At 41.9% G+C, this 72,089-nt stretch overlaps 1 protein-coding gene across 2 annotated transcripts; it reads left to right on the top strand.

The window, feature by feature from the left end:
* The first annotated feature begins 24,438 nt into the window (after window positions 1–24,438).
* KDR (kinase insert domain receptor) lies at window positions 24,439–70,739 on the top strand. 2 transcript variants are annotated; one of them, XM_047091418.1, is made up of 30 exons: window positions 24,439–24,788; window positions 28,996–29,089; window positions 31,085–31,281; window positions 34,532–34,662; window positions 34,893–35,061; window positions 35,652–35,791; window positions 36,496–36,673; window positions 38,102–38,216; window positions 38,308–38,471; window positions 40,603–40,759; window positions 41,625–41,748; window positions 42,280–42,388; window positions 43,483–43,824; window positions 45,907–46,053; window positions 46,380–46,511; window positions 50,076–50,182; window positions 50,616–50,751; window positions 51,120–51,224; window positions 52,543–52,656; window positions 53,233–53,321; window positions 54,349–54,502; window positions 56,397–56,494; window positions 58,900–59,022; window positions 59,174–59,285; window positions 59,445–59,544; window positions 59,945–60,050; window positions 61,151–61,302; window positions 66,332–66,431; window positions 67,165–67,250; window positions 69,060–70,739. In XM_047091418.1, exons 1-30 carry the CDS (start codon window positions 24,722–24,724, stop codon window positions 69,280–69,282), a joined length of 4,071 nt encoding a protein of 1,356 aa, XP_046947374.1. In that variant the 5' UTR covers window positions 24,439–24,721; the 3' UTR covers window positions 69,283–70,739. The 2 variants fall into 2 exon arrangements, with proteins under 2 accessions (XP_046947374.1, XP_046947373.1); XM_047091417.1 differs by lacking the exon at window positions 28,996–29,089.
* The last annotated feature ends 1,350 nt before the right edge of the window (window positions 70,740–72,089 follow it).

Here is a 72,089-nt window from a genome sequence, read left to right as displayed (position 1 = left end):
GGTTTTCCTTTAAGTTCTTCTCCCCCCTCCAGCTTTCTGACAACACCCTACCTTCCACCCCTATTACCTTTCAAGATGTGTAAGTTCCTTATCCTGTGTTTGGAGAGTCCAGGACTGGTGGGTGGAGAGTGGTGTGGTCAGTCGTTGGGGAGTGAGCTGTTGAAAGTACATTCTTGAGAACCACGGGGCAGTGATTTCCTGCTACTCTGTTTCCTTGTTCTCTTTGTGGAAGATATTTCTCCTTTCTACTCTGTGATATGGAATCCTAGTCTTTCCATCCCTTTCTCTGCCCCTAGTTAGGATGGATCCTCTGTTCCTAATTTCCGCTTTTTCTTTATTCTAGCCACAGTCCTATCTAGTCTTTGGGAGAGAAAAGCAGGCATTAAAGCCCCCTTACTCTGCCTGTAGGCAGGAGGTTTCTTTGAGTCTTTGTTTCATCTTAGATTGGGGGTGAGAGTGAGTGATGGAAAAACAGCCAGCAGAATCCAAAGGTACCAGTGAGAGAACGTGGAACACACGTACACTAACATAACCCTCTGAGATATTATCTAGCTGTAGGTCTGTGTTTTGAACTTCTCCAGTACTCAGGAAATGCAAATAACAATGAAATGACCTCCCCCCCACCCTCCACCCCCGCCCCCCGCCGTTAGATTGCTCAGAGTTTAAAATATAACGAATCCAGTACAGGCCCGAGCTGGGGGGGAAACATGCTCTTGCTATATTGTTGGGTGATAATATGCTGAAATTTCTTAGGAATTGCTAAAACATGTCTATACCCATTAAAATTCAAATTGACATAGATTTTGGCCTAGAAGTACACGACTAAGAATTTAGCTTGAAGAAACAAAAGTGCCAGATACATAGGCTGACTTACAAGGATATTTATTGCAGAATTATTTACCACGGGGCTGTAGACAGCCCAAATACTTATCAAGGTATAACTGAACAAATTCTAGCGCATTCGTATGATAGAATATCATGCAGCTACTAAAAAGGACGTTAGTCATCAATCTACTTTCTGTCTCTATATAGATTTTGCCTATTCTGAACGTTTCCTGTAAATGGAATCATGCAATATGTGGTCTGTTGTGACTGGCTTCATTTGCTTAACATAATGTTTTAAAGGTTTACTGTAGCACATATCAGTACGTCATTCCTTCTAATTGTTGAATGATATTCCGTTGTATGGATGTACCGCTTTTTATCTATGTATTCATCAGTCGATGGACATTTAGAGTGTTTCAACTTCCTGGCTATTATGACTAATGCTGCTGCTAACATTCTTGTACAAGTTTTTGCGGACATGTTTTCATTTCTGTTGGGTATATATATATATATATATATACACCTACAAGTGAAACTTGCTGGATCATATGCCTAACCTTTTGAGAAACTGCCAGGCTGTTTGCCAAAGTGACTGTGGTCACAGAATTTCAGAGCTTAGATAGAAGCACAGACATCATTAGAGATATTTAAGGCATTACTAAGTCTTCCAGGGAAGTAACTTAACCACAGTCACAAAACTAATTTCAGGAGGTAAGAACCTAGATTTTGATTCTTTGGCTTATTGTGTGTGTGTGTGTGTGTGTGTGTGTGTGCGTGTGCTTATGTTTTATTCCTTTCACTTTTTTTATCTGAAATATTTGAAATAAAAAAAAATTATACATGTACTCACACATATGCATTGATTTCCATTAATATGATTATAAACATGCTATTTTTAGTATAAACTTTTCGATTCCTCCCCTTTAAAAAAAATTTTTTTTAATGCTTATTTATTTTTGAGAGACAGAGTGCGAGTGGGGGAAGGGCAGAGACATAGGGAGACAGAATCTGAAGCAGGCTCCAGGCTCTGAGCCGATAGCACAGTGCCCGACGTGGGGCTCGAATTCACGAACCGTGAGATCATGACCTGAGCCGAAGTTGGATGCTTAACCGACTGAGCCACCTGGTCGCCCCTGGATTCCCCCCCCCTCTTTTTTGTGCTTATCTTCTTCCTCCCTCCCACAATACCTTTGCCCCCTCCACAAGGTAATTAATACTAAAACCCTAAAAAATTATCTCATATATTCTCTATAGTAATTAAATCCTACACATGCACATACATACATACACAAATGGGATTTTTGTCACTACTTTACAAGAACAGAATCACGTTAGGGGTGCCTGGGTGGCTCCGTCGGTTGAGTGTCTGACTTCGGCTCAGGTCATGATCTCCCGGTACACGAGTTTGAGCTCCACGGGCTCTGTGCTGACAGCTCCGAGCCTGGAGCCTGCTTCGGATTCTATGTCTCCCTCTCTCTCTGCCCTTCCCCTGCTCAAGCTCTGTCTCTCTCTTTCTCGAAAGTAAGTAAAGACTAAAAAAAAAAAAAAAGAACAGGACCATGTTTTACTATTTTTCTGTATGTTCCATGTGGAAGTCCCTCCAAGTCAGTGTTCCTTTATTTCAATATCTTAAATGCCTGAGTAATACTCAATGATATGGATATTTTGTAATTTTGGAGCCTATTGATGAGTGTTCACTCATTATTTCTGGTTATTAATTTACTTTTTTAATGGACAGTGCTATAATAAACAGCCTTGCTGCTCAGGTGTGGTCCATGGCTTAACAGCCTTGGCATCACCTGGGAGATTTACAGATCTCTGGAATCTCAGGTTCAGCCCCAACCTACTGAATTTCAATCTGCATTTTAACAAGATCCCGGGAGATTCCTATCACATGGAAGACTGCGCACTGACCTAGTGCACCACGACCTTTCATACTAGTGCTAGCGTTTCTGTAGTCAGATTCCAACGAGTGAATTCTGGGGCATACTTTAATTACAATAATTTCCTGGAGGTTCTGTTTCACGGTTGTAACTTAGCTCATCAGTTTTTAGAGACTCCCTTCCTCCGACTCTTCCATTTTCAAAGTTTCTCTTGCTGTTAAACAAGAAAAGCAGCTTGGCGACATGGTAAGGCGATGATGTGGCCAACAAGGGCTGGACACGATGCGAACGATCTGCAGAAGATGTGGGCAGACTGATGAAGTGTAAAAATGGGTCCAGGACACGGAGATGGGCAGGAAGTCATTGTCAGCGATGCTCATGTGCAGGTGACTGCCCTTGGACAGAAAAAAAAGGTCAAGGGTCAGGAAACATGTGGACCCTGAGGAGAGCAGAGAAAGTACTGAGTCTAAACCACTTTTCCTGACTTGATTCAAGCCAAGAGGAAGGCAAAGGGCTGCGTCAACTAACTTTCCCTGAACTGGTGCATCAGCAGAACGGGCTGAGCCCCTCCCATCTACCTCCAGATCCCAGACGCGGGGTTTGAGCCCATCTGGCCGCCCTGCTCAGAGCTCCAGCACACAAAGAAGTAGAAAGGCCACGTGGACATCTAGCACTCCTCAATCTTGTTCAAGGCCGGCAACCGTCACAGTGTCTTCAGCCAACAGAGCATCATAGCAGCATGTTTCCCGGTTTAAGACTGTAGCCTGTCAATTTGTGATCAGTTCCATGATCAACGTGTTGTTTCAGCTTTGAAATTCACGCTTCTGAGGTTTTGAACTATTTCTTATGGCCAAGAAGTTAAAATACTCATTCATCTATTGCTTGAGGGAAACTTGATCTTTTGTGAGGCAGTGACCAATACTCTCAAATTAAAATATCTGTGTGTAATGACCATTCTTCATGCATAATGTTTCTTTTAATGGCCCTTTTGTGGATCTTCTGTCTCACTCTGAGTGGACGATTCTAGGTCATTTGTTGATCAAGCACAGTATCTGAAAAGCCAAAAGGTAAATATTACACATGTACATACGTGCGTATTAATAACTATTTTCTTAAACGTATAAATGTAGCTTATATTTAACATCTCCAGCAGCACAGAAAATAATGAAAAATAAAAGGCAGCTGCCAAGCTCACAGATATCAGCGTTGTTAACAATTTCTCATATTGCCTTCTGGACCTGGTGTGTGTGTGAAATGTGTTCATGAGGTACAGATGTCCTTCTTTGTTTTAACTAACTGGGATCATATGAGACGCATGTGCTTGGCAGTTTGTTTTTTCCATTAGCGATATAGTTAACTCCTCCCTGTTGATAGATATCGAGGTTGTTTCCATTTTTTAAGCCTTCAAATCATCTAATACCATAACGAATATCCTTGTTATAGAAACTTTGTAGACCTGTACGTGTATATCTTTAAATCCCTACATTCTGGTGTTTGTTCCACAACTCTGGTAATAGTTTTAAAAACTGGAAACGGAGTCTGGTGGCAAAAATAAAGGGCACAACATATCCCTAGAATTGTCCTCTTTAGTCTCTGTCCTTAACTGCTATAGGTAATTGAAGGCTGAGTATAGGAAAAGAAGAGAAGTGGAAAATAAATACATTTAGGAAATATGGACAAAGTTTTCTTGGATGCCCTGAGGTTCAGCTCTTAGGAGATATGTGACTTGGTACTTTTCATTTGGTAAGCCAAAAAAAGTGATTTCATTTGTCACAAAATGAGTTATTTTTATTTTCTTCTTCAAGTGTCTCCACTGAAGGTTTACCTGTCATCTCAGCCCCACTTTTGCTCCTTGTAAGGAATGCCTGTGATGCTTATTACTCGTCCTGTAAATTTGACATGCTATGTATTTAGCCTTACATGTTTATTTTCTAATGTTTATGTGTTCTGATGTGCTCATCTTATAAACATTTTCATGGCAAGCTTTCTATCTCTGTATACTTTGTAGCACCTCCGGGGTAACGTGCAGTGCTTTGGAAATGATAGTGAACACTTACTCACTTTACAAATTGATTTCTCTGGACTCCAGCTCTACCTTATTCTCTGTTAACACCAACAGATGAATAAGGGACATTTTTTTTCCCCCATAGCTCCTTCCTAAGGTGGACCAATGCTTGACATCTCATTTGAGTTTCCCAACCTGTGTTTCTAGGGTCTGGATGGACCACAACATTTGGTAGACATTTTGGTAGACAATGACCATGAACCCATGAACCTTTGTTTTGTTTCTTTTCACAGGTCAGGCGGCCTTGGCTGGCACAGAAGTAGAAACAGATGTTGAGAAGGGCAAGGAGGTATGTGGTGCCAGTGTCTCAGTTCTGGGAAAAGGAAGCACTTCACAGGGACTAGGTGCCACCCATAGGGGTTGTCGGCTGCCAAGCGAAACCAGTTTGGCTGAGATAGCTAAAAATAATTCCGAAGGGCATAAGGTGATGTTTGTTTATACATGTAATTGAATGAAGGGGTGTATGTGTGTACGTGTCTCTTTCTGTGTGTGTACTTGGTCCATGCTCCACTCCGGCGGAGCCTATTGACCTATTTATGAATCCCAAGTGCAGAAGAATTGTTTTTAATTTAATATTTGACCTGTTCAGAAGACTAGAGTTGTTAAATCTGTTATTAACAGGCAGAGAAGGAAGAATTTGAAATTTCCTTTGGTTTTCAACTATCTCACTGAGATTTGTTAAGCTTTCCAAAAAGGTCTTGGGGCTTTGAAGAACTATGCAACTCCACAGAATGGTTATTACTTAATTCCTCCTCCTAGCAGAGTTACATTACATTTGGGGGATTCGTTATGCCCAAGACCATTAGATGCAGTTTCGCGCACAAGCTGTGTCTCTTTGGATAATTTACTGAACTTATTTGTGCCTCAGTTTTGTCATCTGTAAAATGGGTACCGTAGTGGTACATAACTCACGGGGTTATTGACAAGAGTGAATGTTCTGAGAAAGTCTCAGTAAGTAGCACCTAGGAAGTTATCTGCTACTGTTACTATTTTACAACCATACAAATGCCGTTGCTTATGACTACCACCACCACTCCATCCCTTCATCTTTCTCTCCCTTTTCTCCTTTAATTCACAAGGATCTTCAATAGTTTATTTTAATTGTGACATTCCACTGAAATTTGTGAAATATTCTTGATAATGGGAATCTATAATTTTTTCTTTTTCTTTTTTAAAAGTTTATTTATTTATTTGGAGAGAGAGAGAGTGAGCATTAGAGGGGCAGAGAGAGACAGAGTGAGAATCCCAAGCAGCCTTTGTACTGTCAGCACTGAGCCTGATGTGGTGCTCTAACTCACAAACTGTGAGATCATGACCTGAGCTGAAATCAAGAGCTGGACGCTTAACTGACTGAGACAGCCAGGCTTCCTTCCCATTTTTTTTTTTTTTTTTTGAAAGAGAGAGAGAGAGAAAGAGAACATGTGGGTGTGCGAGCCAAGGAAGGCCAGAAAGAAAGGGAGAGAGAGAATATCAAGCAGGCTCCATGCTCAATGTGCAGCTCAATGCAGGGCCTGATCTCACAACCATGAGATCATGACCTGAGCTGAAATCAAAAGTTGGATGCTTAACCAACTGAGCCACCCAGGTGCCCCTATAATTTTTTTGTTGTTGACATTTAACTCATGAGTCCAGATATCATGGAAAGATCACTATATTAGAAGTCCAGGGACTTATGGATTTAGTTCTAGCCCTGCTACTTACCAGCTTAGTCACTCTGGGAAAGTTACCTTATTTTTCTAGGCTTCTGCTTCCTCAACTGTAAAATGAGGGTGGGTGAATGAATGAGATGATTTCAAAAGGTCCCTTCTGAGAGAAACTGGGAGGTCTTGGACTATGTTTTAAGATCAAGATGTGGAAAAGCATTGTAATATTTTATACTAAAAGCGGAACTCAACTGTTGATTTATTTTGCAGAAGGAAAGTTAAAATGATCTATTACAAATGAAACAGCCTATTAGAATTGAACAAAATATTTTCTAAAATTAATAAACAGGACTAAAGATAAGGACACCAGACTATAAAATCTTCAATGGCAAGGAAAATGCAATATATATGTATTCTTGTTATCTCTAGGAGCTAACAGAGGGCTTGGTACATGGTATGTATTCAAACAAAATTTGCCAAAATGAATCAAGCAGAACTTAGAGTCATTGTGGCTTGTGAACTAAATAATATTCTGTTTAGATTGAACCCAGGGTTTAAATTGGAGAAAGCTTGAAATTTCTAATATTGGAGGCTTTACATTAAAGCAGGAATTCCCTTGTGGTTGCTGGACCAGCATCATCATGATCACCCGGGAGCTCGTTAGAAATGCAGATTCCTGGGCTCTACCTCAAACTTACTGCATGAGAAACTAAGATGGAGTTTAACAACCTGTGTTTTCATTGTCAGTTTTTAAATGGATTTTATTTTTACAAGTGCATAAACAAACAAGAAGCAGAATCAAACCTATAAATACGGAGAACAAAGTGATGGTGGTTAGAGGGGAAGAGGGTGGGGGATGGACAATAGGTGAAGGGAAGTGGCAGATACAGGCTTCCAGTTATGGAATGGAGAAGTCATGGGGATGAAAGGTAACAACATAGAGAATACAGTTAATGGTATAAAATAGCATTGTGTGGTGACAGATGGCAGCTGCACTTGTGATGAGCATAGCATAACGTACGAGTTGTTGAGTCATTAGGTTGTACAACTGAAAGTAACGTCACGTTGTGGGTCAACTATACTCAAATTAAAAAAAGATAGATGTTTTTTTAAACAGCAGTTTTAGGTTCACACTAAATCTAGCAGAAAGTAGAGGTCCCATATACCCCCCGCTTCCATGCACAGCTTCCCCCAGTATCAACCTCCCAGCCAGAGTGGTACATTTGTCACAAATGGCAAACATTGACACATCATTACTATCCAAACTTCCTAGTTCACATTAGGGCAACACTTTTGGTGTCGTATGTTGGATGGGTCTTGACAAATGTATGCCATGTATCCACCGTTATAGGACCATGCAGAATTTTTTCACTGACCTAAACAGTCTCTGTTTTAAGAGGTCCTTCAAGTGATTCTCATGCATGTTAATATTTGACAACCATTGCATTATATGATAATATATATGATAGAATTTGTTAAGCCATTGCATTATATATGATAGGATATCATGTATATATATAATAGAATAAATATATATAATATAGAATATATTATAGAATAATAATATATTATAGATAGAATAATATAGAATATAATATAGAGTGTGTGTGTGTATATATATATACATATATATATATATATATATATATGATAGAATGTGTTAAAGCTAGTTGAAATAGCCAAGAAATTAAGACTGTCTTAAGTCGCACATCTACATTGAAGTTACAATTGATTTATCCTACTCTCCTCTCAGTACACATTTGGATACTAATGACCAGTCCAGTCTTTAAAAGAATTGGGAACTCTCAGTGTCTAAGCCCCTGCTTCCCTCTTTGCTCAAATTTTAGGACACCCTCCTCTCTCAGCATACTAACTGGAAAGTAGGATAGAGCTGTGGAAAGGACACTGATTTATTTTTAAGAGGAAATATTGTATTATTGAAATTTCATACATGTACCAAAGAGCAGAGACAAGTGTAACAAATCCCCATATACCTATTGCTAAACTTATTATAATAATTATCAACTTGCAGCCTATCTTCTTTTATTTACACTCACATTCATCCCTCCCTCTATCCCAAATTAATTTTGGGATAGAGGGAGATAGAGATATTAATTAATTAATATCCCAAATTATTATCTAAGATAATAATACCATTTCACTTGTAAATATAAATGGTACAGAAAAATAGAAGAAAAGGGAACACTTCCCAACTAATTTTATAAGACTACCATTACCATGATAATAAAACCAGAGAAAGATATTCCAAGGAAAGTAAACTATAGACCAGTGTTCCTCTTGAACATGGATTAAAAAATCCTTAACAAAATGATTTCAAATCATAGCTAGCCAAATGTAAAAAAATAGCACATCATATCCAAGTGGAATGCAAGGTTGGTTCAACATTCAAAACTCAATCAATGCAATTTGCCAGTACAATCATATGATTATCTTAGTAGATTCAAGAAAAGCATTTGACAAAATTCAACGTCCATTCATAATAATTTCCAATAAATTATGAATAGAGGGGAACTTCCTTGGCTCTATAAAAGGAATCTATGAAAAATTTATAACATTATAGTTAATAATAAAAGACTGTGCTTTTTTCCTCATGTATGGATATGAGGTAAAGATGCCCTCTTTCATCATTTCTATTTGACATTACATAGGAGATGCTAACCTAGGTAATAAGGCCAACAAATAAAAGCAGAAACGTAGAAATAAAACTGTCTTTATTCACAGAAACATGATTATCATAGAAAATTCCAAAGAACTTACCAGAAAGCTACTGAAACTAACATGTGAATCTAGCAAGGGCAGAGGTTACAAGGAAAATATAAACATTAATTGCACTTTTTATATAGTAGCACAAAATAATTATATATTAAAACTTAATAGTATTATTTACAATGGCATCAAAGAACATGAAATACTTTGGGATAAATCTATCAAAATATGATCAAGATTTGGACGCGGAAAACTATAAAGCACTGATGAGAGAAACAATACTCAAATCCATGATGATCCCCAATGACCTTGATCTCCTGATATTCAAGCCCTGGTATTAATGTCCTCCCACAGTGAATAGGGCTGAACTACGTAACTAGTAGGATAGTGTGCACATGACAGTGTATGACTTCCAGCTCTAGATCATAAAACACAATGTGGCTTCCACCTTGCTATCTTGGATCTCTTGCTCTAGGAAAGCCGACTTCCATGTCATGAGGACACTTCTGTAACCCTATGGAGACTGCCAACATTCTTCATACTGAAGAGTCCTTCTTCAGTAGTCACGTGAGTGAGTCACATTAGAAATGGATTCTTCAGCCCTAGTCAGACCATCCCAGGACTGTATCCTTGGCTGACATCTTGACTGCAACCTCTTTAAAATCCCGGAACTAGAACCACTCAGCTAAACTACTCCCCAACTCGTGAACCACACTCATGAACAACAGAAACTTTGCAATAATGAATGCTTATTGTTTGAAGCCACTAGACTTTGGAGTAATTTGTCACGCACTGATAGAAAACTAAAACAGCTTTTGGTGCCTAGAAGTGAGGTGCTGCCATAATAAATATTTTAAAATGTGCAAGTGCCTTTTGAATGGGATGGTCAGAAGAGGCTGTCAGGACTTTGAGAAGTATATTAGTGAAAGCCTAAAAAATATTGAAGACATGATCATGTGATTTTTATCCTTCATTCTGTTAATGTGGTGCACCACATTCATTGATTTTTGTATGTTGAAACATCCTTGAGTCCCAGGGATAAATCCCACTTGGTCATGCCATATAATCCTTTTAACGTGCGGTTGAATTCAGTTTGCAAAATGAATTTCATTTTGTTGAGGATTTGTGCATCAATACTCATCAGGGATACTGGGCTGTAGTTTTCTTTTCTTGTGGTGTCTTTGTTTGGCTTTGAGATTCTATCTTGGTTCATCTGGCACCAAAGCTCCCCGGTCCCTCCATATAGTACTATACTTCCCTTTTAAACAAGTATGGAAGACTGGAAAGAGAAAAATGTCTTTAGGACTGGACATTCAAGACTAAATATTCCTATGTTACTCCTATAAGAAATTAATTAAACAAGTATTATTGGCAGCCTTTAATGTGAATCCCCTATATATTTTGAGGAAACTCCTCCCTTCAAAGTCATGCAGAATATATTTTAAGGAATTTCCCCCCTTTCCAGTCATGGGGATAGTTATTTAGGAGCTTATAATGAATAAAGGACCTATGGCTGAAGAATTGAATAGGCATCAATAAAAAAAATTGCAACCAATCAGCCAATGTAAAATAAAAAATATAATATAGACCAAACCTTATATATTGAAGCTTTCCCACGTAAAATTTTTGTTAAACCATTAAAATATATACATGTAGGAGGAATTGTATTTTTTTAAAAAAGGAATATTGATGACATTGGAACAAAAGCTTAATGGCATTTGAGAATGCTGTCAATGTGAGCCTAAAGGAAAATATTACTGGATATTAGAGGCAGAAAGTTTAGCAGAATGATCTAAGATGTCTCAGAGCTTATTCAGTCAAACAACTGAGCTTCTGGGGCACCTGGGTAGCTGAGTTGGTTGAACATCTGACTCTTGATTTTCTCCCAGATCATGATCCCAGGGTTGTGGGATGAAGCCCCATGTTGGGCTCCAGGTTAGAGGTGGAACCTGCTTAAGATTCTCTCTCTCTCTCTCTCTCTCTCTCTCCCTCTGCCCCTCTCTCCCACTTGTGCTCTCTCTCTAAAACAAATTAAAAAATTTTTTAAAAATAATTCAAATAATGATCATAAAACAGAACAACAACTGAGCTTCTAAGAAACTTCAAGGCTATTATTTCCCAGCAATCTCAACAGAAGCCCAAGGTAGAGAAATATTCACCTCAAAGAGATTCGTGGATGTGGATTTTGACGAATAGAGTAAATCTCAAGAAGCGTTGTAGGAGAACTACACAGTGTTTAAGAAAATTATGTCAGCAGAAATATTGCCAACTTAGAAAGATATCCAGTTACTATTCAAAATTCTTGATTGTTTCATAATTTTAATTTCTGTCCACTTAAGGACACAGATTTGTGAAGCCAAAAGATACGCATTTAAATCCCAGTTCTTCCATTTACCAGTGGTGTTGGCTGTCAAAGATGCTTAAATTTTCTGAGCCTCATGGGATTGTTTTGAAGAGAAAATACAATAATATATAAAAAAAAGTTTGTACAGCAGGAGCATGATATATTTTAACTTTTAATTTTTTTTTTCAACGTTTATTTATTTTTGGGGCAGAGAGAGACAGAGCATGAACGGGGGAGGGGCAGAGAGAGAGGGAGACACAGAATCGGAAACAGGCTCCAGGCTCTGAGCCATCAGCCCAGAGCCCGACGCGGGGCTCGAACTCCCGGACCGCGAGATCGTGACCTGGCTGAAGTCCGACGCCTAACCGACTGCGCCACCCAGGCGCCCCTATTTTAACTTTTAAAATGAATTACTAATGATAATTTATGAGTCCTCTGAGGTCAAGATTCTGCTTCGGCATTACCATGGAACACAGGAGGAGAGAGAGAGAACTATTCCATTCCCTGTAGGCATAAGACCTTGCACTTATGTTCACATTCTCTTACCCACCTGGGCAAATGGAATGTTAATAAAGACACTTGCAGATTAGAGAGGATGAGTATGGTCTTAGGCCGCTTTTTAAAAATTCAGAGTTTATTATCAAGTTTATTGTTACTTCAATTATAATTTAAAATTACAGGGGCGCCTGGGTGTCTCATTCAGTTAAGCATCTGACTCTTGATTTCGGCTCAGATTCGTGGGTTCAAACTCGGCATTGGACTCCATGCTGACGGTGCAGAGCCTGCTTGGGATTCTCTCTTTGCCTCTCTCTCTGTCCCTCTCCCACTCGTACCCACCATACGACCATACACATGCTCTCTCTCTCTCAAAATAAACACACTTAAAAAACTAAAAAATATATATAACTTACCAATGAAAATATTCATAAAGTGTAAGAGTTTAGTGTAACAAATGAAATCTCTTCTCTGCCCCCATCATCATCCTCGTCCTCAGGGGTAATTATTTTCAGGTTTCATGTGCGGCCTTCAGGACTTCTATGCATACATGTATGAAAAGGATTATGTGATTCTTGAAGAAAATATAAATCATCCATATTTTTCTTACTGAGGAATAATCACTGTGAAAACATGATGTGTAATTTTTTTTGTCTGTTTGCACACAAGCACGCACATACAGACATTTTAAAACTTGTTTTTGGACATTTTAAAACTTTTTGAAACACCAGCTCAAAAAGAATTTTAAAGATTGTTGTAGTCTGAGGTTCTCATTTTAGACCCTGGAGAATTCTTGTAACTGGATATAAGAGCCAGCACTACAGATTGCTCCCATTCATTGGGGTTTAGCTTTTGACTTTAGGAGCTAGGCAGGGGGAGCTACATTGCATTTAGCAGTGTTTCTAGATCAGAGAGTCTGATTGGAATGATTCATCTTTGTTAAAACTCAGTTTTGGTGTCTGCCTCCCTCCCAACCTCCCCCAAGCAGTTCTTTCATTCAGTATAGCTTTAACACAAAGCATAACTCAGAAAAAATGGGAGAATTGCTTTGGTAAATGTAAAAAGCTTATCTTCTGTTTGAAGCTAAGACCCGGAGAGTTGTAATTCTTTCTATCAAAATGAATTGTTCTTACCAGACTGTTGACTTCAGACCCCCACTTTCTTGGTATTTTCTTCAGCCATAGATAGGACCATTTCATGTAGTAAATATATTGAATTGTAATGTGAAATATTCAAGGGTGTTTTAAGACTTTCTAGTATTGTGGATATTCTTACTTTCGGAAGCTTCATGCTGGATCATGGCCAACACATTAAAATGCACTTACATTTCACATTAAATAGATTTTTTTTTTTTGCTACGTTTAGCTATTTTCTGTAGTTAGTTTTTTGTTGAATATTTTTAAAAATTATTTTGAGTTTGCTAAGAATAAGTTATTTTGTCCTACTGAGTCATACCTTTACAATTTCTCACATATTTTTGGTACTCTTTAGAAAGCTCCCTGTGACGATAGGATTCAATGGCTGAGGTGTTCTGGAGCTATGATGTTTTTGCTTCCAAGTTGCGGAAGAATATTTTCTGTCCTCACGAACAAGAGTTTAACAAGATGAGAATGATTAGAATCACATTCGAACACACAAAACAGTCTGTTGGCCAGGTTTTCCTCGTAGAGATTCTGATTCATTTGATGTAGGATAGTGCCAGGTACCAGTTTTTTCAAAGCTCCCTGGCCTCAGGAGATTCTAATGTGAAGTCAGGATTGAGAACTCCTGGTTTGACATTGATAAATAGCCTAATAAATGAATTAAGAAACAACATTTTGAAATAAAAATAAAATATATTACGTAAGTATATAAATAAACGTAAAAAATATAACATAAATAACGCATAAATATATAATTGTATACAATTGTATACAAATAAATGTAAATATATACTGGGCAAAACCTCCCAGTGTGGACATCTTGGGAAGACTCTGTCACAGTCACATGCTAGAAGAAATTCCGTGTTGCCCAGTGTGGCTGTGGAGAAGCACATGGCTCAGGACGCACATACAAATCTCTCTTTAAAAGTTCATGACTCATTGACTGAAGATAGGAGACTGGGTTGTATAATCTCTTGAGGGCCCCCATTGCTCTATGAGTTTCATCTCACAAGATGAATGGCACTAAGGAGTCAACTGACACACTGTCCCATAAGAATTATTGTCAGAAGGAACTCCAAATATGACCCAGCATTATTTCCTCATGGTTCTAATCTCTCATGATTATGAGCTGAAAGACATGAAACATTTGATATTGGACACTATGTCAGGAAGAAGAGTCTTGAGGCACAGAGGATAGTTTGGGCTGAACATCTGAGATTGATTGATCCTCAAATATATTTTTCTAGAAGCCTAGTCAAGAGATGGTCAAAACTTAGATGGTCGATTTAATATATGAACACACTAGAAAGAACAGATATGTTAGAAAAGAGTAATCGACAAGAGTGTGAGATGTTCTGAATGGGGGAGTTGAAAGACAGGAAGTAGCTTTTGTGACTATTTTACCAGGAGGTGTATTTTATTGAACAATGAACAAGTGTAAGAGTCTTCTCTTATGTGTAACTTTGGATTCATTCTGCCCTCGCTCAAGCCCTGGTTCTACCACACAAGCTACATGGTATTGGGCAAGTTACTTAACCTCTCTGAGCCTTACTTTCCATATCTATGAAATAAAGAGAGTAATAGTACCTACCTTGTAGGTTGGTGGTGAGGATTAAATGAGTCAACACATATAAAGTGCTTACAACAAGGCTGACACATGGTAACTTAGTAAATGTTGACTATTGCTATGATAACACCATTGGATGAGTGGGATGTATTTCAGTGCAAGAATGAAAAGTCATGTCTTCAATCAATTGGAAGTTTAGAGAAAACAATTATGAAAACTGCACTAAGCCTGACCTCTATCTCACAATATGTTGAGGAAGACAAGACACACATAATCCAAATAAATTTGATGTAAAGTAGAGTATCACATACGCTACAACACATATTGAATAATGGGTTCTTGGAGTATGAGGAACATTGTCATTGGTTGGTTGTCTCCTTAACAACCATTCCCCCTTGCTTTTTAAAAATCCTTGAGATTTTTCTTTCAGAAATAATCCCTTCTCCATTTCAATGATATGTTTTGATGTTATCAACCCCACTCTGAATTGCAGGGGTGGACTCTAATTGATCTAAGCCTACTGGCATTCTTCCTGCCTCCTACGACCTGAATGTTCAGGTCCCCCCATCCCTCCATATCCATATGTTGAAATTCTTACTTCCAAAGTTGATGGTATTGGTAGGTGGGGCCTTTCAGGGGTGATTAAGTCATGGGGGTGGAGCTCTCATGAATGGGATTAGTGTTTTTATAAGAAAGATCCCAGAGGGCCCTCTCAACCTCTTCCACCCTGTGAGGTTGTAGGAAGAAGATAGTTCCCTATGAAGCAGGAAGTGGGCCCTCCCCAGACATCAGCATCTAGAACTGTGAGAAATAAGTTTCTGTTGATTAAGAGCAACCCAGTCTATGGCGTCTTGTTCTAGTAGCCTGAATGGGCTAAGATATGGCCCCTGGTAACTGGTGTAGGGATGTAGGCAAATAAGATGCACGGAGACACTTGCTGAAGACAAAGAGTCCTCCTTAGTATTTCTCAAGCACTTCCGGCAAAGAACTTTCTCTTTCTACGGACAGTGTGTTGTGAGGATGTGCAACCATTTTTTTTTTTTCTGCAACTATGACGAGACTCTGAGAGTAGGATTGAGAAAATCACAGAAAAATGGCAGGATGACACGCTGAGACTATGGAAAAAGTATCTGAAGCCAGTCTAACTTAATGCAACATGATCCTATATATTTAAGCTAGCTCAGGTTGGCTTCTCTGTTGCTTGCAACCCAAGAAGTCTTACTGTTTAGGCAAAGAGACAGTAATTCACATGGGCAGGACAGGAAAGGAAGGAATGGAGGAAACTTTCAGGGCCTGGTTTTGAAGGGATGTCAGCCTCCTACGGGCAGGTACCAGAATGCAGTACATTCCAAGCAAAGAGAACACCTTGGGCATAAGCCCGGTGGAGATAAGAGACTATAAGACATTTTCTGGAAGTAGTCAGTGGACCCTGTCTGGCTGGAATATACAATATGTATGTGGTATACTGGAAGGTAACCTAGAAAAACAGGAAGCAGACAAAGAATGAAGCCTTTGAACACCAGGCTTAGGGTTTGGGGCTTTATGCTGTGTGTAAATGCCAACTGTCAAAGATAAAAGACAGCTAAACCTTGTGTTTTAGAAAGATAATTCTGGCAGCAGAGTGATGGATGGATTGGAATATTCCCGGACAAAGGAAAAATGGTCATGAATTCATGAATCAGGGCAGTCTGATGAACAAAAAGTGGGGGTGGAATATGAGAGACATAAAGAATGTAGACCAGATTGCATTTGGGTGGAAGGGGAAAGGCAGGGGAATATTCATGCCTGCAAGATATGAAGTATAAGTGTCTAGAAGGACTCTGCACTTGAGAAAGCTGGAGTAGAGAGACAAAGAGTTCAGTTTTGAATACATTGAATTTTAGAGACCGGTGTAACATACACTTGGAAATGTGTAGGAAGGGTTGGAGATGACAGTCTGGAGTTACAGCAGGAAATCAGAGCTGGAAAACATAATTTTGCAAGTGATTCCCACAAAGGAGATAACTGATGGCACAAAGGAGGATGAGATCCCTGAGAAAGTCATGGAAAAGCACACAGGACAATGACCGAAGTAGATGTGGAGATTCCCTATGTTTAGGGTGGAGCAAAGGAGCCCACTTCCCTGAAGGGGGTTGGATGGAGAGGTAGGCATGTACAATATTAGGAACGTCCAACAAAGGGGGAGCTTCAGCAGGGGGTGGACAGGGGAATGGATGGTGTGGAGATGCTGGGCAAGGTCAAGACCTAGAAGAAGTGCTTGAGGAGAGAAGGTGAAGGATGACCTCTGCTCTCTCAAGAGCTTCTCTGATGAAGGAAAGGTAAAAGTAATAGACCACAAAGTAGCTTTAGAGAAAAACAGGGTCAAGCTGTCTTAGGGTAAGAAAATGTATGTGTTTTTGTATACAATCCAAAGACCATTTTAATGTCTAATATTTTCGATGTGTTGCTTTGTTACTAGACTCATTTTCTCCACATCTGGAACTTCTATTTATATTATGTGGTCAGATGCATGAAATGACTCCCTTATGGCCTTTCATCTGCCTATAACCAGCCTGACCAATTTTTGGATGATTATCAGTTAGATCTGAGTTTGTATTTTTTATCTTATTTAAAAATTTCCCTCTGTGTGAGGTTTTCCTTGGTGAGTTGTTTCTTTCTTTCCTTCTTTTCCTTCCTTCCTTCTTTTTTCTTTCTTTCTTTCTTTCTTTCTTTCTTTCTTTCTTTTCTTTTCTTTTCTTTTCTTTCTCTTCCTTCCTTCCTTCCTTCCTTCCTTCCTCCCTCCCTCCCTCCTTCCTTTCTTTCTTTCTTTTTTTCTTTCTTTCTCTTCCTTCCTTCCTCCTTCCATTCTTTCTTTGTCTTTCTTTCTTTCTTTCATTCTTTCTTTCTTTCTTTCTCTTTTATGTATACCAAGGTAGTGAAGTATTAGAAATGAACATTCACAAACACTGCTCAGAGAATTTTTATTTGTGTCTCAAGGGACTACTCACCAATGTTTTGGAAAGTCTGGAGACTATATTTATATACAAAGAACATAAAACTTTTCTGCTGTCATTGACTAGCTCTTAATGCTGGTGAGGTGACATTACTGGGAAACACTCTCTTCTGTCAACATGTGAATAGGATTTTTCACGTTTGCAAACACATATAACTAGGTTGGAAGTGTATACATTTTTCCTGTGAAGGATGAGTGACTTGTAACAATTCTCTGGGAAACAAAGGCTTTTTTTTAAAAAAATTCACTCTTCAGTTCTTGAAAATTTTGATAAGCTTTCAAAGGGGGAGATGGTCTTAATTCACTGGAAAATGGTTACAATCTGCAAAAGACACAGACGTGAAATTCAAATCACACATTTCTTGCACAGAACATGCAAATCTAATAAACACTTTTTTTCTTTCCCTCATTATTCAAAATCAAAAACGAAACTCCAGTCACCACGGCTTAATAAATTAAGACCTTTTTCATTCTGTTTGTGTCTATGCTGCCGTTGTAGAGTTCTCCTTATTTCAACGACTCACTCTCTGTAAAGATAACTGTGATGGATACCCAAGAGGCATGCGATTCTAGGGAGGGGGGAAAGCAAAGCAGAAACAAAGACCACCAGAAAAGAAAATGACAAAAATTGTTTGGAATTTGTCCATGTTATGAGAAGTGAGTATGCACAGACGCTGTTAGGTACTGACAGCGCAAAATGAATTTGATCTAATTTCTGCTTTTGAGGGAGAATCATTCATATAAACATAATGACTATATTATGTATGATATATCATATCATATAAGTGCTGTGTGTACATAGGACAAGGAAAGAAATTTCCTAACTCTGTGAATAACAAAATATTATTTTGTCTAGGACAAAGTATAAACTCAGTATAGCTCTGGATATATTTATTAAATGTATGACCATTATTTAAATGTGAATTTAAGGGGCACCTGGGTGGCTCAGTCGGTTAAGCGTCTGACTTCAGCTCTGGTCACGATCTCACGGTTCATGAGTTTGAGCCCCGCATCGGGCTCTGTGCTGACAGCTCGGAGCCTGGAGCCTGCTTCGGATTCTGTGTCTCCTCTCTCTGCCCCTCCCCCACTCATGCTCTGTCTCTCTCTCTCTCTCTCAAAAATAAATAAACATTAAAAACATTTAAAAAAATAAATGTGAATTTAAGAATGATCATGTAAGATACATACTACATACATAGCTAGCACATATAATTTTCACCCCATAGTTTCTTTGACAATAGCTCTATTTAATTAGACATATCACCGTAAGTCTGTAGTAGACAAGATATATTTTATTAAATAAGCATCGTCATCATGGATTTCACCATTCTTATTAAAACTTAGCAACCATTCTTTTAAAGTTTTATTTTTAAGCTTATTTATTTATTTTTGAGAGAGATAGAGTGTGTGCACATGAGTGAGCAGGGTAGGGGCAGAGAGAGAGAGGAGAGAGAGAATCCCAAGCAGGCTCTGTGCTGTCACAGAGCCCAACGTGGGTCTTGAACCCACGAAACCGTGAGATCATGATCCGGGCTGCTTAATAGGCTGAGCCACCCAGGAGCTTCTTAACAACCATCCTTTTAAACTCAACTACCTGCTCAGGTAAGATTTAAACCCTGCCTATTTCTTCTGGGAAGATTTCAATTGAAGAAAACAGCTGAACAAAATACTAAAACATACCACTTGGGAAGGACATTTGAGCTGTGTAATGAAGGTTGAATAAAGGTTTCCTAGGAGACTAAAGGATAAAAAAATCCATGATGGAAAAGAAATGCCCCAAATGCACAAATGGTTATGTATATAGGAATAGCTACCTTTCTTTAGAGGAAAAGATCAGTGGTACAGAGGTTGGGTAGAAAGTGAAGATCAGTCAAGCTGGGACTCCTGGTGTGGGTGATGGGGAGATCTAATTACCCGCCTTTCATTCTTTCTTTCATTTGTCTGAGAGTGATTCTCTAAGTCACCCTTGGCTTTCCATCTGCTCAGGAAAATGGAAGTGATCATCCTAGAGAGGCTGAGGAAGCCACTGGTGTTGACTGACTCAGCGTCATCCCTTGGAAGGGACCTGCCCTCAATAAGAAGCTGTATCTATGTGCTTGGAGGGGTCTGCCTTAAATGTTTAATACCTCTCTGCCTTTCAGTTCTGATTCTACCATTTGTTGTCGAATTTTAGAAGAGTTAAACCTCGTGAATCTCACTCCTCGCCCCTACCACAAGCCACTATGAGAATAATTACAGCATCTTCTACATTGAGATGGCCTTCTTACTGTGAACATTAAAGTAAGATAATCCAAGGAAAGTACCTGGCACATAATAAGTGTTCCCCAAATCTCTTTCTCCTTCTCTTCTTTAAAAAAAAAAATTTTTTTTTTACGTTTATTCACCCTTAAGAGACAGACACGGCAAGAGTGCGGGAGAGGTAGAGAGAGAGAGGGACACAGAATCTGAAGCAGGCTTTAGGCTCTGAGCTGTCGACATAGAGCCTGATGTGGGGCTCGAACTCATGACCTGAACTGAAGTTGGACATGTAATTGACTGAACCACCCAGGCGCCCCTCCTTCTTTAAAAGCCCAAAAAACATCTTGACTTTTATCAGGTCATTAACTAATGGTGAGCAAACTATGCATCAATTGTTTGCAAACAAATAAGACAACTTTTTTGGCAAGACTTTTAGGAAGGCAAAGGAATAGTCAAGTAGTTAAAAATAAATGATTTCTTGTTTTTACTTTTCTTCTTCACTAAGAATTGCTAATAGTGCTTGCTGCCCTCTTGGGAAGTTGTAAGGATAAAGCAAGGGATGAAGTATTCAGAAAAGTGCCTGCTCAAAGGATGTGCTCAATGAGTGTTGTCTGCTTTTGTTATTTTCTAACTTCCGTCTCTGTGCTGTGTGAATTTTCAGTTAATTATTTGAATTCCCTGCATGCCTTCTACATTTAAAAAAAGTGTTGTATTAATCCTTATGTAAGATCTAATAAAAAACTATATGGGATAGTTTCAGGAGCGCACATAGACATCTATATTTAACTGGGATTTTTCCTTTGCAGGTGACAACTAATGAAATTCTGTTTCATGTTTCACAAAAAGGATGAGGAGTTTGCTTTATTTTATTAGGATATAAGACTTTACGAATAAAGCCAACCACTGATAGGAATATGCAAGGTGAGCCTGCTTCGTGGTGCCATAGCCTTTTTCCCTCGAACATACAAATTTATTTTGAGTTTAAGTTAAAAATATAAGTCACACAGACAGCGAAATACATATAAGTGTGTAAGGAAGGTGAATGAGAGATGAAGGGTATGATAGTCATGAGTACTGACAAGCTGTGAAATCAAGCCAACATCTGGCAAGGTCGTCACAGGCTCTGGTAAGTTACAGCATAAATGAATATTGGAAACAAATTAAATGAAGTAAACATGAGAAAGTGTTATGCAAATATGTAATCAACAAATGGCAGTATTTGAAAATAGAACATAGAGTTGATCTTGATTTATATTTTTTATCTGCAAAAGTAACACTTTCTCCTTTTGACAAAGTGTTATAGAAACATACGAAGTAAAAAGTGCAAATTCTCATCCATCTGCCTCTTTGCCTCAACCGTTTCCTAGAAGTAATGTCAAGACACCGACAGTGGAAAAGTTAGTGATAATGTAATAGATCAGACATCAATTTGGTTATAGCTACTTAAAACAAATTTTTTTTTATCACAGCAAATTGTAAATATGTAAAAGTAAAGGGAATAGTAAAATGAACCCATACATACTTGGCATCCAACTTCCACAATTATTAAACGTTTGGTAGTCTTACTTTTTAACATACGAAGTCCAAAATACTTGTGGTGCCAGAACCAAATTTAGCCTCACAGAGTATAATTTATGTAGGGTGCTCTGGTGATATGAACAATGTATATTCTGTGTACACAAAACCCAAAGAAGTGGCTGGAATACAGAGCACTCTGTGATTAAGTTAAATTTGCCCTGGATGGAGCTACGTGAGGACCGCTCATTTATGCTCATATTGCCTTTATTTTCACCATTGTCACTCTAGTCTCTATTATGGTGCTAGCACATAGTAGGTGCTCAAAAATGGCCATTGCAGATTAATGAGACTTATTTGCAGTGTAGAGCTCTGTAGCAGGATGGAGGCCACACACTGTGGTATGACTGACCTTCACAGACTGCTTCCCACTGTATCAGATGGTGACTATGTGCTAGGTCTGGGCTCACCAGCTGTTAGGTCCTATTCTAAGTGCCTTACATGCAGTAACTCATTGAATTCTTACAAAAAAACCCAACAAAGAAGGTACTATTATCATCCTTCATGTTTCATAGGTAGGCAACCAGTCAGTGGGTCAAGATCACATGGATAGTAAGGGGGCTTAAGTCCAGTTAGTGTGGTCCCAGGGTCTGCACTTAGTGACGCTCTGCTGCCTCACTCCCAAATGTGTCTGAATCCCATCTAGGAGCACTGAATACACTTGGGCACTTTAATAGGGGGTGGGTGTACCTGTACTGCAGGATTAACTCACAAAATCACTCCAGTGGTACCACATAATGGGAGGGTGTTGCCCAATGACTAGACCTTTTTCAAAAAAAAAAAGAGAAACAAAAAAACAGACTTTGTCATTTTTCATGAACATAAGGCACTTCTAAGTACTGTGTGGGAGGGAATGTGGTAGACTGATTTCATTGCAACCCTGCCAAATTCTGGTCTTGTGACCATCAAAGACGCATCATTTCCTCCAAGACTGCTAAAGGGGGCTATTACCATGGGCCTGAAGGTTCTGGTTTGCATTGGGAGGAGACACTATCTTCCTAAGTGAGACCTGGAAGAGGAAGTGTCATGAATTGTAAATAAGCCTGAGCCTAAAGAATTGTTTGGAGATAGAAATGGAAAGAAATGGCCTCCTTCAAACCAGGTTCCACAACCCCTCCCCTTGCCCTCCCCCCCCCCCCCCCCCACCCCATCCAGCTTTGTCAGGGCTGGTCCTGGTTTATTTGCTAAGTTTACTAGCAGGAAGGGAGGGGATTCTTTAAGGATACTCCTGACTCTGACAAATATAATTACCTCCTAGATTAAATATGAGTACATCTCTACAGTGGAGCATCGTGTCACTATTAAAAAGAATAAAATGGAACCTTATGGGTCAACGTAGAGTGAGCTTCAAGTTCTAATTTAAAGTGAAAGATGCCAACATGGTATTTATACCAGGGCCACCCTTGGCGATACACCTATACCTATATGTGCATAACATCTGCTTGGGAAAAATAAAAAGGTGAAAGGCTTGCCTCTGCTGAAGAAGGGCTTTTCAGTCTCAACTTTTTCATATGATAAGAAATCTTAAGCATAGACATTCACTGTATTTCAGAGTCAAAGTGTTTCAGTTGTTGAGCCTGCAAAGCAGAAGAGTAACTACAGCAAATATAAACATAGAAGAAGAAAAGCAACACTTCACCGTGTATATTTCAGGAAGCAGGGTTTGGCCTAGATGCGGAAATAATAATTCTACCTCTCCATCTCTCCTGAAGGATGGTGCCTTAAGACAGAGGGACCTGCAAGATCCCTATTTAATGAAGTTGGGGGTTGTTCGATGTCACTTGCTAAGTATGGGGAGGCATGGAGAGAGAAGAAAGAAAAAAAATGTCTAAAGGAATCTGCCTTCTCCAAACAGCTCCACAAGGAGTCGACACATGCAGAGAGAGTCGTGTGAGGAGAGGTTTGGTAGGCTGTTCTGGATGCCCCGGGTCTGGGACCAGGGAGCATTCTCTTCATTGCTTCAGTGAAGCCGGCCTTCTTCTCCTGGGCCTATGGGTATCTTGGCTAGGAGCTCTGGTCTGGAAAGGGGCCTGCTCAAAAGCCCAGGACGAGTCATGTAGTCCTTGTCAGGTAACACGGTGGACAAAAGCCCTTTCTCAAGGAGAACGTCACTCACTCACTCCCGGATGGGTGGCTCTCATGCCACGATGCTAGGGCCCTGGCTACTGACAGCTCCCTGGAGTCCTGATGCAGGTTTTTGGTGAAAGCCAGGGTCTCAAATTTAAGTGCCTTTGGGGGCTAGGCTGGTAGCTTAAAAACATTTGAAGCTGCCAGGTATAAGAGGAAATAGGGGGAACTTTGCAGAACTGAGCATGTGTATATTCTGACTACAGACATTCAGATTCAGATTTTTAAACTACAATTTTGCTGGCCAAGCAAAACACTCAGTACTGGCTGGAGTCACTGCCTGCCGGTTTGCGATCCTGCATGCGCCTGGGTTCTGTATCTGCTTTTCCCTGGTTGCTTCAACCTGCTGCTGCTGATCCACAGCCTGTCGCCCAGTCACTACGGGAACGCGCGGGCGCTGAAGACGGTCCCAAATTCTGGCGCGCCTCCTGAAGCTCGGTGTCCCTCGCCTGCGCTCACGGCGCTGTCCCCTCCGTCTGCACCCCTACCCTCATCTCGGAGGGCCTCAACCTACTGAAGCTTGGAGTTTCTCAGAAGCCGTTACGGGCTACATTTTATCTCTACGGAGGTAAACAACGGAGTTGTTGCACCTGGGACGTTCTGCCTCGGGCGACCCGGGGGCAGATGCAGTCCCAGGCCAGCGGGGAGACGGGGAGATGCAGTGGGCAAGGGGAGCGGGGGATCCAGGCCCGGTACCCGGCTGAGAGGCGGGACCTGCGGCAGAGGGGAGCCCCGCCCCGGCCCCGCCCCTCAAGACCCCGCCCCCAAGCTCTAGAGTTTCGGCCTCCGCTCCCACCCGGCACTGAGTCCCGGGACCCCGGGAGAGCAGGCGGTGGATGGTTGTGTTTCCTCTGCCCGCGCGGGGCATCACTTGCGCGCAGAAAGCCCAGAGCTGTAGCGCAGCCGGGATTTCCTCTCCTCCTGGCACCCGCAGACGCCCCTGCAAGTCGTGGCCGGAGCCAGAGCACCCTCCCCTTTGCGCCTCACAGTCCTGCGCTGCGGCGCGCGTTCCACCTCCGCGCCTTCTTCGCCCGGCAGGCCCGGGGAGAAAGAACCGGCGCCCGAGTTCTGGGCAGGGCGCCCGGCGCGAGGTGCGGGATGGAGAGCAAGGCGCTGCTGGCCGTCGTTCTGTGGTTCTGCGTGGAGACCGGGGCTGCCTCTGTGGGTAAGGAGCCCACTCCCCAGAAGGAAGACGGAGAGGTCGGGTGCGGGCGGAGAGATGGGGATGCGGAGAGGTCCTGGAGGCCGGATCTAACTCAGACTCAGAGAGCTGGAGAGTTGGAAGTGACTTGACACTTTGTGGTGTTTCATTTACCAATGAGGAAACTGAGGCTCTTTGGTGGGCCCAAGATGATCCAGAGAGCCGGTAGTCTCCGGAGCGCAGTTCCTTTTCCACGACTTTGGTGCCTCGGCTGGAGCAAGTCCTGCGGAGCCGACACACCCTCGGGCTTTCGGGAGGCGGGGGTGGGAAGGCGGGCGCCCGGGGCTGGCAGGGGAGAGGTGTTCCCGCAGGCGGGAGCAGGCGCTGGAACGCTGTCCGGCTGGGCGCACCGCACTAGCCCGGACCCGGGGAAGGAAGCCTTGCAGGGAGCGCAAGCCGGTTCGCTCGGATCTAATCGTGCACTAGGCTCTGCCTCTGTAGGAGTCGAGCAGGGACCCCGGTGTGCCGTTCCCTTCTGGCTGGAACCCACAAACACACCCACTGTATGAGCTGCATTTCGGGGAGGGAAACTTTTTTTCCTTGCTTGGTGCGGGATGCCGCTCTCCTTGCAGAGAGAAGGTGAAATTGGGCTCGGACTCGGGATTGTGACAGCTTCCCAAAGTGTCTCCAAGAAACACTCACCTTCTTATGTAAAAGAGTGACATCTTTTAAAGCTTTGGTCTTTGGGATAAGCGCATGATCAGAAGTTCACGATCTGAAAACTTACTCTGCGGGACTCCGTACCTGGATACAGCGCCACTCGCCACTTTCCTTGCCACCTAAAATTTCAGTCCCCTTCAGGATTAGGAACACACATGCTCTTGGTGCAATGAATGTCTGTCTTTCTCTCTTCGCGCTCCCCGTCACCCCTGCCCGCTCTCTTCTCGTATCTCTTTTCTGTAGCCACAGTTTGCGGATTTCCAGATTTCCACTCTTTGGAGGGTGAGAAAGGAGAGAGGGTGGAGAAAAGGAAAAAAAAAAAAAAAAAAGAAAAAGGTCAAATGATTCAGGGAAAGTTCCTTATATTGAAATAAAAGAGTCTTAAAAAAGACACACTCGTACACTGTTAAGATCATCTGTCTATAGTTATTGAATTTTCTTGATAATGACTTGGTTCATCAGGGCCCGCTTCGCCGTGGACACTCATTTGTCCCTGACAAGACGTCTCTCTCCCCCTTTACAGTGTGGAACATGTGGTTGTTCTGTATCCCACAAAGAAGTGAGTTGCTTCTAAGCCTGGGGTGTTTCATAGCGCAGCAGTGTAACTGTAATCGGGTTGCCCTGAATATAATGATGAGGTTGCCCTTTTGGAGTGTGTGACTTACTTAATTGGATTGGACTATAATTGGTGCCATCAAATTCTGGAGACAGAGGCACTGTTGTTTTTCCTTCCTGTCTTTGAGCTGGAAGGGTAATAGCACACACATGAATTAATTTTGGTTAGGGGATTTGAACATAGAAGGGCTTTTTATGGACTAGCAACATATGCGCTTCTTACAGTTATTTCTTCAGAATTTCTGAAGAGTGGAACTTAAACCTGCCAATGAAAATGAATGAAGCTTAAAGGAGCAAAACAAAATTGAATGTTGGTTGGTCTATGGATGTGAATTTGAAATTATCATTATTGATACAGTCTTGCTGAAAAAGATTTTTGTTGTGTGCACGTCTCTAGAATAGTGTGGTGTTGTCTTAGCTTCCTATGAATGCAGAACATATCTTCAATGAATTTTTTTAACATAAGAAAGTGTGGCTAGAGTGTGAGATAATCTGGGACGATAATTTATGAGAGATCTTCAAGAACTCTTGTTTTGGCTGTAGGGTGAACATAACTATTTAGAACTTTGCCTTTACTACCATTTTTTTTTCCCCCCTCACATCAGTGTGCCCAAATGATGGGCTCTTTCTCATTTGGATCATTGTACAAATTGTTTTAAGTTACTGTTTTCAACACGTTTCTCAACCTAGTGCTTCCCAGTCATGTTTGATATTTGTACGCATCCAACTGAGTTGTTTTCATTTTCCTTTTCTTAAACAAAGTGAGACTCCATTGTTGGGAGGCTTTTCTGTTGCTTTTAAACACGTTGCTTTATTGTTTGTCTACTTTGGGGCAATTATTTCCTTCCATATTGAAAAATGCTGTGCTGATTAACTGATCCTGATATCCCAGATCAATAGCTGTCCAAGAGTGTCCCGTAGACCATGTATGATCAAGTCACCTGAAATACTTGTTAAAATGCAGATTTGTAGGGCCAGGGATATCTTACACATCCTAAAGTTTAAGAATTACTACCCCAAACACAAGTCAGTACCAATACCAATTAGTTTCTGAGATTTATTGATATAACTTAATTTCTGGGTTTTTTTTTTTTTAAACAAGGATATTGATCAACAAATCTACAATTATATCAGCAACTATTTTGCACATCTGGGTGAGTGTGTAGAAATATGTGTGATCAGTTGTTCATTTTACCTGTAGCTGTTCACACTGGGGTCCGCAGATTCAGTATGTTGGGTATTTGCACTCAGTATGTGCTCATTCTGTTTACTCATGCTTTTTCATATTTGCTAATACTGTCTTATTTACCCAACAAGATCAGTGCCAGTTTAGGCTTAGAGAATCACTGGTTCTCTTTTGAAAATTATTTATTTATTTATTTTGAAAATTCTAGTGTAATTAACATACAGTGATATATTAATTTCAGGTGTACAATATAGTGATTCAATAATTCTATACATTACTCAGTGCTCATCATGATAAGTGTATTCTTAATCCCCTTTGCCTATTTCATCTACCCCCTACCAACCATCAGTTTGTTCTCCATATTTAAGAGTGTATGTTTATTTGTCTCTTTTGATTTTCCTTGCTCATTTGTTTTGTTTCTTAAATTCTACATATGGGTGAAATCTTTGGTACTTGTCTTTCTCTGACTTAGTTCACTTAGAATAATACTCTGTAACTCCATCCATGTCCTTGCGCATGGCAAGATTTCATTCTTTTTTTATGGCTGAGTAGTATTCCTTTGTATATATACCACATCTTCTTTGTCCATTCATCTATTGATGGACACTTGGGTCATTTCCATATCTTGGCTAGTGCCAATAATGCTGCAGTAAGCATAAGGGTGCATGGATCTTTTTGAATTAGTGTTTTCATTTTCTTTGGGTAGAGAGTCATTTGTTCTTAGTTGATACGACTTAAGGACCATATTAAGATTGGTGCTTACCCAGCATCCATCACTTTTTAAGGTGGTGTTTTGGAGACCTGGATATTAGTTAAGGCCCTATCATGGTGGACGGTTTTTCTTTCTCTGACAGTTTTTCAATACTTACTAGCTCTTTGCATTTTGTTCACAGAGAACTCTGTTTTTTCTTGTTGTGGAGTGACCCATGGTGAGAATCTGTCCCATTGTATTTGTAGGTAAAGACAGCTTTCTTGTGTTACAAGCTTGGTATCAGAAAGCTCAAAGTTTTGTTTAATAAGTCGAGATTCCTCAATTGTAATTCATTAGCATCATACTTTTTTAGTCTCATTCTCTGAGGAAAAGTATATTAATGGGCATATTACATGGACACTGGCAAATGTTTTCTGTTCCTCAGTTCTTCTCATCTAGTTTTAATGTACCTACCATCTTCCAACTCTGGCAGTTCATATACCAGAGGAAGTGCACTAGAAAATTGATAAAGGAAAATGAGACAATGTCAGGGGCACTCCTCCCCCCTCCAGGGTACATAGACGAACTGTATAGAAATCTCTCTAAGTAGTATTCATTAATCAGCAATTTAGTCAAATGTGTGCATCCTATGCTTTATAAGAAATGTCAGTGGGTCCTTTCCCAAGGGAGTGAGATCATCAGATGAAGGTTCATTTGGTTTCAATGTCCTATATCCTTTTGTAAGACCTTGAAGTTGGCAATGCAGGAAAACAGGAACTCCACCCTAGCTCCGTGAATTGCAGAACTTTTGTGTTGGTTTATGACCATCTGCCCATTCTTCCTGTTATGACACAGCTTGTGAACTTTTACTGGGAATGGTGAAAAGTAAATTCACAGTTTTACACAATGAATTGCTGAAGAGGCCTTTTAAAGTATAGAGTGTGCATTGTTTATAGAAGGTGTTTCCTATTGGGTCTGACTCAATGGCAACTACATTCATTTATTTAATTTGTTTCTAGGTTTGCCTAGTGTTTCCCTTGATCCACCCAGACTCAGCATACAAAAAGACATACTTACAATTATGGCTAATACAACTCTTCAGATTACTTGCAGGTAAGGATTAATTTTAGATTCAGATTTCCTGTGTTAAGTAACTCAGTGTTTATTGAGGGAAAATAATTTCCTTAAGCAGAATTATAATAGAGATGTAATTATACATGATGAGGTTTCTAATAAATGATTTAATAATGAAAAAATGAGAACGCACTTCTCCCAAAATTTTTGTATGATTTTGCTGGCATTTTTTTTCTGCTGCCCTCTGCCAACACACACACACACACACACACACACACACACACACACACACAGAATAGCACCTGGAATATAGTATATAATAGATGTTCATTAAATATTGGATAAACAAGTGGAATTGAGGACTTATCCTTAAGGGATGCAGTTGAAGGAATTTGGGCCCTATTTATTATATTCAGGATGGCTCTTGGACATTTTATTTTATGGTTTTCTGAGAATTTTATTTTATGATAAAATTATGACTGGGGTAGCAATTTAATATTCAGCCATTAATATTACTGAGTATGTGTTCTGCACAAGTAATGGACTTCATGCTTTGGCTTGATGTTGTGGAATGCCTCTCGTCTCATTTGGTAGCAAGAAGTCCTGCCCTTGATTTTTGTAACTGGGGAAGCAGGCTTCTTTGAAAAGAAGAAGAAGCATTTAAGTTTGTCTTACAGCCCCTACCCCGGAAGGAAAGGTAGAAGACTTTGGTGTTTAATGTAGCGACCCAGAGGCTTTGCAGGAACCTCTCAGTGTGTCTTTGGCAGAGACAAACAGGTGGAGAGATGGCTGGAGGTGATGTTGTCCTCTGAGAAGAGAGCTGGGGGTCCACAAAGAATCTTGGGCAGCTTACCGCCATTGAGAATGCTTGATGAACACCAGGTGTTCACCACAATGACACAGATCTATTTTAGACTGCAGAGGTGTAAAGGATACCCTTGTCCCCTTATCAAGGGTGGGTCACCAATACCCAGCCCTCGAGGAAAAAACACGGTAACAGTGCTATTTCTCTAGCTTTGCTATTTGAAGACATATTTCTTAGTAGATTTTCCTCGTAACCATCCTCAATAACAGAGGTTATTTAAAATCCCCACAGATCCCACATTCCCTTTTAAAAGTCATTCAGAAATTTTTTCTTATGTCCTAAAAAAGCTATGGAGTGTGTTAAAGTAACTTCATTAATGTAGCTGCAACTTCATGGAAATTTCAGATTCTTTGAAAGAAGAATCAATGATGTTGCATTCTTCTTTATGTGGACTGTCTTTCATAGGGCTTTGCCGGGAAGTGCTGCAGTGAAAATAACCTTTGTTTGAATGCAGCCTGCATAAGATCTACGAGACTCTTAGAAAGTTGCACCCTCTTCCTTCAGAGCCTCACTTCTTACCGTCCTGTGTGCCCACTCTTATCTGACCACTCTGGCTTCCTTGCCATTCCCCTGATACTCCAGATACTCCTGCCCCAGGGTCTTTACATTTTCTGTTCCCTCTGCTTGGAACACTGTCCCTCCTTACATTCAAATGGCTTTCATCAAGCCCCATCCCTCCAGAACTCTTTACTCTTTGCGTATTCTATATTTGCTCCATAGTACTTATCACCGCCTTACATTTTATTTACACCATTTATTTTACTTACTTTTAAAGAATTTCAGCTTTAAAGAGGTTTACTCACTAAGTCATTGCCTGTTTCTTCTAACTACACTAAAGTTCCATAACGGCATAGATTTTTGTCTGATTTGTTCACTGCTGTATCCCCCGACTTTGTCAACATTTGGCACGTAGCACATGTTGAATGAATATTTGTTGAGTGAATGAGTTAATTAATAGGAAACCCAGGAATTCTTATAAGTGATGTCTGAAGCCGAGTTCATGGCTTTTTGTCATTGGTGGCTCCAGCCTGTCATTGTTGGTAAAAAAAAGGTTGTGAATCTGTCTGTTGAGTTTATAGATGTTTGAGAACCAAAACCTTCTGTTTTCTTAGAAACAGTCTCCTAGTGTGGCATTTCACATGAATACTTCCCTGGAATTAATTTTTCAGGGGACAGAGGGACTTGGACTGGCTCTGGCCCAACAATCAGAGTGGCTCTGAGAAGAGAGTGGAGGTGACGGACTGCAGTGACAGCTTCTTCTGTAAGACGCTCACGATTCCAAAAGTGATCGGAAATGATACTGGAGCCTACAAGTGCTTCTACCAGGACACTGACGTAGCCTCGGTCATTTATGTCTATGTTCAAGGTAAGTGGGTAAATGGAATGCATTTCCCAAGTTGATTTGCCAGTTATAAAACACAAGAGGCGCAAAGCAGAATTGAGTACAATGGAGTACAACAAAAGGCTCGCTCCAAAGGCTGTCTGCCAACAGGAATACACAAAATTCTCTCTCAAGGCTTCCCCCGAGGATAAGACTCACTGATTTGTTCTGGAACTTGGGCCCTGTTGACATCTCTGTTGCCCACTTGGTGTGGTTCTGATCTTTGTTTCTGAGGGAAATCTGTGTTCACAATTGGCTACGGGGATTTATACAAAGCCTTCTGATGTTTGAGAAAAAGAACCTGCAATCCTTGAAAAGGAAGATTCAGGAGTGAGTTATGGAGAGGTTTCAATGGAGAGATAGGTTATCTAAAACAGGGTAGGAGATTTTCCCAAGAATGCACCGGGAAACAGCCAAGGGCGCTGAAGCTTTTTTTCTACCTGAGAACTTTTCTTTTCCCACTTCTACTTTGTGAAAAACAATTTTCATCCTCTTGTGCAAATGAAGACGCTACCTCAAAGAGCGTTTCAAGAACAGTGTTTCTTTCCTTCACTTGTGTGGTCTGAGATCTTGGATGATGTGCCACATCTTTCTAGAGTTTGCAATTTGGGATTGACATCATGGAGGTCAATTTAACATCCGTGTAGAATAAAACACAATGTTACATGTATTAAGTATTTATGATATAAATGATTTTTTCTTTTGTGTTTCAAAAATCTTACACTACCTTAATTTTCCTATGCAAACCTAGTTATAATCCTGTCAGATAATTTTGGGGAAGGCAAGTGTTATGTAGTATTTTGCTTGGATATACTAAATATTTTCCTTTACAGTGAAAATGAGCTGTTAAGACATTTTGTTTATACATTTATATATATATTTTATATCCCAGAGGATTTGAGGCAGGTGAAGACGGTTTAGACTTATTTTCAGAAGCATCTTTTACAGAACAGGAATTTCATTAGCTTTGGGAAACACACTTGTGTCTCTCCATTTACATTTCAGTAGTTCAGTATGGTCAGTGCAATGGAAGACCAGAGACTACATCAAAATAACGTTATGTCACTCCTGGACTGCACAATATTTGAGAATTATTTTTGCCCAGTGTAAGCACAGTCCAAGGTAGATTTCTGTGCCCTCCTCCTTCCTTTGCAGAATTTGAGAGAGACAAGGCTCAGATCTTCGAGAATTTCTGGCTCCTTTTGATCTGGCAGTCTTGGGAGATCAGGCTTTCTCAGAAGATTGCAAGGATTTCCTGCTTTTAGCCTGTCTGGAAGTACTACAAGATGAACCTCTCCCATAATATCTCGTTATTTCCTTCTCCCCAAGTCAGGAAACCTGGAGACATGTGAAAATTCATTTCATGAGTTACAGTAAATATTTTATTTTGAGAGGATGGGTGGTTGTTTGGGTTTCTTTTGTTTATTTCCTTTTTTTTGGAATACTGAAATAGAATTGATTTACTGAATAGCTTTATTCTTACGTAAGGGGTTAACTTAGCTTCCAAAGACTTGTTCTGTAAGCAAGCTTGGTAATATTTCATAGCATGTGGCTAAAAGGTAGGTAATATTAAGAAGTAGCAATCTCTCGCACTGTTTATTTGTGCACTGCCTGTCTTTGAGTATACCATTAAATTCTGCTTCCTGTCTAAGTCTAATGTTCTAGGAGGTGAGCGGTCCAAGATTTTGGTCATGAGGTTTAACAATGAGAGAGAAAGGATTGAAGTATTCCCTATGGAAAGCCCTTTATTTAATGCCCTCCCCTCCCCCCCCCCCCCCCGCCCCGGTCCCTACCTTACTTCCTTAGTCTTCTGACCCCATTCCCTCCAGCAATGGATGGAGCCAGGAAGTGGGTCTTGGCCTCATAAGATAATGGGTATGGCATGTGGTGGGCTGGATTGGCTGCCTTTCTGTGCTTTCCAGCTGGGAAGGAAATCAAACTTCTGCTGTTGTAGGGAATTAGCTGCCTTTCTCTCCTTGGTTTAATTAACTCTTTCTCTACTTGGACCAACCACCCTGAAGGGCCCCGTCAGTGCTTGATCACGTTTGTTGGGCATAGCAGTATGAACCATTATCTCTGTGAGATTTCAAGTGCAGTTTCACACCACAGTGACTCTATCTCTGGGGAACGGAGTAGTTTCCCAGCAGTGTATTAGCATTGTATGGACCGGGGCACCTGGGTGGCCCAGTTGGTTAAGTATCCGACTTCGGCTCAGGCCATGATCTTGCAGTTTGGAGTTCAAACCCCGCGTCAGGCTCTGTACTGACAGCTCAGAGCCTGGAGCCTGCTTCAGATTCTGTGTCTCCATCGCTCTATGCCCCTCTCCCACTTGTGCTCTGTTTCTCTGTCTCTCTCAAAAATGAATAAATATTAAAAAAAAATCAAGAAAATAACCCCATTGTATGAACAATGTTTGAATGACATGAAAATCTCCTTTGTTTTCTTCCCACTTTTGCCACGGTGGCTTTTTGAGTTTTTGTCATTGAAGATATTAATGACTGCTGAAATCTAAGCTAAATTCAATAACCATTGAACATTATTTTATAACTAATCTTATATCTAGTCTTCACAGTTTTAAAATACTCACATAAATTTTTCTCTTGAGTAATTGAATCCAAAAATGGTTAGTTATTTTCTGCTTATTTTAAAGATCCTTTGGAAGCCATTAGTTTATTTTCATGGTACTGAGACATTATTCGCCTAAAGAGAGACTATGAATTCTTTTTAACATCAGTAAAACTCAGTCGGTAAAGTGTACACATTTAACTTTAAAATTACTTTAAAATTAAAAAAAATTACTTTAAGATTTATGTACTTGAAAAATGTTTAGTGTATATGAGGAATGCATATGTGTATATGAAAGTATTTATGAAAAATGAAGTATGCTTCTTCATTTTGAAAAACATGGTAATGATCAATCTGTTTAAATGTGGAGCCTATAAAATATGCTCCACTTGTTGACGATCCTAGGGAGAAGAGTCAATTTTATTCTGGGAGTTTTCTTTCAGATTTTTCACACACACACACACACACACACACACACACACACACACACTCCGATAGCCACATATCCCTGGAGCTGGATAGTTGCCAGCAGACCAACCCGTGGACTCCTTTGCCTGGTGTGAAATGTCATTCTTAATTGTTCACTTCTCCGGTTAGAGTTTATGAACTTGAAATAAGACCAACTTTTCTAGTAAGTACCATTAACTAATGGAATTCGATTTTCTTTTAGATTACAGGTCTCCATTTATTGCTTCTGTTAGCGACCAACATGGCGTTGTGTACATCACTGAGAACAAAAACAAAACTGTGGTGATTCCATGTCTTGGGTCCATTTCCAACCTCAATGTGTCACTTTGTGCAGTAAGTTACATCTTCTTCAATCATCTCTCATATTTTCATAATAAGAAGGGCAGCCTCTATATAATATATTATCAATCATGTGTGTTAAAGATCCTTTGGGAAGGGCCAACATGGTAATAAATAAAGCCGATTTGTATTCTTTACTGATGAATTCTTTAGTGATCATTTTACATGGTTTTCACTTTTGGGTAGCGCTTCATTCAATATTTGGCATTTCTTTCTCTACCCAGAGGTATCCAGAAAAGAGGTTTGTCCCTGATGGTAACAGAATTTCCTGGGACAGTAAGAAAGGCTTTACTATCCCCAGCTACATGATCAGCTATGCTGGCATGGTCTTCTGTGAAGCAAAAATTAATGATGAAAGTTACCAGTCTATTATGTACATAGTTGTGGTTGTAGGTAAGTGGACAGTTTCTTTCCGTATCATTAATATTAGACATTAAAGATTGGCTTCCTATATTAAGATCCTGAAGATTAAAGTATAGGGGGAAAGACAAGGGATATTGAAAAAGATATTAATTCAAGATCTGGTATGGCGCAATTCATTATATCTGCTCTTCTCTACCAAATAAACCTCTGTGCAATTGAGTTTTTCGCCTCTCTTGCCAAGACCAAGGATGGAAAAGAGTGTTATTATCGGAGCGTATTTTATGGAAAATTCAATGTTCAAAGCATTGCTTGGCATCCGTTCTTTTAATTATACCTATTTTACGGAAAATTCAGTAATTTACTAAAGCTGGCTTCATTGGCTTTTGACTACTCAAATTTTACTGCTTTTCTATCCACCGGGCAACATCTTTGAGATTCCTGCAAGTCTGCTTTGTAAGCCTCTGTGGGTGATTTTGCTGGGAGTTACCAAGTATTGCTGAGGCCCTCAGGGAAAAATGATGTGGCACGTTTTGAAGCTGCATCATTTTGAAAAAAAAACCCATGCAAAGTTATATTTGTTTTCCCCCTCTTTCTCTGTGTTTTCAATTTACTTGCTCCAGGGTACAAGATTTATGATGTGGTTCTGAGCCCCCCTCATGGAGTTGAGCTGTCTGTTGGAGAGAGGCTCGTCTTAAACTGTACAGCGAGGACTGAACTAAATGTGGGGATTGACTTCAACTGGGAATACCCTTCTTTGAAGGTAACACTAACAGTTCAAAGCCAGACCTCTAAATACTTTGATAATAAGCTTCAATGGAGTTTGCTTGAGAGAGATAGGGACTTGTCTGGCCAGATAAAATGTAAGGGCCTTAACTCTGTCTCTCTCTTTCTGTCTGTCTGTCTGTCTCTCCCTCCCTCTCTCTCTCTCTCTCTCTCTCTCTCTCTCTCTCACACACACACACACACACACACACACTTACTTTAAAAGAACTACAGAACGCATAGCACCCATGGAAAACAGATGCAATGCCAAAAACTCAGTTCCACTCTGCTATAATCAGGCAGTGAAGATTAGTTTTTTCTAGGTGATTACATCTTTCCAGGTTGCATTATTTCTCTGTGCTCCAAAGTCTTTGATCTATTTTCCCTTTAAGGCAATTTGTCTTTAAGAGGTGGCATGAGACATACTTCTCCTTAAACAGTGATCATACTTGCTTGTGTTTCTGTGGTACCTGTCCATCTCATTCCCACTATGTGAGGCTTTCAAAATCTTAATTCAGTTGGTTGCATTTATTTCTCTTGAAACCAAATATATTGGTAGCCTAGATGGTGTTAAAAGTTCTGAAGTACCTCTTATTAGCACGAATCGCATTCACCAAGGGCCAAGACTTGGTCCTGTGGGTATCTAGAAGCTACCAGGGGATGTTATGCTGGACTTTGAAAATTCAGTAAACTCTTTTTCAGCATCAGCATAAAAAGCTTGTTAACCGGGACCTAAAAACTCAATCTGGGAGTGAGATGAAGAAATTTTTGAGCACCTTGACCATAGATGGTGTAACCCGGAGTGACCAAGGGTGGTATACCTGTGCAGCTTCCAGTGGGCTGATGACCAAGCGGAACAGCACGTTCGTCAGGGTCCACGGTAAGCGACGCTGTCCTTTGGAATCATGCCATGCCTTGAAAAGCGAGATCATCTAAATGACGTTAGGTCAGCTAGAGATTCCTGTTTTGTTCATTCAGAAGACATGGCTGAGCTCTTGCTAGGGAGGCCACATGCCCTAGAGATCAAGAGCACGGCTTGGGTTCAAATCCCAACTTTAATAATGAGATGAGCCGAGGCAGCAAGTGCTCACTAACTTTTACTTGTTACAGTTTTTTGTGGCTGCCGTTACTACAGTATACTAAGCAGAATGTTGCTATCTACGATAGTTTTTACATTTTCATTTTATTTCGAGGCTGAGGGGCGTGTGTGAATAAGCAAGGGCTTTGCAATTGAGGAAACCTGGATTTAATTACTATCTGTGGGGCTTTGAGCAAAATAACTTCGTTTCTTTTTTATTCGCCTTCGCTGATAATCATGTCACATAATAACACGTCAGCGTCCCCGGTTAGGTGGTAATTCATTTGGCACTCAACCTTGGGCCCGGGTAATGATTTTGGATTTTATAATACGGGCATTCATAGAAGGGCTCGAGCCGAGAGAGCCACGCTCTGGTTGACGTTTCCGTAGGATTGCTGCGTCTTTTATGTGAAATACTTTAGGGAAGAAAGGGCAGAAGTAGGGAGACCAGATAGGAGGCTTAATTGCATTTATCCCGGTGAGAGCTGGTGAGCGGCTTGGACTGAGTGGTAGAGGCAGAAGTGGGGAGAAGTGATCTGGTTCTGGATATGGTTTTGAAGATAGAGCCAACAGGATCCACCCATTGACTCGACGGCTGAGGGGCCTAAGAGAAACAGAATGCAAGCTGACTTGAATCGTTAGCGTGAGGAGGTGAATGAGTGGTGGTTTTATCGACCGAGATGGGGAAGACTGAGAGGGTAGTAAGATTTGGGGCGACGGTGTTGGGTGTGTTTATTTGGACAGGCCCATCAAACGTCCGAGTGGAGATATTTGATATGTAAGTCTGGAACCCGGAGAAGTCAGGGGTGAATGGCACTTTATGGCTGAGCCTGGAGGAGGGTGCAGATAAAGAGAAGGGGTCCGAGGACTGAGTCCCGGGGCAGATGGTGGGTAGGTATCGGGTGCAAGGGGGACGGAGGAGAAGGAGCACCCGAGGTTCCTGGAGGACTTAGAGAAAACTTCCCAGGGGAGCAAACGCTTGAACTGAGACTGGAACAACCAGTAGGCTTGCAGTGGCCCCTCAGAGAGAGAGAAAGGTAAATCCAGAGGCCAGTTGATGGGGAGAAGCTGAGCTGTGACCAAGGAAAGGCAGTGTGGGGAATCCCTGAATTGTGGCAACTCACACTCCCTAGATCACAGACTCTTCATTTGAAATGAAAAACTAAACCAAATGACCATTCACTGAAGAAGTTGACATTCGTAGGAGTAATTATTTTTATTGTTTTCCAGAAAAACCTTTTGTCGCTTTTGGTAGTGGCATGGAATCTTTGGTGGAAGCCATCGTGGGAGACCGTGTCAGAGTGCCTGTGAAGTACCTTGGTTACCCTCCCCCGGAAATAAAATGGTAACTATTAGGAATAAAGGCAAAGCATTGTTCCCCCTGAAAGCAAACCCTTAAATTATACTAATTCCCGAGAATTTTTTTTTCCCCACAGGTATAAAAATGGAAGACCCATTGAGTCCAATCACACAATAAAAGTGGGGCATGTACTGACTATTATGGAAGTGAGTGAAAAAGATACAGGAAATTACACCGTCATCCTTACCAACCCCATTTCGAAGGAGAAACAGAGCCACGTGGTATCTCTGGTCGTGAATGGTGAGTTTGTTCCGCTTTCTTTCTCGGCCCCAAACCGATTATAAAGGGTACGATTACGGCTTCCTACACAGCCAGGCCACGAGTCCTTTGTCACACCTGCTGCTTCACTCACATCAGGAACAGGCTTCTACGTATAAAAATGATCCAGGGGCGCCTGGGTGGCTCAGTGGGTTAAGCGTCCAACTTCGGCTCAGGTCAGGATCTCACAGTTCGTGAGTTCAAGCCCCGCGTTGGGCTCTGTGCTGACAGCTCGGAGCTTGGAGCCTGCTTTGGATTCTGTGTCTCCCTCTCTCTGCCCTCCCCTGCTCACTCTCTCTCTCTCTCTCTCTCTCTCAAAAATAAATAAACATTAAAAAAAATTTTTATAGAAATGATCCAGAGCAGTAGAGTTGAGATGAGGTGTAGGACAGCACGCTCTGGACATAACGTGCTTAAGAGGCCACGCAACTGAACTGTTCAGCAGTCACATGCAGCATTGATGTAGATGTTACATTCAATGGCTGTATGCTGTGAAATAAGCACCCCTCCTTGAACAGTTGTGTTGCCTTTGACCTTGTCTCACGGAAGTGTGCACCTGGCGTGAAAATGTTAAAGAGCCTTTTTGAATTTTGTGGGAAGCTGCTACTTTGAGGCACAGGCAGATCCCAGCTCAGAAGGCTTTTGCAGGTTGACATTGGTTGGCTGGAAGTTAAAAAAATTTTTTTTTTTTTAAAAACAGGAGTCTAAGATCTATCTGACTCTGAGGCTATAAAGGGAAGATAAAAAGTTTTTGATCTAAGGATGATTTGAACTTTGTTCTTTCAAGCTGAAAGTGTCCTGGATGGGGAATAAAATGGTATTCTGGTCAAGGAAGTGTTTGAGGTGCTAAGTCGATGGACAACAGGTGTCTATATAGCAGGACTTATCAGGATCTTTAATATGCTTATGTATGTTGCCATTCTCCAGGGGGAGAGACATAGAGTATTGAGGGCTTAACAAAATTGTTTGAGCCGAGCATCCCCCTCCAACCCGAGAAATCCACTCATCTCTTGCTCTAGACACAGTTTGGGAAATGCTTCTCTGTTGGCATTCTTTGTTCTCCCTATGGGCGCAGCACATTACAACTTCAGGATCTTCTCTTGTAACGTTAGGGTGCTTCCCCACATATCCTGCCGCTTCTCTGTGTGTCTGCTGAGCTTGACTTCATTTCTTTGCTGGGACATCAGCTTCAGGGAATATTTTAAAGAAAATAGGTTGCAGAAATGTCATTTAGAAGCCACTCAGGAGGAGGGGATTTGGGAAAGGCGAGAAGCTAGAAAGCTCATAAGTAAGGTAGGGAGAAGCAAATGAGCACAAAACAAAGATGTAAAAATGGGTAGTGTATAAGCCCATCTCGAGAATTCATGAAGCCACTAACCATTTGATTCACCTTAGCATTTACCCTGCCAGATAAAATGAACATAAAAAGTCAAAATTTGAGAGTATAATCCGAATCTTTAAGTTGATGATGATGGGAGAATAGTTTTGCATTAATGACTTTGGAGCCAAAAAAAGGAAAGAAAAAAAAAGGGTGAGAAAAAGGAAGAGGGGGAGGGAAGAAAAGGAAGGAAAGGAGGGAGAGAGGGAGGAAGGAAGGAGGGAAAGAAGTGGAAGAAGGAGACAGGGAGGGAGGAGGAAGAGAGGTAGGTGATCTTGGGCAAGTCATTTTCTGTTTCATTCTTCTTATGTGTAAAAGGGACAATGATAGTGGCTATGAGGATCGAATGGATTATTCTGGCTAGAGCACTTAGAACGATGCCTGGCACATAATAAGCGTATTTACTGCACTAGTCACAATGATTTTATGCCTTTCCTGTCCTGATCTCTTGAGACTGGGAGCACAGGGAGAGTTATCCCCAACATGTAGGGATAACATGTAGGGATAACAAGGCAGAGAGAGGGTGACCAGACTTGTGCAAAGTCCTCCGCTGGCGAGGAGGATGACTTTTGCTAGAAGTTCCGTGTCCTGTTTCCAAGTCTAGCTGTTCTTTGAGAAAGAAAATGGGAGTGGAATCATATGCTTATAGAAACATAGGCCTTGGTTGATGAAAGCTTCCCCCTTCTGCTCCTCCAAGCCGATTGACAATTCAAAAGTGACTTTTCCCGTCTCCAGTCCCACCCCAGATCGGCGAGAAATCCCTGATCTCTCCGGTGGATTCGTACCAGTACGGCACCACGCAAACGCTGACGTGCACGGTCTACGCGGTCCCCCCGCCACATCACATCCGCTGGTACTGGCAGCTGGAGGAGGAGTGTGCCTACAGGCCTGCGTGAGTAGGACCGCGTCCTCTTTTGCTCTGCTGTTCTGCATTTCATGCAGCCACGCTGTGTGACTCCATTCCCCCTGAGAAGGCCCTTCCTAAGAAAGTTCTGCCCCAAGCGGTGCTTTCCATCTTTCTCCATGTCTTAACATTTTAGGAGATGTCTTTCGTTGCTGTCCCACTTTGAGATCAGCTAGCTCTCTGTCCTAGGTTGGCACACCTCTCCAAATGCAGGCCCTTCCCTCACATTGCCGATCGCCAATCTTTGTTTCTTTCCCTTACGCCAAGCAACTGGTGAATACCACATCTCTCCTTATCTGGGAGAAGGTCCATCTCAGAGGAAGAGCTGATGGATGAGAGCCTTTGGCTTCTCAGGCCCAGCTTATCAGGTTCTAACACGAGTCCAGACATCCTTAGGAAAAAAAACACAGGCCACCCACTATCACCCTGAGCCGTTCACTTCCTGTTGTTGTTTTTGAGACGGCCTCTACTAGTTTCTTCCTCAGATGCTGACCATTTCCTACACAAAGGCCACAGTCCCAGGGAGATTGCTTTAAGAAGCCCAGTGACTTCTTAGTTTCCTTGTCTTCCTTTGAACTAAATTAACTTGAATTGTCTTGTCGATTCAATTTATGAATGGAGGTTTGTTCCCAGAATAGCTGTTTCCCTCCTGTATCCTGAATGAATCTACCTAGAACCTTTTCCTTCTTTGCTGAGGCCTATTTTTATTTGGCGCCAAGTCTTGTAACGTGGCAGGGTGCGCTGAAAGTTATTTCTAAGAACGTAGTAACCAAAGTCTGACTCCTTTCCTTGCTATGGATTTGAACTAAAGGAAAGTTAAGTCCTAATAAGAGCTGTTATTTCTTCCTTATAGCCAAGCTGTCTTAATGACAAACCCATACACTTGTAAAGAATGGAGGAATGTGGATGACTTCCAGGGGGGAAATAAAATTGAAGTCAACAAAAATCAATTTGCCCTAATTGAAGGAAAAAACAAAGTGAGTTTGAAGTTCTTTAAATTGAAAATCTGTCTCTCTCTCTCTCTCTCTCTCTTTGATGGAAGGGTGGGAGGATGGAGTGGAAGCATGGTGTAATCATACGTGAGGGATATTAGAGATTGATAGTCACATTAATTGTACGATAAAATACTAACATATTAAGTCAGTTTGAAAACACCATTGACTGTTAGAAGCACCATCGCCTTATTAGTATCTTATCAGAGGAAGATAAAACACATATGCTGTTAGCTCTGTACATCGATTGTAAGGTGATTCTGATTTTACGAATATGGAAATGAGAAAATGTGTGCAGTGTTAGGCTAAAATACATGATTTCCCTGTTGGTTTCCAAAGTCTGTTTTGTGTAATGTGTGAGCCACACGAGCATAATGATAATTGTGTGGATTTGAGAGAGGTCAGTGTGGGAGTATGAATGGAGTAGGCGGGTCTTACAGGTTGAATTTGAGTCTGAATGCATGCGCATGAACGCAGCCTCCATCGTTTACGGCCTGGGATTTGTTTTTTTCATAGACTGTAAGTACCCTTATTATCCAAGCGGCAAATGTGTCAGCTTTGTACAAATGTGAAGCCGTCAACAAAGCTGGGAGAGGAGAGAGGGTTATCTCCTTCCACGTGACCAGTGAGTACTGCTCTCTGGGGGGGAGGGGCGTTGGATCTCTTGCCAAGGGGGTGCTAAGCTGTCTGATAGTCTGTGGTCCTTGCCATTCTTGAGTGGCATGGTGGTTTTGGAAAAGGCCTTGGACTGACACTGGGGATGCTTTTGTTCGTAAATGAAGACTTCTCAGGGAGCTCCTGGGCTCATGCGAAATCAGTACAACTGACTCCCGTTCACTCGGGAGAGAATGGTTTTACATATGTTTTTTTAATTTTTAAAAAACTTATTTTAGAGTGTGAGTGAGAGAGAGAGTAGGGGAGAGGGACAGAGGGAGAGGGAGGGAGGGAGGGAGGGAGAGAGAGAGAGAGAGAGAGAGAGAGAGAATCCCAAGCAGGCTCCATGCTCAGCACAGAGCCCGACACGGGGCTTGATCCCACGACCCAGGGATCCTGAAATCAAGTGTCAGATGCTCAACCGACTGAGCCCCCAGGTGCCCCTGTTTCATATATTTTTAGCCACTAGTCCTGGGTACTAGTTATGTCCCCACCATCTGAGTCTAGCGTAGTGCGTGGCTTTTTGGGGTTCAATCGGTGTTGGTGGGCTTGCTGCTGAGCAGTTGACAGCATTGACTGGAGGTAATTGTAATGACATAGGGACAGTTTCCTCCCAATGCTGCTGATTCTGCCTGTTCATCTTAGCTTTATAGATAAGCTTTAGCTGACTGGACTGGGTGAAATAGTTCAACGTGGGCTAATACGTTGTCGTAATTATAGCCTTAATGTCATTGAGTGTGATGTGTCGATGAGGAACTCATTTTTAAAATTCCGTGTTATAATTATCTGCTGTAAATAGGTCTTGGATTTTTTATTTTCGTCTCAAAAACTGTGTTTAGGGCTCAAAGTGGAGATTTGATACATATCTGAGGACTACACCTTAGTAAAATAACCTATTTGGAGGCCCGAGCTGTCTCGTGCAGTTGTTTCCCTGTATGACATCGTCTGGGATTGCGAGGGCCTCACTTTTCTTGGTGCTTTATAGCAGTCTAGGGGTGGCAAGAAGACAAAAGCGCGCTGCCCAAATTAAATCGCCACTTTCTAGCCATGGGTTTTGTATTTCAGGGGGCCCTGAAATCACTTTGCAGCCCGGCACCCAGCCGACCGAACAGGAACGGGTGTCTTTGTGGTGCACTGCAGACAGAACTACGTTTGAGAACCTCACGTGGTACAAGGCTGGCTCTCAGGCTCTGCCAGTCCACGTGGGAGAGCTGCCTACACCCATCTGCAAGAACTTGGATGCCCTTTGGAAAATGAATGCCACCACATTCTCTAATGGCACAAGCGACACTTTGATCCTGGAGCTCCAGAATGCATCCTTGCAGGACCAAGGAGATTATGTGTGCTTTGCTCAGGACAGGAAGACCAAGAAAAGGCATTGTGTGGTCCGACAGCTCATGGTTTTAGGTAGGGAGGCAACTCTGGATCATCAAAGACTGTTGGAATGCCTTTAGTGTAGGGCTTTTGGGGACTGTGAGAAAATATCGTATAGGAGCCTATGAAGTAGACGGGTACACACTCAGCTTATTCACTGAAAGTCCTTGAGGCAGAAAGAGGCGGATAGTGGTGAAATGATGTATTAAAAAGAGAAAATAACATCGTTCCTGCCAGCTCTAATGATAGGATTTCATTAGGATTTCCGAGGGATGAGCCTAAACTGGGGAAATTTCTACTTTATTCTTGGACATTTATTTATTTTAGTAGACACATGTTCATGGAATGCCTACTGTGAGCTAAGAAGGTTCCAGAAATTCAGAGTGGTGAGGAGGTAGATAAGATAAGAACACAGGCAACCACCAGGCGGTCGTAGCACATTGAGGTCTCGGTGTCCATGAGGAGAGGAATTGTTTTGTTTTACTCCTTGTAGTAGCTAGCATCAGAGAACACAGTGGCACATGCTAGGTGCTCAGTAAGATACCTACTACATGAAGAGTGTGACAATGGGGTTGTTTAGGGCCTGTGAGAGCCCATGGGAGGGGTGCACCACTCACTGCTTGTCCCTCTGGGTCATCCCGTGTAGTCCAGCATAAGATCAACGGGATGATAATTTTAGTGAGCAGATAGCTTTGTAAATTCCGCATGGAGCCACTCTCCACACCTTATCTAACCTTGTGTCTTGCGCAAAAGCTATGCAGCCATGCCTCTGTCTCTGGGGAAATCAGACAAACTTGGGAAAGTCTCTTTGTGCCGACTCCTTCCATTTTCTCCTCTCTTTAGTGTCCCTTTCCAGTTTCTGGGATGTGTGCGTTCTCTGATTTTACTGTTAAGATGGGGAACTGCCCAGGTGAATGAATCTATACTAAGGTTTTGGAGGAATAATGTCTTCTTCAGAGGCCTTGGCATATTTTAAGAGGTATCCTCAGATAGACACTAGGGTAGTGTTTGCTAGTGTTAAGACTTAGGTGTCAAAAGAAGGAATTTTTTGGGGTGAAGTCATTCCCAGGGCCCTTTGTATCTTATCACATATATGACCATCTTGGGGACTGGTCCTGTTTCAAATTAAAGGAAGAATTCAGAAAGAGATATGAAAGAGACCATGCCCAGGAAATATGTGCTCACAATGACCTGGTTTGCTTCTCTAAGGACTCCTAAGTCGTTTTCCTAAAATTATTCTTAGAAATAGAATAGAGCCCAGGACATTTGCTTAAATCCCAGTGTAGTTCACCACTGAGGTGATCCCATTTTGCTAAATGTTGCAGTGGATTCTTTCAGCAAGATTGCTTTCAGTTGCTTTGGACAAGATATTTCTATAATGCTTTGATGAAAGGGTACATCTGAAGTTTTGCTGTACATTGAAACAAATACCCATGAGCTTAATTTTTGAAATCTTTGACTTTCCTTAGGGATTATTGTCTTGCTTGTTTGTGTTTTAGTGGAAATGGCACCGGACTAGTCTTATGAGCTCATTAGTTCAAATGTTCACTGAGTTATAGGGACTTGGAGAAGTTGTTTAACCCCCTTAACTACAGTTATTTCATCTGCAAAAGAAGGTTAATATTCTTGTCCATCGTATGATTGATAATGAGCAACAGAAATAGTATAAGTGAGTTTTGTAAAAAGTGCCAAATATACATAAGGCATTCTTTGTTGAATTACACTGAAGGTTCGCACTTACCAAGAGAAACATGCAGAATTCAAGGGTGTCACTGTCTAGAACTTTCATGGGAGGGAAAGTTTCCCCTTGGGGAAGCTGTGTCTAGTTAGAAGAAAACCCCATAAAGGTGACAACCTTTATTTTGTGATGTGACGACCAGCTAGAATCACTAATAAGGATGTCCAAAGTGATCTCTCTCAACTGTCCTGACTTATTTCTTCCATTAACTTTATTCAGTGGCCAAGAGTAATGTTATTAGCTTCTATGTATTTTCAGCTTAGTAAATCAGTGTTTTACTATTTATTAAGTTTAAACTATAAGTTTACTGATGCTAAAACCATTTCAGAAGTTTTAACTACATGTTGTATGATTTTTGTGTGTGTGTGTGTGCACAGAGCGTGTGGCACCCATGATCACAGGAAACCTGGAGAATCAAACAACAAGTATTGGTGAAACCATCGAAGTTTCGTGCACCACGTCTGGGAATCCCCCTCCACAGATTACGTGGTTTAAAGATAATGAAACACTTGTTGAAGACTCAGGTGAATAGACTATGTCTATCTCTGGTTGGTTGCAGAATTCTCAGAGATAGGATCTAAAACCCACCTTATGCCTTGATTTGTTTTAGGTAGGAAAAAAGCAACGTTAGTGTCCATGGTCTGGCTCATTTCATAGACTCAGAATTCAGAGCCTTGTTGAATTCTCATGGAAGCTGGGACTGGTGATGAGTCAGCAATGCATCCTGTATCACTCTTTGGAATTAGATACTCATCCAAGAAAAGACATCATTTATATTTTTAAATTTTTTCCTAAACAACTCCACCACATCACATCATAAATGAAAACAACCATTTTTCTTTTCTTTTAGGTATTGTACTGAAAGACGGGAACCGGAACCTAACCATCCGCAGGGTGAGGAAGGAAGATGAAGGCCTGTATACCTGCCAGGCATGCAGTGTTCTTGGGTGTGCAAAAGTGGAGGCATTTTTCATCGTAGAAGGTCAGTGGAAATTCATGGACACATCGGGTGTTTTTAGAAAATTAGCTTGTGTTGTATATATACTCATACACTTTGGGTGGGAGGATTATAGGTGATGTTTTTAATGTTTATTTATTTTTTTTTGAGAGAGAGAGTGCACACACGTATGAGTGGGGAGGGGAAGAGAGAGAATCCCAAGCAGGCTCTTTGCTGTTAACATGAACCTGACTTGGGGCTTGATCCCATGAACCGTGAGATCATGACCTGAGCCGAAATCAAGAGTCAGATGTTCAACCGACTGAGCCACCCAGTGGGAGTATTTTGGTGATTTTTTATATTCTTTGTACTTTGTAAATTTTTTGCTCTAAGTATATATTATTTCAACTAGAAAAAATAATCGTGTTATTTTAATTCTACTTGCATCATATTTCCCATCCTGGCAGTACTCACTATGGGAAAATTCTTAGCCAGGCAGGTAGAATATCCTCCTTTCCCTTGTTTCTTTTCTTCATTTGAATGGATCGATTAACTTGTTGTAGAAGTGATACCTCTATATTTTCTTGGGAAAACACTGGAATTACTGCTTAATCGTCAAAATCAGTGCTATCCAGACAATCACAAGGGTTCATAGTTTTCATTGGACTGCAGATAATTAAAATTGTGAACAATAGACCATTGCTCCAATGGCATGGAAATTTTAGGGTGTCTAAATGTGAAAGGAAACTCCTATGTGTGTGCAGGAGTGATGTGAAATCTGGCATTTTCCCAGATGGGAAAGGTAATTTGTGACAGAAAGAGGAAGAAAGAAGGATGGTGACAGAAGGAAAAACGGATGGAGTTTTATGAACTCGTCCTCACTTGTCTCTCAAAGTCTAGATTTTAGTTCCCTCAATCTATCAAATCTTGCATCTTGATGACTTGTTTTCACATTTGTAGGCTTATCACCATTTTATAGATTGCACTTGCAAATAAAGATTTCAAGTGTGTGAAATAAATAAAAATTTCAAGTGGCATGGTGCTTTTGTCACTTCCAGAGGGCTTCATGTTAAGGGCAGGTCCTAGTGGGGGCTTCCAGCTCTTTCTCGTGCCCTGCCACATCTCCCTGAGCTGTTTGCAGCGGGTTACCCCTGCCTAAGTAGGAAACATTGGCACAGAACTTACATTTACTTAGTTCCCAAAAAGAATAATACTAAGAAGGAGAGAAGTAGATATTTACTGTGTCGGTTAGTCTTCCTAATGTTAACATGGAGATAATATTAACATGGAAGTTATAATTACAGTAAAACCTTGAATTGCGAGTAACTTGTTCTGCGAGTGTCCTGCAAGGTGAAAAAACATTTCTAATAAGTTATTCAATAAGTTATTGTTTAACTTGATAAACGAGTGATGTCTTGCAATATGAGTGTCACATGATCACAACTGAACCAATGGTTCTTGAAATTCTCTTTGAGATACGCATGCTTTGGATTACAAGCATGTTTCCGGAATGAATTATGCTCGCAAACCAAGGTTTTACAGTGTATTAATTATTAATTATATTAATATTAATTATATAGACAATTGAATCTTTGAACTTTTTACTAGGTATAATGGACTTTAAAATCTGTGTGTATGGGGCGCCTGGGTGGCTCAGTCAGTTGAGCGACCGACTTCGGCTCAGGTCATGATCTCACAGTCTGTGAGTTCGAGCCCCGTGTCGGGCTCTGTGCTGACAGCTCAGAGCCTGGAGCCTGCTTCTGATTCTGTGTCTCCCTCTCTCTCTGCCCCTCCCCTGCTCATGCTCTGTCTCTCTCTGTCTCAGAAATAAGTAAACATTAAAAAAAATTAAAAAAAAAATCCGTGTGTATAAAAAGAAAGCCACGAGGTGCCTGTTTGCTGAGTCAGTTAAGGGTCCGACACTTGATTTTGGCTCAGGTCATGATCTCACAGTTGTGAGACTGAGCCCAGGTTGGGCCCTGTATTGGTCCCCACACTGGGCTCCACGTCAGGCTCCATGCTTGGCATGGAGCCTGCTTGAGATTCTCTCTTCCTCCCTCTCCCCCTCCCCCTTCCCTGCTTGTGCTTACACTCTGTTTCTCAAAAAAAAAAAAAATTAATAGAAAAAATTAAATTAAAGAAGAAAGTTTCTTCAATAGAACCACCAGAGAAACAGAATCTACTTCCAGGCATGGTTGGTACTTGTCCCCAGACTGTTAACTCTTATTCGGCTAACTAGTTACTTACTTGGACTTCTGCCTTTTTCAGGCTGCCTTGGGCCACTTGAACGGCTTATTTGATTCACTCTGCACTCGTCTAGCGGGAAGTCCCATGTGCTAATTGCTTCCTTATCACCTCTCTGCTAATCACTCCTAGCTGAAAAGCTCTGGCATTTAATTTCTCCCACTCAGAGCATCCTCTGGAGCCCCTTCACTCAGACTCCTGCCACTCAAGGGCAGGGTAGTGTAATGGTTAGCTGGTGTTGGACAGACTTGTTTAATTCTTCGCCATTCCACCCACTTGCTGTGTGCCCTTGACGAAGTAGCTTAACCTCTTTGAGTTTGTTTCTCCATCTGAAGACTGAGAGTTTCTGAGAACATCAAGAGGGATGACATATTTAAAGGACTGAGCACCTAGGAGGCGCATGGTAGCCAGTAACTTGCTGACCACTTGTTTTCTTATATAATCCTTTCTCAAACTCCATTCAGATGAAAACTGAGACTCTCCGTGCAAAACCGGGTATTTATTCCACCCCCCGCCAAATAACTACTTTTCTCCCCTGTAGAATGGAATCTGTTTTCTTTCCATCAAAGACTGCTCTTCCTTCAACCCTTCTTATGATTTTTTTCTTTTAAGACATCAACATTTCTATCCTTGATATCCTTAATTCCTGTCTTTAACTTTAGAATTTTATCTTTGGAGGGGCGCCTGGGTGGCTCAGTCGGTTAAGCGTCTGATTTCGGCTCAGGTCATGATCTCACGGTTTGTGAGTTCAAGCCCTGTGTTGGACCCTGTGCTGACAGCTCAGAGCCTGGAGCCTGCTTCAGATTCTGTGTCTCCCCCTCTCTCTACCCCTCCCACACTCATGCTCTGTCTCTCAATAATAAATAAATGTTAAAAAAATTAAAAAAAAAAGAATTTTACCGTTGGAGGTTTTCATGAGCAGTGTTTTACAAACTTTAAATTATCCATTAAGAATGTTATAGACTCAGGGCACCTGGGTAGCTCAGTCAGTTAAGCATCCAACTTCGGCTTGGTCATGATCCCCCCATTTGTGAGTTTGAACCCCACATCGGGCTCTGTGCTGACAGCTCAGATCCTGGAGCCTGCTTCAGATTCTGTGTCTCCCTCACTCTCTGCCCCTCTCCCTTCCATGCTCTCTCTCTCTCTCTCTTTCTCTTTCTCTCTCTGTCTCTCAAAAAAAATAAACATTAAAAAAATTAAAAAAAAAAAAAAGAATGTTATAGATCCCTTCAAGTTAGATGCTTGTGACTCTTATTATCTAGGATTTTTTCCAAGTTGGTAAACTTGAGATCTTGCTTCATTGTTGAACTTTGTCCTCTTATATCAAAAGGTATGAGTTTTCAGCATTCTGTTGTGTCTTTCTAGGTGCCCAGGAGAAGACGAACTTGGAGGTCATTATTCTAGTAGGCACAGCAGTGATTGCCATGTTCTTCTGGTTATTACTTGTCATCGTTCTACGGACCGTTAAGCGGGTAACAAAATCATTTCCCTTCCATCCCATGTACGTTGGTTTTCATGATTAATGAAAGCTGACTGGGGCTCTTTGAGTTGTTTCTTCCCATTGTTATTGGCTCAATGGGCACAATTTTATTTCAATACAATAACATTCTTTCCCACTTTCTTTTGGCTGGACCACTGGGCTTTAATTGATAGAAGCCACTAGAGGAGAAAAGGGCTTGGACTGTCCAGTGTAATTAAGATTTAAGTACTTCATTTGGAGCTCATTTGGGGGTTGAGGGGACACTGGATGCAGGATTATAATAGGACTGACTCTCAAACTCCATGAATTTTATTTAAAAATGAGACATCAGGAATGGGGCTTCCATAAACAACAATAATAAGCACACAAAAAAACAACAGCCAGACAACAGAGTGTATGTGACTGGAAGGAATAATGATTTCCAGGCCAATGGAGGGGAACTGAAGACAGGCTACTTGTCCATCGTCATGGATCCAGATGAACTGCCCTTGGATGAACACTGTGAACGTTTGCCTTATGATGCCAGCAAGTGGGAATTTCCCAGAGACCGGCTGAAACTAGGTGTGTTTTCAAGTGATATTAATTTGGTGTTGGGTTTACCAAGCCATCTCTTCCTCCTTTTGGACAGTGACAGATATAGTCTATTCACATGTTGGATTCAGGTTCAGAATATTCATTCTGTCTGTGGAATTTGAGTCATCATCCTTTTGGTCACTTAGAAGTAGGGTCCCTGTACAATAATCCAAAGTAGGGCATTTGGAGAGTGAAGCGGGGGAGATATTATTCAACGATTAAGCCAAGACAAGGGAGTGAGCTGGAATCTCCGAGTTAAACTGGGGTGTGCGGGTGATCCGATCTAGTCGGAATCTCTGTGTCACTTTGATGCCGTAATAGTCCAAGTCTGTTTGGTTTGCTGTCGTTGACTATAGGTAAGCCCCTTGGCCGTGGTGCCTTTGGCCAAGTGATCGAAGCAGATGCCTTTGGAATTGACAAGACAGCGACTTGCAAGACAGTGGCTGTCAAAATGTTAAAAGGTAAAAGCAAAATTACATGGTGATGTATCTCTCTATCTGTTTCATCTGGTCTGCGGACGTAATGCAAGGCTTGTATCAGCAGCCCTGCAGTTAGGTGAGCCCACTAGCCAAGCATGTAGCCAGCTTATGCCTTTGTGCAAACTGGGGACAAGTTCCTCTTTCATAGCGTCCTGCCAGGGTACATGGCCTTCCAGGCAAAGTTGAGGATGGGTTTCAGCTTCATCCACTTCCCCACTTTGCCTGGGAGCCCATGCACAGCTGTACTTCGTGGCCTGACTCTAGGAAAAAAAAAATACCTTGATTATGTAAAAATTGTTCTTTAATCTCTTATGGTGCATTGGTAAGATAATTATAGACCATGTAGAGACATGGAAAGAAACTTAATATAATAAGTAAAAATAGTAGAGTGCAAAAATTGCATGTCTCCTAGGATTGGAGTATGTAAAAGATTTTCTCCTATAAAAGATAATGGTTGCACTAGGGACAAAAGGACCATGGGTGACATTTTAAACATTAAAAGCCTTGTAAACAATTGTTAATCCTAATGGTAATGGTGTTCTGGCCTTGTCATTTTAATTTGGGGAGGTGGTGCATGTAAAGCTCTTAGCTCCAGTTGTGATGTGCTTTCGTTGATGAGGCACACTGACCCTTGGCCCATAGGTCTTGTGCATTGCAAAGCCATCTCTCTCTCTCTCCCTCCGCCTCGTCGCCCTTGTGGCTAAGGGAGAGTGCCATTCTGAGGTGGCTCATCAGGGTCTGAGGTGTGGATCGTGTCTGTGAATTAGAGGGAAGTGTACAGGATCACTCTCGCAGTTTTAGCCTCATCGGCCTCATGGGCCAACTGGCCTTGCCAGCTGGCCCTTGTTAAATTTCCTGCTTGGCACCGATTGGCGGGAACTTCAGCATAGCCCCTAACACATAAGGATATTTAATACATGGTGTTGCTTCCTTACCAGGAAGCACTGAAATAATCAGGCCCTAAGAAGCATAGTCAACCTGATACATGAAAATCCAATTTTGTAAAGGAAAGAAAATCTGGGCGTGATTCCATTTGCAGATGTATTCTCTGCTTTGCAAAAGACTTCACAATGGATTCCTTTAAATATCAAACATTCTGGGTGCACTTACAGTAAGAATTTGATTTAGAATTGGAAAATATAATTTATATTTGACTTTTAATGCACTTAATCTGTAAATTGGGTTGGTTACAGCTGTGTTGTCCCTGGAGGGTAAGTTGTACACATGCATGCAGTGGGACACTGATCCTCTTAAGCTAATGCCCACATTTACGATTTCCCTGTTTGCTGTGTATTTGTAGAAGGAGCCACACACAGTGAACACCGAGCCCTCATGTCTGAACTCAAGATCCTCATTCATATTGGCCACCATCTCAATGTGGTCAATCTTCTAGGTGCCTGTACCAAGCCAGGAGGTGAGTATCTGTGGAGGGTTTTGGTTGCCTGATGATTCTGGCATTTAGTTCTCTGCTGGTGTTTCAGGGAAACCACGCAACTCCCATGGCCTTGATTTCCTTAACTTAGGATACTATTCCAGATTCCTAGATACGAATATATTTCATGGAGGTTTAATGGGCTCTATAAGTTCTTCTGGAACTTCCTGTGAGTTAAAAAATGCTGCCTCACTCTACTGCAGTTTGCTACTTGTGTAATAGATGTTCAGATGAAAAAAGTAAACCTCTCAAAAAACTTGAAAGCAAAGACCTTAAGAGTAGTTCCCCCTGAAATGGAGTCCTCTTAGGTGATTGTGTTGAAAAGCAAGAGGGTGGATTTTCTTCTGAAATTTTGGTTGATCAGGTTGTGGGATTGCCTTTTGGAAAAAGAAAAGCTACGCTGTAAGGGCATTGTGACCCACTGATTTCTGTGATCCTGTCCCCAGTGAAAGGTTGTAGCATCTTCTACGGTATTTTCTTGTTCATCAGTGTATTAAACACTTGATGGGATACATGAGCGGAAACATTTTCCTCTCTGACATGCTGTGCTGTCTGCAGGGCCACTCATGGTGATTGTGGAATTTTGCAAGTTTGGAAACCTGTCAACTTACTTAAGGAGCAAGAGAAATGAATTTGTCCCCTACAAGGTATGTCATTTCTTAACTCAGCTCTGGTCACATTGTAAAACGGAAGAAAACACAAAGTGATACAGGTTAATCTTCTTTTGTTAAAACCCCATGAAGAACTTGTGAGGGGGCGCCTGGGTGGTTCAGTCAATTAAGTGTCCGACTCTTGATTTTGGTTCAGGTCATGATCTCAACAGTTCATAAGATCGAGCCCTGACTCGGGCTCTGGGCTGATAGCACGGAACCTGCTTAGGATTTTTCTCTCTCTCTCTGCCCCTCCCCTCTTTGCGCGCGCTCTCTCTCTCTCTCTCTCTCAAAATAAATAAATAAATAAACTTAAAAAAAAAGAAGAACTTGTGAGGAATCTTCTTGGCTGTTGTAACCTCTTTTACCTACTGGGGAACATATCTTCTCATGTTTTATTTTTTTGTGACTCTAATTTACTGAGCCATTATAGATGGTGCCTGAGGGGGCAGGAGGAGGAGGAAAGGGAAGGATGGAGAGAAGGATGGCTTTGGATTATTTTCTCTCTCTCCTAGCAGTATTTGGCCCCATGGAATGTCAGCCCCTCTGTAAAGAGCACCCTAATGTTGGAAGTGTATCTGGGATAGACTTGAAACAGGCATTTATCTCTAAGCTAAAGAAGGAGCAGGGTGCCTGGGTGGCTTAGTCGGTTAAGCGTCTGCCTCTTGATTTTGGTTCTGGTCATGGTCTCGTAGTCCGTAAGTTCGAGCCACGTGTTGTGCTCTGCCCTGATGGTGCAGAGCCTGCTTGGGATTCTGTCTTCCTCTCTGTCCCTCCCTGCTTGCTCTCTCTTTCAAGACAGGTAAAAAATAAACTTAAAAAATAAAACAAAGAAGGAGCTAGGCTTCATGGAAGAAAATTTATTATGTAGAACATTTGCCCAAAATTTCAGCCCAGAGATTCCATATTCTTGCAATTGATGTCCTTCTTGTCTGCTTTTAATAGTTACAATTATTTTTATAGTTTACTACATTTTAGACATCTTGTTTGTATTCAAAGGATTTGTTCATTTGCTTCATTGTAGACCAAAGGGGCACGATTTCGTCAAGGGAAGGAATACGTTGGGGAAATCACTATGGATCCGAAACGCCGTTTGGATAGTATCACGAGTAGTCAGAGCTCAGCCAGCTCTGGATTTGTTGAGGAGAAATCCCTCAGTGATGTGGAGGAAGAGGAAGGTACCTGTCATTGCTTTCTTCATACGTAACGCATGCTTTTGCAGAAAAGAGAAGGTGATAGGTGTTATGAGGAATTTTGTCATGGGAAAAGTTCAGTACTCCCTAAAACTTGAAAGAGACCTGAATTTTGAGACTCCCACCATTCAGTCTTTCAAAAGTGAAGTGTGGAAGCCCTGAATAAGCAGCTGACTAGGTTGTGAGGCAAAGCACAGAGAGCCTGAGAAATCTCAGGACCCCACGAGGGCTAAGCAGTCGACCATTAAACCAGTGCTTTGAAACTATTGGTTCAACGTGGAGTAGCGGGAGGGGCTCAGCGCTCTGTTCCTGAGGGACAAAGGAGGCTCTCTGGTGGTTGATTAGCCTCCCCATTACCCTCAGCAGTTCAGCCCCATCCTGCCTAAGTCACCAGCACAACACAAGACTTTCCATTAAGTATACCCAACCTCTCCGAGGTGGTGTAGGGGTCACCTGCTGTTTCTACCCCAGTCCAGGTGACGTATCAACCATACTTCCTCAAAGGAGTCTTGGTAAACGTATTTTTCTTTATCCAGTTATGCTTCCAATGATATTTTAGTGCTCTCTGGGAGTAGAGCTGTATTCCCAAACTTCCAAGACTTCTTTCAGCTCCAGGATACACTATCTGCTTCCCTCAGAAGGAGCAGAGACATCTCCATAGATATAGAGATGGGGCTTCCTGACATCTGGCTCCTCTTGAGGCAAGAGCTTAAAAGAACCCAGTCGTGAAATAGTGGAAGAAACCTGCTTCCATTTCCCTTGACGCGAGGCTACAGATAGACCTTAAATCTGGCTTCTTCCTCTTAGAAGCCAAATGGGCTGTGCCAAGCTGGAACGTGGCCTAGAGGAATGTGGAGAGGCTATCTGGACCTCATGCAACCTCTGTCCCATCTTTCCCACAAAATGGTGGTCAGGGCACAGGAAACCCAAAGGATTGAGGAATTAAGTTGGAGTAGAAAGGGTGATGGCCTGGAATGTGTCCTCCCATTTCTTCATTTGGAAAATGGAAGGGTTTTACTAATTGTTCACTGAGCGCCCTCTAGCCCTAAGCATAAAGAAATCCTTGAGAAAATGGTTCACAGTCTTTTTAATACTTACAAGAATATTATTTCATGGAGTTTTCATTAACTCCGGTATTTGTCTCTAGGGGAGAAACCATGTCTTATCTTATCTGACCAAAGTCAAGAGATCATGTCGAAACACCCATTAATGTCTTCGTGTTTATTTGTACCAGTTGCACGGAAGTAAATACCACCAGTTTACGCAAATCCATCTTTCCCTCGAAGTTCCTGTCATCTCTCATTCATATCCTTGGAGGGAGAAAAAGCATCCTCTCAGCCCTGTTTTAAAGTGTTTACAGCACTTTCTCAGCTTGAAAGTGAGAGAAGTAAATATATTTCTGGTATTTTTAGTTATCTGTTGTCGATTATAATCCGACCTTTGGCCTTTGTCCCAGGACAAAGCCTAGAGAGAACAGATTCAATGACCCTGAATATTGTTGTTTTATTTTTAGAGTTCTTGATAGGAAACTATTGTTTATCCCTCTGGGTACATGAAAAAAAAACAACAGTTTGAAACAGCAAACTTGAAAAAGTCCTCTCTCACCCCCTGCTATCTTTGCCAAATTTACCTCCCTTCTGCCTCCTGGATTTGCTGGTTCCATTTGACTAAAAAACCAACATTTTTTTGCTAAGGAGTATGATGCAAGCTAATAATATTGGGATTCAGCAACCTTGCAGAAGATACAGGCATTTTCTGTCTGCTTCTGTTTCCAGAAGCTTAACTCCCAAGTTTTCAAATGAAGATTATTCTCACAAACTTAGAAACGCATAGCTTCTGGTGGCAATACTGATCTCTGTCCTTCTGCATCTTCCAACAGTTTCTGAAGATCTGTACAAGAACTTCCTGACCTTGGAGCATCTCATCTGTTACAGCTTCCAAGTGGCTAAGGGCATGGAGTTTTTGGCGTCACGGAAGGTAAGACTGCTCAGGGGGAAGCAAAGCGTGTCTTCAGATCACAGATTCGGAAGTAAGGTGTTCAGTGCCAGCCGCTGGTGTGTGTTTCAAACTGTAATTCATCGTCCACTCCTGGGCCTATTGGAAGAGTTCTGTTGGGGAGACCCCACTTCTGCTAACTTCAGGAGGTGTAGGGATTTCATGACATCAGTTCATGTGATCAACACTTACTGAACATCTACGAAGGGCAGGCCGTCTTGTAGGTACTAAGAAGACTGTGTGAACAAACAGGCAAGATAGGAGTTCACGTCCTATCGGGTGGAGCAAACGGTGAACAATGTAAACAAGTCAAATACATAGTAGGTTGGATGGGAATAAGCACTGTGGGGAAAAATAAGCAGGAAAGGGCTATAGAGTATACAGGACTGGTATGTTTGTGTGTGCATAGGCTTCTGTGTTTGTGTACATCAATTTTAAACAAAGTGAACAAGGAAGGCTTTATAAGAACGTGACATCTGAGCAGTGACCTGGAAGAGGTGAGGGACTGAGCCTTGCAGATATCTTAGCGTAGGAGAGTGTATTTTTAATTTATTTTACATTCATCACCATCCATCAAAAAGTATTTGTTAGTGGTATAATTAGAAACCAGGAAGGACAGGCCTTAGATGTGAGCGATTAAAAAAGCTAAAATTAGAAAAGTAGGCCAAACAAAGACTGAGGTGGGGACGTGACAGGTTACAAATATTCCAAAGGTTGTAAACACCACGGATTCCAGCCTCTGGAAAGGGTAGAATGGATGGTTTTATATTAAGCAAGAAAAATTCAAATTAAGTTTCAGGAAAAGGGATCAGTTGACAAAATGCATTTGCTGCACCCTCCTGGTGGGGGAAGAAAGACTTAACGTTTTTGCTTTTGTTTCTAAATTAGAGTGAAATCTCTAACCCATTTTTCTCTGAATCTGAAAGCTTGTCACAGCTTTCCCAGCCTCCAGACCTGAGATGTTTCTGTGGGGGGAGGTCTTGTCTCCTTTTTCCCAAAGGGAAGGATTTTCCTATGGAGAAAGGCCCTTTGCCTTTCTTGGAGATTCTGATTTTATTTCACTATTTTTTTTTTTTAAAGGCCAGAGCCTGCCATTTGGTCAGGATATCTTTCGACTGGGAAGGGAATCGGGCAGGGGACCTTTAACTTTTCTCACATCTGTCGGCTGGTTTCTTGAACACCACCTGGTTGTTAGACTAAAAAAAGGAAGCTCTTTGGTTGGGGGAAAAGTAGGGAGGACTGCCTGTTTTTTGGAATCTCCTGTCTTGCTCGGTCATGCTTGCCAGTGTGCTTTTGAATATGCCTCTTTCATTAAAAAAAATTTTTTTTTAATTATCAGTTTTTGAGAGAGAGAGAGAAAGAGAGAGAGAGTGAGTGTGAGTGAGTGCACAAGCGGGGGAGGGGCAGAGAGCAAGGGAGACACAGAATCCAAAGCAGGCTCCAGGCTCTGAGCGGGTCAGCACAGAGCCCAATGTGGGGCTCAAATTTATAATCGGGTGACCGATTGAGTCACCCAGGTGCCCCTGAATATGCCCTTTTCAGAGGGAAGTACTATACAGACTCAAGGTGTGGGTGTTCAGCAATGCCTGGCTCCCATGGTCACTCCTGCATGGACTTCAGAATCCTCTGAGCCTTTCATTCATTTATAAGGTGTTCCCTGAGACTCTATTTCCTCATGAATCTACCAGGTGGAGCTAAAGTTGCTCAGTAGTAGGAGGCTACATGACGATGTGGGATATCGGGAAGGGAGAAACCGAGCAAAGGAAAAGAGTAGAGAGAAAGCAAGAGGAACTCACTTTTTTTCTTTGGTGCGCCTGAGAGCCAACTTGACCATCGAGAGGCTGAAATGTCTTTTGTAGACCTTTATGATGATCCAACAATTTGAAAACAGGATGAGCCCCACAGGGCATGGTTTATCAGAGCTGCTCAGCTTCAGTTCCATGTGGAATGGGGAAACCAACAAAGGGCACCAAACCGATGAGAGCCCCTTGTTCCTGGTTTCCGTGCATTCATTCGAAATAACTTCCATTCTAGGGCCTCCTTAGAATAACAGGTTTTAACCGTATATGGTGCCAGGCCAAAGGGATATGTGGATGTGACCAGAAACACATTCTTAATTGTGTCCAAGAGAAGTCTATTTATGACTCCGTGATCATACTATAACTTAATTATTTAATTCCAGAGTCTGGGGCTGTTTATGGAATAAGCAGATGTGTGTGTCTCAGCGAAAGTCAGACTTTTTTCCTGAAGTGTTGATGAAAGACATTAGCCCAGTGCTTGTTAATCAGTTAGTTTTCTGATGTGGATTTTTTTGAGCATGAGGTCACAACAGATGCAGAAGAGATCAGCTGTTCTGAGACCTAACACACACACGATTCTTTTTGCAGTGTATCCACAGGGACCTGGCGGCACGAAATATCCTCTTGTCGGAGAAGAACGTGGTTAAAATCTGTGACTTTGGCTTGGCCCGCGATATTTATAAAGATCCAGATTATGTCAGAAAAGGAGATGTAAGTTTCAAAGATGAACCCATTGATCTGTTAAATTGCAGGATCCAAATTCCTCTTTGCAAGCTTCAGGACCTGTGTTGGGAACAAAGGAAGTTTTTTCTTCAGATATGTGCTAAGTTGGGTTCTGATTCCTTGTCTTCTACCCTCTTAGGCTCGCCTCCCTTTGAAGTGGATGGCCCCAGAAACAATTTTTGACCGAGTGTACACAATTCAGAGTGATGTGTGGTCTTTTGGTGTTTTGCTCTGGGAAATATTTTCCTTAGGTAAGTCACTTCGTTTTGTCCCTCCATCCATATTCCAAATAGAATGATATAAGTCAGTGGCCTGACACATATATATATATATGATGTTCAAGAATTAGGCTGAGGGCTTTCTATAAAGAAAATCAAATCAAATAATGTCCTATTCCTATTTTATTCTAGGTGCTTCTCCATATCCTGGAGTAAAGATTGATGAGGAATTTTGTAGGCGATTGAAAGAAGGCACTAGAATGAGGGCCCCTGATTATACCACACCAGAAATGTAAGACTTTGGAAATGTCTTCCTATCCTTTCTTTTCTTATAAAAATTCTCCCTGCCCAGAAGACTTTTCATGATACAGACCTCTTTTATGACCCAGTCTGTGTCCTACTTCTCTCTGGAAGTCTTCCTTGATAATCTGAAGTAGAGAGTCATCTCTTCTTGAAACAACAACCCTATATCAATACCAACCAGTTAGCTTCTATTAGATGTTGATTTATAGGATTTTCTGTACATAATACTCCAAGTGTAGGACTCTGTGTTTTATACAGTGCGGTGTTACTGTTTAGCATCTGGGCTCATGGTGGACGTTTCATAGATGTTTACTCGTTCGAGTGTTTATTTTCAACATCAGATGAGGAAGACGGAGGCAGTTAATGACATTAGTGTTTTGCTTCTTTAGGTACCAGACCATGCTTGACTGCTGGCATGGGGAGCCCAGTCAGAGACCCACGTTTTCAGAGTTGGTGGAACATTTGGGAAATCTGTTACAAGCTAATGCTCAGCAGGTTCGTGACCTCCACCCAAGAAGCGTATACAAGGGTTCCTCTCCTCCCTAGCTCTCACGGCCACCACGCTGTCCTCTCAGCCACTGAAAAAGGAGCCATATTCTTGCAGATCTGAGCAGCAATGATTTTTTAAAATCTATAATTTCTCTTTTAGATAGATGAGATCCTAATGAGGTCCTAATCCATAACCTGGGAGCAGACCACTCGTTCCTCCTGATGTATCTTTTTGTTGTCTTCAGATGCTCTCCTAAAGTTAAAAAAAAAAAAAAAATCGTTGACCCACAGAATATCAACAATGGGTGGGATTTCAAGGAATTTAATACACTGTGCAGGCAAAACTGCATCTGAACCCTGCAAAATACAAGGCATTTTTCTTAGTAAAATCCCAGGCCCCCATAACTTTCATTGGAGGATTTTAGAATTGTTAACCTTTACCATTAGAAAGTTATTTAATCTCCAGTCAGTGCCTCTTACCACCAGGAATGGAAGCCAATTTCCTCCTGCTTTTCTTTTGAACAGGTAGGGAACAATGGGTCAAATCTGTTTTTATCAGTAAACCTTTTGAACGTTTAAAGGTATCAAATTGCCCTTTATTTCTTTCTCTTGATGAAATAATGTTAAATTGTGCAACCTTTTCTCAGAAGACCCATTTTCCTGCACATTTATTGCTTTTCTCTAGCCTGTCATCAGATTTTCCATTGCCTTGAAATGTAGAGGCTAAAATTGGATGATCTGCCCTTTAAAAGACCTGGCTCGCGTAGGTAGGGCTTTGTGAAGAAATGATTCCTCAGCTCTCCGTGCTTCGCCGCTACGCGTATGGCCCCAGCCTGCTTTGTCTTCCTTGTAACCACAGTCCTCTGTGACTCCCTTACTCATCTTGTTTTTGCATTGTCTCTTTTACCGTACTTTCATATACGTGTCCCTTTCAAGTGCCCTTTTGTTTTTGACAAACCATTTTGAATGTTGTCTTAAAGTTCTACATTCAGATATGAGAGCGACCTGCCCGCTAACCAAGAAGCCCCCTTGGCCTTTGTTTCTCATGAAAAGGCTCTTGAGGGGCTGAAGCCGTAACAATAGCATCGCTGTGTTTGTTGTTTCAGGATGGCAAAGACTATATTGTTCTCCCGATATCAGAGACTTTGAGCATGGAAGAGGATTCTGGACTCTCTCTGCCTACCTCACCTGTTTCCTGTATGGAGGAAGAGGAAGTGTGTGACCCCAAATTCCATTATGACAACACAGCAGGAATCAGGTACTGTATATGGTCAACATCCCCTAGGGGAGCTGGCATGTCAAGGTTCTTTGGGGAGGGGATGGAAGGAAGGCGTTTTCTAAAGCTGCTGCACCCCACTTCCACATTTAACCTTAGCCCCAAGGCTGCTATAAAGGGAAGTGCTCCTTGAAGAGGGCCGGGGTAGGTGAGTTTCTTCCCATCTGTGGTCCACATTGCTGCCATAGCTGTTCCGTTAGAATTCTAAGCCCTGCAGCTGCAAATAGCTGGAATGCCATAGTTTGTTAATCTCCAGAAAAAGAGGCCAGTTTTATATAGACATCTGTATTTAAATTATCCCCATGTACTCTTTTATTAATGTGAATTAAACGGCTTAGGAAAGATTCAGGAAGGAAGAGTTTTATGCATATATGAAAACACACTTGTGCCTCTCTGGCTAGGGTGCAGTCTGCCAGGGGGATGTGTCCTGAATTTGACTGGACAGCACATCTCCCGAAGCCCCTCCCTAGTCTGATTTTCAGCATTTTATTTGCATAATGGGACTTCTGGGCTTATTTGAAACACATGCACTGCAGTCCTCGCCTGATTTGTAAAGGGGTTCTGAAGGCAGCTTCCTTTCTTCTCTCTCCCAGCACCTGTGCATGAGGCAAAGTCGGTGTGGTTTCTGCCATATAATAGTCAAATTGTCTTTTACTAAGCCTGGGACGTCGTGTCTTTGCTTTGTTTCTTTTCCTACCCTTGTGGGTGTTTTCTTCCTGTCACTGGACCCCCTGACAGCACAGTCCAGCCTGCCCTCTTGAGTGTGCTGTGGCTGCAGGGAGGGGCGCGGAGCTCTAGGTCCGCCAGGCTGCCAGGGGTTGGGGGGGGGAGCCCCCCTGGACCCCCTGACCCGTGGGATCCCACGGGGTGGCAGGAACACTGCCGGAGTGGGTAGAAGCTGACAGGCGAGCTGCCCGTTGAATCTGTGTCAAGAACTTTCAGCGTTTCTCGAAGAACTTTTCCTTACGTTATCGGATTTTGCTCACGGGATAACTCTCAGCGTTAGGCCAGGTAGAAACTATGATCTTTTCTTGATGTAGATGTTGAATGTGAGGCTCAGGGCAATCGCTTGGTGGAAAGAAAACTTGGTGGTTAAAGATCCAGATTTTAGAGGCAGGTAGAACTGGTTGGACCCCAAGTATGCCTCTTAGTGACCTGGCGCACATCTTCACTGGGACCCAGGTGAAGACACTGGTGTTCAAAAATTATTATTTTGAGAATTACGTGGTATATTGTATTTCTAAGTGGCTGGCACTCAGAGCGCTCAGTGCACGATAGCGATTAAGCAAGCTGCTTGAAATTGCATCTCCCAGACAAATCCAGTTCCTCTGATACCTGTCTGAGTCCTATTGTCTGCCACACCCAGTGGGACCCTCAGAGAGAAAAATTAATGAACTGAAAACCAGTAATTCCACTCTCATGTTTAAAAACCTTTAGTTCAAAGAGCTTGGGTGGCTCAGTCGATTAAGCGTCTGATTCTTGGTTTCAGCCCAGGTCACGATCTCACAGGTGATGGGATCGAGCCCTCTGTGCTGACAACGTGGAGAGACCGTCTGTTTCTCCCTGTCTCTCTGCCCCTCCCGCCCCCCCCCAAATAAATAAACTTAAAAAAACAAAACAAAACAACACCAAAACCCTCTAGTTCAAGCTTGGCTGGCCTTCTGGGGGTGGTAGTTATTCCTGCAACATCACTGCCTTCTGCCCGATCAGAAAGCCATTTGATCATCAGCCATATTCCTTGGGTTTTTTGTGACCAGGTGGAGTGAGGACCTGAGCCGGTAGCCTCTTGGCTCGCTTGGACGCTTTGCATATGGTGCCAAGAGTCGATGAGGTCATGTTGGTGTAATGGAAGTGCCGAACGCGATGCCGGATCTAAGTCAGGGCTGCTAACACTTATCCCCAGAAGCATGGACAAATGTGACACCACACTCTGAGCATAGGCCTGGCTCCTATTTTCTGTCTGTGATTTTCGAATTGGTCTTTTCCAGTCCAGTTTCTCTTTTAGCCAGCCATAATTTGAAAAATAAAATGGAAATTGGAATCTTTCGTCTGCACCCCCTCTCAGCTGCCTCCACCTTTCTTCCTTTTGTAAAAACAAGACTCCACAGTCACAGTCGAATCATCGGGGTTAAAAGAAACCCAGAATGGAGGCATCTGCACATGGCACACCTCATGCTGAGGCTCTCTTTGGGTTCTGCTTCCCTGGGGAAGACCAGAGATGAGGCTGGGGTGCTTCTCGGCGGACTTGTTCTCTCTCCTTTTTCACATTTCCAGTCAGGTCGGAAAGCTGAGGAGTCTTTCTCATTCGTTTCCTCTGTATAGTTTTCAGTCTCCTTGCATTATAAACAGAGCTGGACAGAGGCACTGCTGTGGGCACCGACCTCCTGATCCGTGGCCCCTTTAAATTATTTAAAAATATTTGTTCAACATTTATTTGGGGAAGAGGCTGAGAGGTGTGTGGGGGAGGGGGGAGCGGGACGGATCGCTGGTGTCTAGACTCAGCTTTGCCTCTAATTTCCCGTGTGGATCAGCTCTGGCCCCAAGTTTGCATACCTTCTGCAAGAAAACACATATTAATTGGACTCATCTTTCCATGAGGGCAGTTTGGGGACCATCTGTGCTTGCTCCATCATTTCCCCAGGGAGTTTCACCTCCTACTCCAAGCAGCTTATCAAAGATTTCTTTTCTCTCCCAGAGAAAGGTTTTGGCACATACCATTTTTCTTCATTTTGGTTAATTGCTGGTGATGATTAAGCGCTCCTGTGGATTGATGTCTGGGACTGCCTCCTGGCTAGATGTTCCTGAATTTGGCTGTGAGATCAGATTGCTTGAAATGAAACTGTCCTTTCTCCACCTTCTGTCTGTCCGCTCCCCCGCCCTGTTCCCACCGCGTGGTCAGTGGGTGCGTGGGAGAGAGCAGTGCTGTGCGCATAGTAGGTGCTCAACAAAGACTCGAACAATCACATCCATTGTTCTTTTCTACTTTTTCCTTCCTGCTACTTTTCCAAGGGAGTCAGTGTGGAGTAGGGTAGCAAAACAAAATGAAACAATGGGCTTTAGAATCTGAAGGCCAATTTCATATCCCAATTCTAGCCATTTCCTCCCTAAGTCTCAGCTTCCTCGACTTTTTTCCAAGACAGCTGCATTATTGCCCAAGCTTACCCTCTCTAGTTGATTCTATATCCTGAATATCTCTGGGATGTGTCCACTTCTCCAAACCCTGTCGGCATCACCTTTCTTGGGCTGCCCTACTTTCTCCTAGATATGTGGCAAAGAGCCCCCTAATTGGTCTCATGGCCTCTGTTTTCACCTTCCTGTACCCAGAGCCATCTTTCTAAAGGGCGCATCTGACTTTGTTAGTCTCAGGCTTCAAATCTTGCAGTGGCTGCTTGTAACCCTCAAAATAATAATCCAGATATTTTAGTTTTGTGATTTTGGACAAGTTCCTTAACCTTTTGATGCTTCGGTTTCCTCATCTGAACTTGGGATAATAATACCCACCCCTGACAGGTACCATTTACGAAGGTGCTATGAGATAACAGTTGAGGAGCATTTTAGCACAGTGCCTGGCATGTGGTAGATTCTCAGTAAAGGATTCCTGGATCAGGGAATGAGCAAATGAATGGTTAACTATATGGTACCAATAGTTTTTGGCAATAGTCCGGACTGGACTCAGGAGAAGTGGGCTTTTCTCTCTCTCCTTATTTATTAGGTCCTCCTTTAGGTGGAGTTTCCTGAGGGAAGATGTCACCGGTGAACCTCATTCTCTTCTCTCCGTAAGGGGAGGAACCAGCCTCCTGGGGCAGGGGAGGGAGACTCGATTTCCATTCTCCTCCTTTGGCTCAAGCAAGTCCTCACTCCACTTGGTCACAGAAGACACAAAGAATACGTAACATGTCCAGGAGCCTGCCTGGGGTGGGGGCAGTATGCAGGGACGAGCGTGAAAAGTGAATTTGCTGTCCCTTGCTGTGAAACAGACAGACTTCCTTTCTCTCCACTTGGGCTGTTGGTGATCTTAACAGGATCACTCAAGACTCACCCAAAGCCACATGGTAGGGAAGGAACACCCCCAGAAAACAGGTGATATGGTGTCTGACAAGTCCCATTCTTTGAACTCCTGAAGGAAGCTGGTATCCTTTGGAATTCAAGGAGGAAAACAAGCTTTGGCTGATAGAGCGTCGTTCCTTCTGAGAACATTTGCCACCCACCTCATCAGTCCTCCAGATATCTTTGTGAGTGAGGGAGAGAAAGCTATTAGCAACACATTTTAGAGGCAGAGCCACCGAGGCAGAGAAATATTCACGACTTTCCCAAGTATGTGTAGTCAGTGGTAGACTTTGAAATAGACACAATATCTCATGACTCTTAAACCACACTGCCTTTTCCCAAGACCAACAATTCTGTGGGCTGAAAATAGGGGATTGTGAGACAGCCCGCCATCCCATCTACACACTAAGCCTCAATGCAGAAGGAGGAGGTTGTCTCCAGATCCTGCTGGGTTCAGTGTCCTTTCCGGAACCCAGGTGAGATTCAGTAAGATCTTCAGGTGTCTCCTCTGCCCATCTTTCACTGAATGGTTGCTCTGTGAGTGTTACCTAGGAAAACGTTTCTGGAGATGGCCAGAAAGATGTGTAACATTCGGCAGTGTGTTGAGAGCCCGGTGGAGGAACCTCAGGCCATCAGGAAGCCAAGCAGAAGGCAGTTGATCACTTGCTTTGCTGATGTTGTCTTTAGTCCAGCCCTGGTCCTCAGAAATATGATTCAAAGGAACGGGAGCTCATCTAGGCCCCTTACTTATATTATACTTTTAAATAGGCTTTTACAGGAAATTAAGCCTTCAATGTGCGCTAGCAGAGAAAGATTTTTGTTTTGTTTTGTGTTTCTTTTTCCAAAGGATGTTTTGAAGGTTGCTATTAAACTTGTGGTTGAAAGATAATGAACTTAGGTATCACTTTTGGTATCTGCAGCCAAATATACCACCACTAAAATATAAATATTTGTTCTTTTGCAGTCAGTATCTGCAGAACAGTAAGCGAAAGAGCCGGCCCGTGAGTGTAAAAACATTTGAAGATATCCCGTTGGAAGAACCAGAAGTAAAAGTAATCCCAGATGTAAGTACATCTTTTAAAAATAGTCTTAAAAACAATACAAAGGATGAAATGTTAGCTAGATAAATATTAGCCTAAGCGTTAGAGCCTTGGGGCCTCATTATAAGGCTGTCCTTGAGGGTATGTGTCATGGGCTCATTATGGAGGTGGCACTGATCAGCGCCCCCCTTGCTTTTTACATAAGTACAGTCCCTGGCCCAAGTTTCTAGACAGTCTAGCGCCATGCACAATTCCACTCAAGTGTAAATAGTATCGTTGAGAAAAGAGGGATGGAAACAGGTCTCCTCAGCTGCTTCTTCCTAAATTCTTTTCTTCCGCGACTGGGTTTACTACTAGGAAGTGGTTGTTCTCCTTGTAGCTTGTACAGTTTCGGGCTATGATATCTTCACCTCCCTCTGTTGAACCCTGGAGAGTATTGTCTGATAGATGGGTTAAGAAATCAATTTAATTGGAGCTCCTGGGTGGCTCAGTCGGTTAAGCGTCTGACTTCGGCCCAGGTCATGGTCCCACGCTTCGTGGGTTCGAGCCTCGCATCGGGCTCTGTGCTGACAGCTCAGAGCCTGGAGCCTGCTTCGGATTCTGTGTCTCCCTCTCTCCCTGCCCCGCCCCTGCTTGCACTCTGTCTCTCTGTCTCCCAAAAATAAATAAATATTAAAAAATAAATAAATCAATCAGTTTAATTAATTGGTCAGTGTGCACACTCATCAATTGTGCCATCTCATTGTCTCTTAAAAAGGACAACCAGACGGACAGTGGTATGGTTCTTGCATCAGAAGAGCTGAAAACCTTGGAAGACAGAACCAAATTAGCTCCATCTTTTAGGTAAGGCTCAGCCACATAGAAAAGACAAAGCTCAACAGGAATTTTTGGAAGGAACTTAGGACTTTTTGTAGAGACAGTTTTCCCTTTTTGTGTCTTTGGTAGGTAGTCAGATTTGCATCAGCTGAACCAATAAAGAACTGAAACTAATCAAACAAATAAATTACCTGGCATACCTAAAAAAGAATCTGAAATTCATTAGGGTATTTGGTCAGTTTTTATGAGAATTTATGAATACCAGGGTATTTTTATATTTATATGGTCAGCGGTTTGTATGGTACTGGCTAAATAACAAAGATCATTGGATGCAATCCATCAAATTGAGATGATAAAAATCTTTGTGGACTCCGAAGAATTTTCAAACCTGTACATAAGTGAGTGCATCTGTCTTTAGAAGTATGATGTATATAAAAAAGAAAAAAAAATTAAATTAAAAAAAAAAGTATGATGTATAAAAAATAAGCCAGTATCTATTTGTTTGAGATACTTAAATATTATTGGCTGGCTTATTTGGCTTATTGTTATTATTGGCTAATTTGTGGGGAAAATACAAAATTTCATTTTGAATATGATTTCCCCCATGTGGTTTTGTAGGAATTTGTAGTTGTTTTGAATGGACGTATCTGCTTTTAACCTAACAAATAAATGAAAATCTGTGTAAAAATAGCGAGATGAAGAGCAGTTACCTATTTGTGAATGAGCTCACTCTAGGTAAGAGTAGAGAACACTTTGATCTACTTGTAATAGAACCATTTTATAAAATGGGAATACCTACGGGTTATGAGGGATGTTCACTTAAAGAAAACAAAAATAAAATGAGCCACTGTGCAATTTTTTGTTGGCTTTAGGCCCAAGGTAAGAAATTGTTCGAGCCAATCATGTGTTTCACTCATTGATTTAAAATGTGTTTATTCAACAGTGACTATGTGCCAGCTACGATGCCATTGTTTGAGGCATTAACCTCATTTGACTGAGGTTGGATTGAAAGAGAAATTGTATTTCTAGTTATTTGAAATAACTTTCAAACCATATATGAACATAGAGTGAATGAAATATTTTTTTGGTAGTTTTTAACACGGATAATTTGGTAAAACACGTATTCAGGGGGGAAAAGACCCGTACCTCAGAATGGTTTGAGAAAATGTAAATCCTGAAGTTTTACGCTTTTAGGCTTTGACATGATTATGGTTTGTCGTGATGCCATGCCACTGAAAACATTCTCTAGTTGCTGCTGAGTGATCCAGGCCCCCAGTCCTTCCAAAGAATGTGGTTTTGATGAGTAAAAAGCAGTTTTTGACAGTCTGGCTTGATTGCACACACACGCTTCAACGTATTCAAGTTTAAAGTTGCTCAAGAACTTTATTAACACCGTGCACATGCCTTGTAATCCCTAATTGACAGTGTGAGGAAAGCAGAAGTGGACTTTCAGAACCTCCCAATTTCCTTTCCCATCATGAAAGAGTCCCTTTGGCTCCTATCATTGTATACAAACCTGTCAATCTGCAAGGCCATAAAAACGTTCCGTTGGTTGGAGCCTTTGCATAACTCAGGAGAACTGCCTTTCATCTCCTCGCAGCCTTGAAAGACTTGGACCTGAATAAGAGGACTTATCTGAAACTACTAGCTCATGCTAGTACCTGAAAATAGACATTGTCCGAGTGAACCTGATACGCTGATTAACAAGTGGGAAAGATAGGGGTCGGTGTCTCCAGGGAGATTACAGCCCCCCCGGGGTCGAGAACGGGGTTAGGATGCGAGGGGCAAGGACTGCCTTCTCTCCGCCAACTCATTTGGTTTCCATGTCTTCCACAGTGGACTGATGCCCAGCAAAAGCAAGGAGTCCGTGGCATCTGAAGGCTCAAACCACACGAGTGGCTACCAGTCCGGGTATCACTCGGACGACACAGACACCACTGTGTACTCCAGCGAGGAGGCAGAACTTTTAAAGCTGGTGGAGATTGGACCACAAGCTGGCAGTGCAGCCCAGATTCTCCAGCCTGACTCTGGACCCGCGTTGGGCTCTCCTCCTGTTTAAAAGGAGGCACCCACGTCCCCCACTCCTGGAAATCACATGAGAGGTGCTGCTCAGATCTTCAAGTGTTGTTCTTTCCACCACCAGGAAGTAGCCACATTTGATTTTCATTTCCTAAAAAAGGACCTCAGACTGCAGGGAGCCAGTCCCCTAGGCATTTCCTAAGAAGATGTTTGTGACTCAAGAATGTGTTTGTGTTTTCTCCCAGTGTTGACTTTCTGTTTATGCGTTGAGAAAGCATGTCTGATGCCTCTTACTCTGGGTCTCTCCGTGGGTTATAACAAAAGGAGTTCAAGGAGTGGCTGCATCTTTCATGAAGTGGCAGGACCCGTCTCTGTAAAACCAGAAGATAAACCAGGTGATGCGAGTGCTTTAGGTGTTGAAGATGGGAAAGACCTTGAGGGCTGAATCCGTCCGAGAAGCTCTGTTTGGGACACGTATGGGTCCTCAGCCAAGTCTTACGTGTGGGGTTTGGGTTGGCAGAAAGGAAGATGTTGGCTTGCTCTGAGAGCGGACCGGAGCTCTCAGATGCATTGTGTTGGCCCTGGTGGAGGTGGGCACGGGGTCTGTTAGGAAATGTAAAGGCTTCAGACGAGGTTACTGGTTTTAGAAGGTTGCGTGCTCTTCCCCGTTGGGCTAAATGAGAGCTCCTTGGGCTGTTTCCGACTCCTAATGAGAGTTCCTTCCGGACTCTTACGTGTCTCCTGGCCGAGCTCCAGGAAGGAAATGACGCAGCTCTGGCTCCTTGTCTCCCAGGCCGATCCTTTATTCAGAATGCCACAAAGAAAGGACATTCAGACGGAGGCTCCCTGTCGTGTGGAAGCGTTCTGACTGTATAAACCAGCTTCTGGTTTCTTTTGGATGAATACCCACCTATCTGTCCTGATGCGATATGTCTGAGCCTGAATGCAGTAGGTTCCGTATCAAGCTGTGGTGTCAAAGCTTCAGGAAGGATTTTACTCTTTTGTTCCTTCTCCCCTCCCTGACCCTTCCCTCTCTTCGCACCCCTGATCGGTCAGCATTTTAGTAATTTGGCCTCTACACTCTAGTCAAAGCTGATTTGGTTTGTTCACTCTCTGAATGACTGTTAGCCAGATTTTAAAATTATTTTATCACCAAAGGTTTAACCCCATCTCTTGTATTATTTAGGCTTCTAACATGTAAAGCTATTTCTACTGGTTTCTGCCCTTGTTCTTTCCTTTTTAAAAAAGAAAATGTATTTTTCATTTGGTATCATAGTGTGAGATGCTGGAACCATGACTGTAAAACATGCTGTGGCACATATATTTATAGTCTGTTTATGTAGAAACAAATGTAATATATTAAAACCGTATATTATATATGAGGAACTTTGTACTATTCACATTTTATATCAGTATTATGTAGCATAACAAAGGCCATAATGCTTTCAGCAATAGATGCCATTTTATTAAAAAAAAAAAAAAACTGAAAAACTCCAATGAGTCCCTTTGCAAGGTTGTGTTTCTGTTCTTCTCATTTTGCTCACTTCTAAAGTGGAGGAGGGGGCGTCAGAGATAGTTGCCATGTGGTTTTTCATTTTTGCTTGTTTCCTTATTCTTATAAAGGACATTTTCGTAAAGTAGTTTATATTTTTGAAACCAATAAATGTATTCTCAGTAAAAAAATAACACAACAGTGTAATATGATCGCAGCTATTTGGAGGGAAAGTACTTCTGCCTTTACCCCTTCCTCTTTCATTGTGCAAATAATTCACGCACATGTGAACTCTCATTATATTCTGAGCATTTTTGAGATTCTTAAAACATGGATGGAGAGATATGTTCTAAGCACTCTAACAGTATTTGTGGCCTTCCAGTAAACCCTGTGCCTGTCACTAAAGCCAACCATGAAAATCAGAGAGTGAGAGATCCTGAGACAGGTGGCCAGACCCAGGCACTGGCGGGAAGTGTGGAGCCTACTTGTCGTTTTCAATGGTGTTTTACTCTATACTTAAAGTGTCAGGACATCAGACCCAACGCCGCCATTTTGAGTGATTATTTTACCTGAATTCGTTGTGTGATTATCTAAAAATCACTGGCATCCATGAGTGTCCCTACTCTTTGAGGTATTTTTTAATACAAGAGTTGTAATGTTTAGATAGTCAAATACACCTATCATTTTTTGTGGCTTCTGGGTTTTTTTTTTTTTTTAATTTTTTTTTTCAACGTTTTTATTTATTTTTGGGACAGAGAGAGACAGAGCATGAACGGGGGAGGGGCAGAGAGAGGGAGACACAGAACCGGAAACAGGCTCCAGGCTCCGAGCCATCAGCCCAGAGCCCGACGCGGGGCTCGAACTCACGGACCGCGAGATCGTGAGCTGGCTGAAGTCGGACGCTTAACCGACTGCGCCACCCAGGCGCCCCTGGGTTTTTTAATCTTAGTGCAGAAGTTTTTCTCAATGCTAAAATAAGTTCTCAATGTTCTCCTATCACACTTATGTCCGTGTGGCATTCATTTTTGTATATGGAGTGAGGTAGGAATCTAGCTCTGTTTTCTTCAAGTGGTCATCAATCATGGCAGGACCACATTAAATATACCTCTTGATTAAATAACCTCTTTTCCTCCATGGTTGGGGAAATACACGTTGTACCATTTTCAAACCCTATCATCTCATGGAGGCATTCTGTACAGCTTTATGGTGGAGAAGAGGGTGGCCATGGGTGTCTGTGACTCCCGGGGCAGAGCTTACAGATGTGGGCTGTTGGCCGGGATTAGTGGGTTAGGGTCTCTGACAGACTTTGTTTCACTATCCATCAGGCCTGACCTTGTCTTTCCCGTTAGGATGGT

The sequence above is a fragment of the Lynx rufus genome, unplaced genomic scaffold (assembly GCF_022079265.1).
Source record: "Lynx rufus isolate CCGP_SWC_20201006 ecotype Redwood Valley unplaced genomic scaffold, mLynRuf1.p SCAF_3, whole genome shotgun sequence".
NCBI classification, from domain to species: Eukaryota; Metazoa; Chordata; class Mammalia; order Carnivora; family Felidae; genus Lynx; species Lynx rufus.
This window is presented reverse-complemented; position numbering and strand designations above follow the sequence as displayed.

Coding starts and splice junctions, on each gene's coding strand:
- KDR (XM_047091417.1), top strand. CDS start 24,460: ATGGTTGTGTTTCCTCTGCCCGCGCGGGGCATCACTTGCGCGCAGAAA. Junction 31,282..34,531: donor CATTTATGTCTATGTTCAAG/GTAAGTGGGTAA, acceptor ATTTTCTTTTAG/ATTACAGGTCTCCATTTATT. Junction 50,752..51,119: donor CAGAGACCGGCTGAAACTAG/GTGTGTTTTCAA, acceptor CGTTGACTATAG/GTAAGCCCCTTGGCCGTGGT.